Genomic DNA, 72,089 nt, shown 5'->3' with positions numbered 1-72,089 from the left:
ACAATATTCGCTTTCTGGGGTTCCCAGAAAAAGCGGAATGGGCTAATATGATCGATTTCTTGGAAAAATGGATTATTGAAAACTTTGTCCGGGACTCTCTTTCTACTATCTTTGTGATTGAACGGGCACACAGGGTGCCATCTAGGACAATGACCCCCGGGCAGCTCCCTCATCCAATTATAGCCAGACTACTTCATTATAAGGATAAGGAAGTTATTATTTGCCTGGCAAGATCTGCCCGGGACCTCCAGTATAATGGAGTGCTGATATCATTGTTTTCAGACTATTCCATAGAAGTACAGAAGAAGAGAGCAAAGTTTAAGGATGTAAAAAAGAGATTGCAGCAGTTATCAGTTTCATATGCTATGCTTTACCCCGCTCGGCTTAGAATTGTGGCTCTTGATACGACACATTTTTTTGATAATGCAGAGGATGCCTGTAATTGGCTAGATCTAAAGGAAGGACGTATCAGACAAGTTAGGTCTTAGGAGAAGTATTGTGAGACTGTTGAGAAAAGGCATGCTGGGGGTGGTTATTTTTGGCCTTAAAGCGTATATCGGGTCATTTATGCTTGGTCATTATATTGGGCTTTGTATAAAGTGTATACCGGGTCATTTATGCTTGGTTAATATATTGGGGGTTCCCGAAAAGGTGGGGAGAGGGTTTTGTGGGGTGATACTCCTACAGGTTTTGTGTTGGGGCTGGGTAACAGATTTGGTACCTCCCACTCTCAGGTTGGTACCTCCCACTCTCACTCTCAGGTTATGTTTAGTTGTAGGAGTAGGGTGTTTTCTAATAAAAAATTCTGCAAAAATAATAAATGTTCCGGCTCCGGGATGTGTGTGTGTGTGTGTGTGTGCGTGTGGTGTTCTTTTTTTTTTTTCTCCCTCTCTTTGTTTTATGTTACTGTTCCTACTACTCCTTCTTTTTTTATATATGATTGTATTCAGAGATAGTTATGTCTGTGTCAGTATTTAGCTGGGATGTAAGAGGACTACTAGATAATAATAAGAGGGAAGCAATCTTCCAGGCTATACTAAAATCAAAGGCGTTAATCTTTTGTTTGCAGGAGACACATCTTACCCCGGAGCGTCTGCATATTGTAAAGAAACCATGGATAAGAATGGCATATCATTCTACTTATACCAACCTCTCACGGGGAGTGAGTAAACTAATACACTGTAAATTGATGCTTAGTGTAATTAAAGAATATGTAGACACCTGGGGTAGATTTGTGGCTATTGTGTGTGAAACTATTATGCAAAAGTTTTTACTTATAAACATATATATACCGCCACCATATTCATCTAATATTTTACAGAAGATACTCTCTATTTTCTTTTTACATTTAGATATCCCTGTGTTTGTGTTGCTGGTTGGTGATTATAATAACGTTATTAACAATGTACTGGATAGGTGCCCCTCTCCAGATAATCTAGGGGAAGGCAAAATCACTCCCTTTGGCACACTGCTCAGAGAGGCAGGGTTGTCGGATTTATGGCGGCTCAGATACCCTGTGAGTAGACAATATTCGTGCTGTTCATCTACTTACTCGTCCTTGTCGAGAATAGACCTGGCACTGGGGAATGCTCTGATTATACCATACGTAAAGGATGTGATATATGCAACACGCACTTTGTCGGATCATTCCCCAGTGCGGATCACTATTGAATGGACGAAGAATTGTGGAGGAAAATATTTGTGGAAGTTAAATCCATATTGGCTGGGTATTATAGATGCTACCCAGAGTATAAAGGGATTAATAGAGTATTTTACTATCAATGTTAATACTTCATCTACACAAATAATGTGGGATGCCATGAAGGCATTTCTTAGAGGGATTTTTATAAAAGCTATCATAAATGAGAAACGTAGAACCGCTAGAAAGACAGATGCTCTATACGATGCTGTACGAGCTGCGGAGCAGGGATTTAGTGCAGACCCGGGAACTTTAAGAGGGGAGATTCTGATGAAAGCTTATATGGAGTGGAGATTAAACCTCCTGGAAGCTGCAAACAATAGCAGAATGTTGAAATAGCAAACTGATTATGCTGAAGGGGAGGGGGCGGGTCATATATTGGCCAATATTGTGAAGGCTCAGGATCCCCCTTCACATATATCTGTTATTCAGGATAGAAATAGTTCCCAGGTTACAGATAGTGCCGAAATACTAAAGATCTTTGTGGATTTCTATTCCACACTGTATCAGTCGACTAATAAAAGTCCATGTAAAAGTCAGTTGTTGGGTTCGGAGTATGATCTATTGGAGGGAGAATTAACCCTGGGAGAATTAGAGCAAGCAGTTAATGCTTCTGCAAATAATAAATCACCTGGTAGTGACGGACTACCAGTCGAGATATATAAATAGTATGGGGATGTTCTCCTACCAAAACTCTTGGATGTCTTCAGTCACTGAGAGATGGTTTTTTACCATCCTCAATGAATGAAGCTATAATTGTGGTCATATTAAAAAAAGATAAAAACCCGCTTAATCCTGCTTCTTATAGGCCCATATCGTTGCTGACTAGTGATGTAAAGCTTTTGGCAAAAGTCCTGGCCCTACGTCTAAATAAAGTTATAGCAAAACTGATCCATCCAGATCAAACCGGATTAATTCCAACCAGATCAGCATCTATGAATATTAGGAGGGTGTTTTTGAGTCTTCAGGTTCCTCCGGACTCCCCCAAAGACAGGGCCATTTTTTCATTAGATGCGCAGAAAGCCTTTGATTCGGTGGAGTGGCCCTGTCTTTGGGCGACTCTAGAGGCCATGAGGTTTGGGCCAAAAAATTTTTCATGGATCAGGATGCTGTACAAGAACCCGATAGCACGTATTAGAAAAATGGCTGTATGTCTGAAAGCTTTCCATTATATTGGGGGACAAGACAAGGATGCCCACTGTCTCCCTTGTTGTTTGCTATTATAATGGAGCCATTGGCGGAATACATTTGTACTGCATCGGAGATAGCGGGTTTCCAGTATGGGGATTATTTTAACAATATCTCATTATATGCTGATGATACTTTACTTTTCCTGAATGACATGGGTTCTTCACTCCGGGCTACTGTCAAGGCGTTTAGACGCTTTGACAGTTTTTCAGGAATTACTATAAACTGGGAGAAATCATACCTACTTCCATTAGACAAATTACAAATATACAGATTAATAAGGATCTCACAATTGAATGCGCCAAACAGATAAAATATTTAGGTATAGAACTCTCCCCTTCGATACAAGAATATGAAAAACTAAATCTCCTTCCTTTACTTAATCGTATCAAAAAGAAAAAGACAGCCTGGAGTAAAATACATCTCTCTCCAATTGGTAGAGTAAATCTAATTAAAATGATTGTTATGCCGCAACTCCTGTATTTCCTGCATAATTCCCCAATCTGGCTGCCTTTCTCCCTGTTTCATAGGATAAACGATCAATTACGTGATATGATTTGGAACGGGAGAAAGCCAAAAATGAAATTAGAGTATCTTCAAAGGGAGAAGACAGACGGAGGATTGGCATTGTCGAATCAATGGATATATTTCCTAGGATCACAATGCCAATATATCAGGGGTTGGGATCTTGAGGAATCTCCCACCAATAATATGCGTATAATGATGAGTGCCCTTGCAAAAAATAATTTAATAACGGCATTAGAGATAGGGGAATTTAAAACCAAAAAACATTCATATCTCCCAACATTTAACTTAATTCATAAATCCTGGAGTAAATTCAAACAAATTAGAGGGCTGGGTAAGTGTAACGAATATACCCCAATATGGGGGAACCATACCTTACCTGAGTTAATAAAACTACAAGGGTTTGGTAACTGGAGAAAACTCGGCATAGTCCGGTTAAAGGATATTTTATTAAATGACTCTTTCCGTACATTTGCAGAGCTCCAGAATGATTTTCACCTACCCCGAGAGGCATTTTTTCAGTACCTCCAGTTATCACATGCTATTATGTCCCAGCAGAGATGTTTATTCACTTACTATATCCAAGGATACAGCTTTGGACTTAATATTAAAACAAAAAAAGCAAAAAGGGTTTATCTCTCAGTTATATCGTCTTTTAGCTATTAAGGGATGGACGAGCCAAGTAATACCAGCCTTTGATAAATGGCAACGGGAGGGAGGGACCTCTGGGGAACAGTGGAAGACTATTCATGGAAACGTACCGTCGCAAGCTTTAGGAGAGGGAGCAAGATTAACCCAATTATATATACTGTATAGGTCAATTATATATACTGTAGAACGTCCTCCTTCTTGCATAAAATTGGATATCGTACTGATGATAAGTGCCCGCGATGTTTAAAGGAGGGGGCGGACTTAATTCATATGTTCTGGACGTGTTTGCAGGTTCAGGAATACTGGGAAGGTATTCTAGAATATATAGGGAAGATCTGGAAGGTGGTGCTCCCCATGGAAATTAAAACTTCAATTTCTCCTAACGTTGATCTGTTTGTACAATTGGTCTCGAACGATCTCGAAACACTGGTCTTTCGGGGTTGCTTCAATAACTGTTCCAAGTCAGAACATCAAGCTATTGAACAGTTGAAAAGTTTAGAAGGTGTGGTTATAAAGCCCTCGGACAAGGGGGGCAACATTGTTATTTGGCCGACCACATTATATGAAAAAGAAGCATTCAGACAACTTAGAGACCTGAACTGTTATCAACGTCTAACCTTTAATCCACTTCTGAAATTTAAGGGGGAACTCCTGTCTTTACTCCTACAGGCAGTATCTGATGACATCATTTCCTCGAAACAGAAAAATTGTCTCATGATAGAGAACCCCACGATTGCGACCTTCTATTTACTTCCGAAAGTTCACAAATTGGCATCAACACCTCCAGGTAGGCCAATTGTGTCAGGGCGGAACAGTCTGTGTGAACCTATTTGCAAATTTTTGGATTTTAATTTGAAACCAATTGTTGAGACACTGCCATCTTTTTTAAAGGACACAACAGACGCCCTTCGCAGAATGGAATGTTTGCACCTTGAACCTGACATGTGGATTGTCACCTGCGACGTTGAATCTTTATACACATCCATCCGGCATGATGACGGCCTTAGAGCAGTACAGGCATTTCTGATGATGACAGGGGTCGAAGATAAGAGAGGTGAGTTTCTTTTGAGATTTGCCCTCACCCATAACTTCTTTCTATTCAAAGAGAAATACTACCTGCAAAAGCAAGGTACCGCAATGAGCGCGGCATGTGCGCCCGCCTATGCTAATCTATTCTTAGGAGCCTGGGAAAGAGAGATTTTTCTCACAGACCCTCCCCCTCTCATCAACAGGGATGAAATGTGGGCCCACTACATCGACGACGTGGTCTTCATCTGGAAAGGGTCATTGGAGGAACTGAAAATATTTATGGGTCAACTGAATTCCAACACTTTGAACATCAAGCTTACTCATAAGGTGGGTCGCCAGAATATGGACTTTTTAGATGTGTCGTTTTCGGTTGACGATGCTGGCTTTATACAGTCAGATCTATTTAGAAAACCCACTGCCACCAATTCCTTACTTCATGCCCAATCATCTCACCCACGTAGTCCTCTTAAAGGAATTCCTATGGGTCAATTTCTTAGAATAAGGCGAATTTGCTCCACAGACATGAATTTTGAGCTGAGAGCCATGGAACTTTGGGAGCGCTTTCGGGAACGGGGCTACAGGGAAACCTGGATTAGGAGGGCCTATTTACGGGCGAAGCATGCTAAACGCAAAGTGCTGTTACAGTCCAAATTCAGAAAAGACACAGACGACTAGGTGAGATTAATTTCCACATATCATGGCCAAGTAGCTCAAGTACAGGACATTCTCTCCAGATACTGGAAGGTCCTAACAATGGATCCGGTATTAAAATTGTACATATCTGAAAATCCTCTGACTTTTCGGAGATCCCCAAATTTGAAGGATCTCCTGGTCAGGAGTCATTATAAACAAAAAAAACAAACCATTATTTGATGCCAAGAAATCAAAATGGGGGTGTTCCCCGTGTGGGAATTGCGTAGCATGCCCTAACATCTGCAGGGACACCGAATTCAAAAATTCAGATGGTACAAGAAATTTCAAAATCACCCACAACATCTCATGTGGCACGACAGGGATCATTTACCATGCTACCTGTCCCTGTGGATTTATTTATGTAGGGATGACCACAAGGGAATTGAAGAGAAGAACAAGAGAACACGTCCTCGGTATTGTAGCAGCTAAAGATGAACCAGATGCATCTAAACTCACCACGGTACCACAACATTTCAAGCTTCATCATGATTGCGACCCCAAAGGCCTCATGGTAAGAGGCATCGATCGTATATTTGTGGGATCAAGAGGGGGTGATCTAAAAACTAGATTAGCCCAACTTGAGACCAGGTGGATACACCGCCTCCAAACATTACATCCCCACGGTCTCAATGACCATATCAGTTATGCTCCATTTCTATAAAGTTCCGTGTGTGTCTAAAAACTTGGTCTTAGTGTCTCTTTATCCCCTGTGTTAGGGGATACTTAGGTTGTACTACTATACCTTTTTATCAGTTTTAATTAGGTTTTAATTTTCCACTCTCTTCTCTTCTTTTCCTTCTCCTTCTCTTGTTTATTCCAGATACCTATCCGATCCTGATGACGCCTGTCCAAGATGAAATGTAGTTCATATCCCCTCCTTTTTCCAGTCATGCACTTTATTGTTGAACATTCTCCTGTGTATGGTTGTAAGCAATACATAGTCTGGAGATTTTGCCATTACATTGCACTCATCACTTTATATTATTGTTGCTATAGTCGTTTTAAATACTATTCACTCGTATTTATATATTTAGTCTGTATTATGAAGTATTTTTTTAATACACTTTTTAGTCAATTTTTGTACACCTGATATGATCATAGGATCATTCTTTACAGACATCACTATTTTTCATATAATTGTGTTTTGCTAGTTCACTACCGCACTTGCACTTCACCATTGTCACCTCATCAGTATTATCAAGATTATATTATATTTTATCCTATTTTTAGTTCAATACTAATTACACATACAATTATTCACAATTTTTTTATTTATTTTTTTATTTTATTTTTTTCACTCAATTCCTCAGTTTCCGGATATACATATACATGCACTATATTTCTCTCACATTCACATTTTTATATACCCCTATATATTTATAAGTATTATGCTATTAATAATAAACATTCGTATATTAGGTCATTCTCTTTTCCAGTTTAAAGTTGTCAATGCATTGAATAATTTTGCTTTTGCTTTAACTAGGTTCTAATTCACTCTTTTGGTGATGGTGGCACATTCACACTTCTTGGCTGGTAAGTTGCTTCTCCAATCACTCTGCACTCTTTCTCACCATGGTGTTTTCTTTCTTTTCGCATGTCTCTATGTATTGTGTACACAGCGCTTAGCAACTGTTGCCTTGACGTCGCATCACGTGATCAGTATCACGTGAGACGCCGTAGCCGCACGCCCATTCTCCCATTCAGTTCCTGACTTGCGCGCAAGTCGCGCGATACTAAGAGCGCTTTGTGCCATGTGACGCCGCCGAGTCACGTGACGATCTACGTCACTCAGATGCCGACGATGTTCCGGCATCCGCCTCCCTGGTGTGTGCTACACCAGATAGTCTCTTCCGGAGCGCAGGGTTATGACTACACTAACTTAGCAGGTGTGTTACTTTAGTTATTAGACACGGCGTCTTATGATAGGTAGGTTCTGGCTATCTATACTCCATCCTTTCTAACCTGAGACACGCCCCCAGACGAAGCAAATAGCAAAAACGCGTTCGGGGTAGGTGAGATGTTCCTCCATAGGGTGCATGACTGGTACTGTTGATTATATTTGCTTTGCTTTCATTTTCAGTCTCCCCTTTTCTATTATTCATCCTGATTACATCATCTGATATACTATTACCTCCATCCATTTACATTTTTACTAACTGTCTTTAGTTAGCTATTTCATTGCATGTTGGAGGATACTATTGTATATACAGATAGTATTATTATTGCCTATCTATTTGTATTTATTCCTAAGTTGAATATTTGGAACAGTCTCACTCTGCTTTTCAGTGTGTGTTTTTCTGACCACCATATCATGCCTCTCGTGATTTTAATGTGTATGTACTTTTAACCTACTGTGAAATAAAGATTATAATTTTTTGTTAAAATTCACCTAGATTGCCTCCTTTTCTGTGAGGGAAATTAAAACTTGTATACTTGGCTATGTGGATAATCTATATCTGTCTGCTACAGGTAAATTGGCCTTGGGTAGATTATTGTATAATGCTAGAAAATTGATAGCCCAGCTATGGAAAGACTCAAGGGCTCCTACAATGGAGCAATTTATCAGGAAAATGGAGAGGATAGTGTCCTGGGAAAAATCGATCTACTGCAAAAGGGGACAGGAAGATAAGTTTAACCTCATATGGCAGGTGTGGCTGGATAGATTATAATTTAAGATTTGATACAGGAGAAGTTTTTTTTTTTTTTGTCTTGTTCGGTGTTGTTTTGTTTTTGTCAGTAGGTTTGTTTTTACTCTGTGTGGCTAGCCCGGGATGTGTACAGCTAGACACCCTATCACTAATAGTTACTTATTATATCCTGGTACTTAAGGACGAAGGGCGTATCCATACGCCCGTGGGAATTTTGGTCCCGGGGTGACTGCTGATATCAATCAGCAGGCACCCCCCGCGCAAATGCCTAGGGTGGTCATCAGACCCCCCCATGTCGGCAATCGGCGCAAATCGCAAGTGAATTCACACTTACGATTTGCGCCGATTCTGGGTCATTACGGGTCTATGGTGACCCGGTGCCCCGGTATATAAGGGGGATCGCCGTTGTCTAAGACACCCACGATCCCCCTGAAGGGATAGGAGTGAGGTGGCAGGAGTGCCACCCCTCCTATCCCTGCTATTGGTGGTCTAGACGCGACCACCAATAGCAGATCGGGGGCGGGGGGTTAACTTTCGTTTTCCCCATCCTGCCTACTCACAAAAGGCGGGGCAGAACGGGGAAAACTAAGAGGACCGGGCACTGACGTCCACTTACCCGTCCGGAGGCAGTGGAGCGATGGTGATCGGCGGGTGGCGACGGTGATCGGTGGGCGGCGACGTTGTGCGGCAGAAGAGGACGGCTCACTGGATCCGACGGAAGCCGGTAAGTTGCCTAGCAACATCTGGAGGGCTACAGTGGTCTCTAACCTGTAGCCCTCCAGATGTTACAAAACTACAACTCCCAGCATGCCCAGACAGTTCTTTGCTGTCTGGGCATGCTAGGATTTGTAGTTTTGCAATATCTGGAGGGTCACAGTTTGGAGATCACTGGGAAGTGGTCTATAAACTGTAGCCCTCCAGATGTTGCAAAACTGCAAATCCCAGCATGCCCAAACAGCTGTCTCGGCATGCTGGGAGTTGCAGTCGCGTACCTCCAGCTATTGCATAACTACATCTCCCAGCATGCCCTTCGGCGATCAGTACATGCTGGGAGTTGTAGTTTTGCAACAGCTGGAGGCACACTGGTTGGAAAATACTGAGTTAGGTAACAGAACCTAACTGAAGGTTTTCCAACCAGTGTGCCTCCAGCTGTAGCAAAAGTACAACTCAGTCAGTACATGATGGGAGTTGTAGTTTTGAAACAGCTGGAGGTTTGCCCCCCCCCCCCATGTCAACGTACAGGGTACATTCACATGGGCAGGTTTACAGTAAGTTTCCTGCTTCAAGTTTGGGCTGCGGTAAATTTTTCGCCGCAGCACAAACTCCTAGCAGGAAACTCACCGTAACCAGTGCGAATGTACCCTAAAAACACTACACTAACACATAATAAAAGGTAAAACACTACATATACACCCCCTTACACTGCCCCCCCCCCCCCCCAATAAAAATTAAAAACGTATCGTGCGGCAGTGTTTCCAAAACTGAGCCTCCAGCTGTTGCAAAACAACAACTCCCAGCATTTCTGGACAGCCACTGACTGTCCAGGCATGCTGGGAATTTAGCAACAGCTGGAGGCACCCTGTTTGGAAATCACTGGCGTAGAATACCCCTATGTCCACCCCAATGCAATCCCTAATTTAGTCCTCAAATGCACATGGCGCTCTCTCACTTCAGAGCCCTGTCGTATTTCAAGGAAACAGTTTAGGGCCACATATGGGGTATTTCCGTACTCGGGAGAAATTGCACTACAAATTTTGGGGGCTTTTTCTCCTTTTACCCCTTATGAAAGGAAAAGTTGGGGGCTACACCAGCCTGTCTCTGGCTGGCTCCAGAAAGTTAAACAGACATAGCGCACATCTACAATCTTGTATAATGATCTGATTGCTTCTCAGCATAATATCAAAAACTAACAGGTTGCTAGTATACATTTTTGATCAAAAAGTACAAGCCCACTCGCCACGTCAAGGCCACCTATTCAGAGTGGGTCCCTAACGTCCCTAGCATAAAATGGCGTAGCACCGGGCGGCGACCACCACCGCCGCGACACAGATGCCCACAGGGGGGGGGGGGGGGAGGGACCCACTGGCAGAGCGGCCCCAATGCCACTCCAACCAGTCATGGGCCGAACCCGCCCGCAGACACAGCGCCACGGCAGCAACGGACGCTGCCCCGCACCACACCAGTGTGAACAAGGTGTAATGGCTCACTTACCTTGCTCTCCCAGTCAGACTGGGAGGCTGCTAGGAGTGAAATGGCCCTAGTGTGGCTAATTACCACCTATATAGGTTTGGGCTGAGGGGGTGGGGAAGAGTGCAGCACATGTTCAAAAAATTTCACACTGTGATTTCTATCCTTCCTTTTTTTTTTTTTTAACATGTGCTGCACTCTTCCCCACCCCCTCAGCCCAACCCTATATAGGTGGTAATTAGCCACACTAGGGCCATTTCACTCCCAGCAGCCTCCCAGTCTGACTGGGAGAGCATGGTAAGTGAGCCATTACACCTTGTTCACACTGGTGTGGTGCAGGGCGGCGTCCGTTGCTGCCGTGGCGCTGTGTCTGCGGGCGGGTGCGGCCCATGACTGGTTGGAGTGGCATTGGAGCCGCTCTGCCAGTGGGTCGCTCCCCCCCGTGGGCACTGGTGTCGCGGCGGTGGGGGTCGCCGCCCGGTGCTACGCCATTTTATGCTAGGGATGTTAGGGACCCACTCTCAATAGGTGGCCTTGACGTGGCGAGTGGGCTTGTACTTTTTGATCAAAAATGTATACTAACAACCCGTTAGTTTTTGATATTATGCTGAGAAGCAGTCAGATCATTATACAAGATTGTAGATGTGCGCCATGTCTGTATTCTACCCGAATTCAGATTTGTAAATTACTTCTATTAAAAAATCTTAATCCTTTCAATAATTATCAGCTGCTGAAGTTGAGATGTTGTTTTCTGTCTGGCAACAGTGCTTTCTGCTGACATCTCTGCTTGTCTCGGGGACTACACAGAGTAGAAGAGGTTTGCTATAGGGATTTGCTTCTAAACTGGGCGGTTCCCGAGACTCGTGTCATCAGAGAGCACTTAGACAGAAAAGAACAACTCAACTTCAGAAGCTCATAAGTACTGAAAGGATGAAGATTTTTTAATAGAAGTAATTTACAAATCTGTTTAACTTTCTGGAGCCAGTTGATATATAAAAGAAAGTTTTTTCCTGGATAACCCCTTTAAAGCATCATCCCAGGCACCACAGAATTTAGACTTATTATTAAATAATGGCAACGGGCGTAACCTGAGTGTTACGCCGAGCGCTCCGGGTCCCTGCTCCTCCCCGAAGCGCTTGCGGCGTTTCTCTCCCTGCAGCGCCCCGGTCAGACCCGCTGACCGGGAGCGCTGCACTGACATTGCCGGCGGGGATGCGAGTCGCATAGCGGGACGCGCCCGCTCGCGAATCGCATCCCAAGTCACTTACCTGTCCCGGTCCCCGGCTGTCATGCTCTGGCGCGCGCGGCTCCATTCTCTAGGGCGCGCGCACGCCAGCTCTCTGAGATTTAAAGGGCCAGTGCACCAATGATGGTGCCTGGCCCAATCTCCCTGATTAGTTTCCACCTGTGCACTCCCTACTTATACCTCACTTCCCCTGCACTTCCTTGCCGGATCTTGTTGCCTTGTGCCTAGAGAAAGCTACTCTGTGTTTACCACTACTGTGTTCCTGACCTTCTGCTATTACCATTGACTACGAACCTTGCCGCCTGCCCCGACCTTCTGACCTTGCTCTTGTCTACTCCCTTGTACCGCGCTTATCTCAGCAGTCAGAGAGGTTGAGCCGTTGCCAGTGGATATGACCTGGTTGCTACCGCCGCTGCAAGACCATCCCGCTTTGCGGCGGGCTCTGGTGAATACCAGTAGCAACTTAGAACCGGTCCACCGACACGGTCCACGCCAATCCCTCTCTGGCACAGAGGATCAACCTCCAGCCTGCCGAATCGTGACACTGAGGCCACATGGGATGATTTGTTCAGTGAGGTATACCTATGATGTTGTGTCTCTTCTGAGGGACAAGCGTAATACTATTGTTGACAATGTATCCTGCCAGATTGATGCTTGTATTACATCTCTATCTGCATACGAACACTTACCTGAATACAACATGTGTTACTCTAACTTTAAGCGAAAAATACACAAATTGGAACAGGACATCTTACATAAGAAATTAGGTAAACTTAATAGGGAAATGGAGGACTAAAGGTCAGATAATTTCAGATATTGGCTAAAAAAAAATCATTCTCAGAATATCCAGGATGCTGAGAAAACATTAACAGCATTAATTAGCATTTGGAGACTGTGTTTTTTTTTTTTTCTATGAAATCTTGGTGCTTCTCATGAATAGTAGTTTATTGGAGACAAAAAAAAACACCATTAAAAACCTAATGTAGGTTTTGAATTGGTGTTTTTACATTTTTTATATACTTAACCCCTTAAGGACCCAGCCATTTTACACCTTAGGACTCGGCCATTTTTTGCACATCTGACCACTGTCACTTTAAACATTAATAACTCTGGGATGCTTTTACTTATCATTCTGATTCCGAGATTGTTTTTTCGTGACATATTCTACTTTAACATAGTGGTAACATTTTGTGGTATCTTGCATCCTTTCTTGGTGAAAAATCCCCAAATTTGATGAAAAATTCGAAAATTTTGCATTTTTCTAACTTTGAAGCTCTCTGCTTGTAAGGAAAATGGATATTCCAAATAATTTTTATTTTTATTCACATTTCCAATATGTCTACTTTATGTTTGCATCATAAAATTGATGAGTTTTTACTTTTGGAAGACACCAGAGGGCTTCAAAGTTCAGCAGCAATTTTCCAATTTTTCACAAAATTTCCAAACTCACTATTTTTCAGGGACCAGTTCAGGTTTGAAGTGGATTTGAAGGGTCTTCATATTAGAAATACCCCACAAATGACCCCATTATAAAAACTACACCCCCCAAAGTATTCAAAATGACATTCAGTCAGCGTTTTAACCCTTTAGGTGTTTCACAGGAATAACAGCAAAGTGAAGGAGAAAATTCACAATCTCCATTTTTTACACTCGCATGTTCTTGTAGACCCAATTTTTGAATTTTTACAAGGGGTAAAAGGAGAAAATGTATACTTATATTTGTAGCCCAATTTCTCTCGAGTAAGCACATACCTCATATGTCTATGTAAAGGGTTCGGCGGGCGCAGTAGAGGGCTCAGAAGCGAAGGAGCGACAAGGGGATTTTGGAGAGTACGTTTTTTTGAAATGGTTTTTGGGGGGCATGTTGCATTTAGGAAGCCCCTATGGTGCCAGAACAGCAAAAATCCCACACATGGCATACCATTTTGGAAACTAGACCCCTTGAGGTACGTAACAAGGAATAAAGTGAGCCTTAATACCCCACAGGGGTTTCACGACTTTTGCATATGTAAAAAAATAAAAAGAAAATTTCACTAAAATGTGTTTCCCCCCAAATTTCACATTTTTGCAAGGGTTAATAGCAGAAAATACCCCCCAATCATTGTAACCCCATCTCTTCTGAGCATGGGGGTACCCCATAAGTTGACCTGAAGTGTACTATGGGTGAACTACAATGCTCAGAAGAGAAGGAGTCATATTTGGCTTTTTGAGAGCAAATTTTGCTCGGGGGTATGTCGCATTTAGGAAGCCCCTATGGTGCCAGGACAGCAAAAAAAAAAAAAACACATGGCATACCATTTTGGAAACTAGTCCCCTTGAGGAACGTAACAAGAAATAAAGTGAGCCTTAATACCCCGCAGGGGTTTCATGACTTTTGCATACATAAAAAAATTTTAAAAAAATTTACTAAAAGGTGTGTTTCCCCCCCAAATTTCACATTTTTGCAAGGGTGAATAGCAGAAAATACCCCCCAAAATTTGTAACCACATCTCTTCTGAGTATGGAGGTACCCCATAAGTTGACCTGAAGTGCACTACGGGCGAACTTCAATGCTCAGAAGAGAAGGAGTCATATTTGGCTTTTTGAGAGCAAATTTTGCTCGGGGGGCATGTCGCATTTAGGAAGCACATATGGTGCCAGGACAGCAAAATAACCCCCACATGGCATACCATTTTGAAAACTAGACCCCTTGAGGAACGTAACAAGGGGTACAGTGAGCTTTTACCCCCCCACTGGTGTCTGTCAGATCTTTGGAACAGTGGGCTGTACAAAATTTTTAATTTGCACAGCCCACTGTTCCAAAGATCTGTCAGACACCGTTGGGGTGTAAATTCTCACTGCACCCCTCATTACATTCCGTGAGGGGTGTAGTTTCCGAAATGGGGTCACATGTGGGGTTTTGTTTTTTTTGCGTTTGTCAAAACCGCTGTAACAATCAGCCACCCCTGTGCAAATCACCTCAAATGTACATGGCGCACTCTCCCTTCTGGGCCTTGTTGTGCGCCCCCAGAGCACTTTGCGCCCACATATGGGGTATCTCCGTAGTCGGGAGAAATTGCGTTACAAATTTTGGGGGGATTTTTTCCCCTTTACCTCTTTTCAAAATGAAAAGTATAGGGCAACACCAGCATGTTAGTGTAAAAAGTTTATTTTTTTACACTAACATGCTGGTGTAGACCCCAACTTCACCTTTGCATAAGGGGTGAAAGGAGAAAAAGACCCCCAAGATGTGTTAGGCAATTTCTCCCGAGTACAGAGATACCCCATATGTGACCCTAAACTGTTGCCTTGAAATACGACAGGGCTCCAAATTGAGAGCGCCATGTGCATTTGAGGCCTGAATTAGGGATTTGCATAGGGGTGGACATAGGGGTATTCTACGCCAGTGATTCCCAAACAGGGTGCCTCCAGCTGTTGCAAAACTCCCAGCATGCCTGGACAGTCAACGGCTGTCCGGCAATACTGGGAGTTGTTGTTTTGCAACAGCTGGAGGCTCCATTTTGGAAAGAGTGGCGTACCAGACGTTTTTCATTTTTATTGGGGAGGGGGGCTGTGTAGGGGTATGTGTATATGTAGTTTTTTTTACTTTTTATTTTATTTTGTGTTAGTGTAGTGTATTGTTTTTAGGGTACAGTCACATGGGCCGGGGATTACAGCAAGTTTCCCGCTGCGAGTTTGAGCTGCCGCGCAAAATTTGCTGCATTGCAAACTTGCAGCCTGATACTCACTGTAAGCCCCTGCCAATGTGAATGTACCCTGTACATTCACAGGGGGGGGGCCTCCAGCTGTGGCAAAACTACAACTCCCAGCATGCACAGTCTCAGTGCATGCTGGTAGTTATAGTTTTGCAACAGCTGGAGGCACACGGGTTGGGAAACACTGAGTTAGGAAACAGACAATGTTTCCCAACTAGTGTGCCTCCAGCTGTTGCAAAACCACAACTCCCAAACATTCTCAGGCATGCTGGGAGTAGTAGTTCGGCAACATTTTTAGAGCCAGAGGTTTTTAGAGCATGCTTGGAGTTGTAGTTTTGCAACATCTGGAGGACTACAGTTTGCAGACCACTAATACAGTGGTTCCCAATCTGTGCCCTTCCAGATGTTGCAAAACTACAACTCCCAGTATGCCAAAACTGTCCAGCCATGCTGGGAGTTGTAGTTATGCAACATCTGAAGGGCCAGATGTTACAGAACTACAACTCCCAGCATGCCTGGACAGTAAGGGCATGCTGAGGATGTGTAGTTTGGCAACATCTGGAAGGGCACAGTGGTCTCCAAACTGTGGACCTCCAGATGTTGCAAAACTACAACTTCCAGCATGCCTAGACGCCAAGGGCTGTCTGGGCATGCTGGTAGTTGTAGTTTACAGGGTCCCATTACAGCAATGCATGTCGCTTTACGGCGACGTGCATTGCTGTAAAAGGGCCCTCACCTGTCGCCACCGCCGCCATCTTCCTCGCCGGGATCCGGGTCTTTAGGGACGAGGTAAGTACCGGGGCCGGTCCCCAGCACTCCCCCGTCCCCCGCCGCGTCCTCCGGTCTTCCTCCCGTCCTCTCCGGACTTCAAGGGGCCGGGCAGGACGGGAGGAAGTAACCGCCCCCCTCCTGCGATTGGTCGGTTAACTAACCGACAGATCGCAGGGTATAGGAGGAGGTGGCAGGCTTGCCACCTCGCTCCTATACGTTAGCATGGTCCTGGCTGTCTGTGACAGCCGGGATCATGCGAAATTACCGGGCGGTCGGGTCCCAGAGACCCGATCAGCCCGGTATCGCCGCAGATCGCAAGGGCGATTTCCCTTGCGATTTGCGGCGATCGCCGACATGGGGGGCCTACATAGCCCCCCTCGGCATTTGCCCTGGATGCCTGCTGAAGGATTTCAGCAGGCATCCAGTTCCGATCTCTGCCCGGCGCGCGGCAGGGACCGGAAAACGCCAGGACGTACGGGGACGTCCTGGGTCCTTAATGCCCAGGGTGCGGGGACGTCCCCGTACGTCCTGGGTCCTTAAGAGGTTGTGGACATAAAAACAGAAAAGACTGCCAAAGTAAAAAAAAAAAAAAAAAAGTGTCCACACAAAGGCAAAAACGCCAGAAAAACCACACAGTGCAAGAAAACAGTGGGAGTTTGTCTGGACAAGAAAAACACTGGCAAAGAGCAAACGGAAACCTTGCCTTAAAGGGGTATTCCAGGATTTTTTTTATTTATATTTGATTATGCTACAGGGGCTGTAAAGTTAGTGTAGTTCATAATATAGGGTCTGTACCTGTCTGTGACAGTTTTCTCACAATTCTTCTGTGATTTTGACCCCAATATTTATTTTTAACAGCATAAAAATGACTGCTGTCTGAGATTTTCCCAGCTTGCAATGCGGCCGAGACCTGACTCGCCAGTCAGCTGATGACAGGAAACCTGTCTGCTTTAATGGGTGGAGGGATCGCTTGGTGGGAGAGAGATCAATCTGCAACTAATGCAACAGCTGTAGGCACCCTGATTGAAAACCACAGGTCTTTTGAATGGATGCAGCTCATTTATGTTTGAATGGGTGGGGTGGCTGATGTGTGGGAGGAAGATGGAATTGCGGGATTTGTAGTAAAAAAAAAAGAAAAGTCAAACAGGAAATACCAGTTCACAAACAGCTAACCACAGTGTTATGGTAATCTCACAACATAGCCATTTAGACAAGACAAGCGCAGATCCTTCCTAAGCATGTCCATTACTGTCTGCCAGGTACGTACTAAAATCACCTTATGGTGGATAACCCCTTTAACCCCTTTAATAAAGATACTTTTGATCAAATAATAAGCTAACCTTTGGGTCTGTGCGCTTTTGTATGTATGACTGATTCTGCGTTTGCACTGCCCTCAAGATTGTCTTTGTCCCAGGTGTGGTACTCTCTCCCACCTGTTGGACTGTCCTGCGGTACATTAAGTTGACCTGGGGGGTCCGACAGGTGACACATTTTTCGCCATGGAAGTAGATGACGAGGTGTGCTGGGAGTGTTAGTCCCACAGGATATTTTGGGCTTATGTGCAGGGATGACTGTTGCCTTACTGTGTCTGCATCTAAAGCGCTGACCCTTCTGCTTTATATATATCCTGTATTTCTTTACTTTAAACTCCCCACTTGTTTATTTTTCAGTATTTTTATTTTGCCCTTTCTTTTGCCCATTTACAAGATGGCGCCTACTTACCTATGACGCTTAGGTTCCATTTTCCCTGCTGTGCGCAGGCGCATCCGTGTATATCACGTGAGCATCTCTCTAGTCACATGACCTTATGGGGCGTCATCTCTTTTGATCATGTGGTCTTACGTGGCGCTACTCCATTGGCTGCCATCCTATTCCCGGAAATACAGTGGCAAACGCGCGCTGTCTTCGTGCCGCGATGCCGCTGTATGTACATTATACCACGCCACTCTTGATGTGCGTGCGGTGATGCCTATATGAAATCTATACGTACTTCGTTTTGATTGGGTGAGTGCATTGAGATTCCGCCTACTCTCCTTCCTGCAATTGTTTGATTAATTATTTTTAAACGGCACACTATTTAACTTATTATGCACTTTATATGTATATTTTAATAAATATTGCCATGCACTTTATGGGTACATATATTGTGTACCCATTGAATTATAATATTATATGTATTGCATTCTTTGTACACTTGTCATGTATGTTTTTGTACACTTGTCACATTTAATTATGTAATTGATATTTTATTGAACACTGCATATAACTTGCCCTATGGTCACTGTTCACTTGTGCTTGAAAAAGGCCGCATGTGCGGCTGAAACGTAGCAATTGGAATGAAATAAACCACTTGTCACTATCTTGTGTGCTGCAGCAAATCTGTTCTTCTATATATATATATATATATATATATATATATATATATATATATATAACCGAAAGTCCAAAGAACAGTACATCCGCCCAGTAAATTAAAGTAGTATGGTTCACGCCATCATAGGGTTCCTGGTCGGGGAATCCAACATCAATCCATTGGAAACGATCGCATAACACAACAAAGTATTCCAAAAAAGGTGTAGAGTTTATTCAATCCTCAAAAAACAAACAAGTGCGACGTTTCTGCAGCCTCTCGCTGCCTTTTTCAAGCATAACAAGTGAGTGCAACATGGGTACTTAAATAGTACCTATTTACAATACATAATTAATTAATCAATAAAGTGCATATCATAATATTTCATATCATACCATACAAAGTTTATTACAAAAAACATTCAGTGCATGTTAATAGAGATAAAGTGCATGTACATGAAGAGGATCTCCTCAGATCCATAAAAAGTGCAGTGCAAATTAAAAACATATGTTAATTAATGCTAGAATAATTAATATAGTAGGGCGGACACTCACCCCTGAATTCGGCACGCACTTTTATAATCTATATACTACGCTAGCCTGGCTGAAACAACACTACGCAGGCGCTAGGCATAAAGCCCGTGTCCGCGTCAGGAGGAAGTCGGATTGCGTCAACCAATCAAACAAAAGCATCATAGTTGTCATGGCAATGACTGACACACTGTAGGTGCCCCTGCGTACTTGTAACAAGCACTCAAAATGCTTCATTTCTGAAGTGGGCAAAGGCAAGCAAATAGGAAATCTACAGTACTATGATGTTTTTGTTTGATTTGTTGATGCAATCCGACTTCCTCCTGACGCGGACACGGGCTTTATGCCTAGCGCCTGCATAGTGTTGTTTCAGCCATGCTAATGTGGTATATAGATTATACAGGTGCAATGCGAATACAGTGGTGAGTGTCCGCCCTACTATATTAATTATTCTAGCATTAACTAACATATGTTTTTAATTTGCACTGCACTTTTTAAAGCACTCAGGAGATCCTCTTCATGTACATGCACTTTATCTCCATTAACATGCACTGAACGGTTTTTTGCAATACACTTTGTATGGTATGATATGAAATATTATGATATGCACTTTATTGATTAATTAATTATGTATTGTAAATAGGTACTATTAAGTACCCATGTTGCACTCACTTGTTATGCTTGAAAAAGGCAGCGAGAGGCTGCAGAAACGTCGCACTTGTTTGTTTTTGAGGATGGAATAAACTCTACACCTTTTTTGGAATACGTGCGGTGATGCCTATATGAAATCTATACGTACTTCGTTTTGATTGGGTGAGTGCATTGAGATTCCGCCTACTCTCCTTCCTGCAATTGTTCGATTAATTATTTTTCACCTGGCACACTATTTAACTTATTATGCACTTTATATGTATATTTGAATAAATATTGCCATGCACTTTATGGGTACATATATTGTGTACCCATTGAATTATAATATTATATGTATTGCATTCTTTGTACACTTGTCATGTATGTTTTTGTACACTTGTCACATTTAATTATGTAATTGATATTTTATTGAACACTGCATATAACTTGCCCTATGGTCACTGTTAACTTGTGCTTGAAAAAGGCCGCATGTGCGGCTGAAACGTAGCAAATGGAATGAAATTAACCACTTGTCACTATCTTGTGTGCTGCAGCAAATCTGTTCTTCTAGCATTACGGACCCGGGACCTGGGACCAGCCACTGTGTGCACCCACCTCTTCATATTTCTGAGGTGCAGCCCACCCTGTATTTCATATATATATATATATATATATATATATATATATATATATATATATATATTGCGATGACTCGCTCTTGAAAATAGGTGCAGTTTGCAGTATAGAGGCAAGGAAGCAGTATTTTCAAATCAAAATTCAGTGTTTTATTCCCAATTGTCACGCAGCAATCAGTCTTTTAAATGCAGAACCAAGGAAAACAAAACAAAATTCCACCTGTATTCCCAACTGAGTTCACGCCATGCGGCATCAAGCAAGTCTTTTCCAATCCTCCAGCTAGGCTGTAGCGACAGAAACCACCTGGTGACGATGGCATTTTTGTCCTTAGCTTGGCACATCCGCTAAAGGGCGGAATGATCCATCACGAGACGAAACTTCCTCCCCAACAAATAATAGCGAAGAGACTCGAGTGCCCACTTAACCTCTTAAGGACCAATGATGTACCGGTACGTCATGAGTCCGCTCCCATTCTATAACGTGGGTTGGGCCTGGCCTCTAACAATGGCCGGGACCCGTGGCTAATAGCACGCGGCACTGATCGCAGTGCTGCGCACTATTAACCCTTTAGATCCTTCGCCACCTCTAAAGTGAAACTAAACTAATGCCGGCTAGCTCAGGGAGCTGTTCTGGATCGGCGTGGTGAAATCGCGGCATCCCGAACAGCTGAAGGACAGCAGGAGGATCCCTTACCTTTCCTCCTGTTGTCCGATCACCGAATGACTGCTCAGTGCCTGAGATCCAGGCATGAGCAGTCAAGCGGCAGAATCATTGATCAATGGTGTCCTATGAAAAACCATTGATCAATGTAAAAGATCAGTGTGTGCAGTGTTATAGCCCCCTACGGGAGCTATAACATTGCAAAAAAAAAGTGGAAAAAAAAGTTAAAGATCATTTAAGTTTGATTCAAACCCCTTTTCCCATTTAAAAAAAACTGTGTAAATAAAAATTTAATTAAACATATGGGGTATCGTCGCGTGCGGAAATGTCCGAATTATAAACATATATAATTAATTGAACCACATGGTGAATGGCGTATGCGCAAAAAAATTCCAAAGTCCAAAATAGTGTATTTTTGGTCACTCTTTATATCATGAAAAAATGAATAAAAAGTCCAATCAATACAAAAATGGTACCGCTAAAAACATCAGATCACGGAACAAAAAATAAGCCCTCATACCGACCCATATGTGGAAAAATTAAAAAGTTATAGGGGTCAGAATATTACAATCTTAAACGTATAAATTTTCCTGCATGTAGTTATGATTTTTTTCAGAAGTAGGAAAAAAATCAAACCTACATAAGTAGGGTATCATTTTAATCATATGGACCTACAGAATAAAGATAAGGTGTCATTTTTACCGAAAAATGTACTGTGTAGAAACGGAAGCCCCCAAAGTTACAAAATGGCGTTTTTTCTTAAATTTTTTCGCACAATGATTTTTTTTACCGTTTCGCTCTAGATTTTTAGGTAAAATGACTGATGTCATTACAAAGTAGATTAGTAGATTAGGTGGCGCAAAAAATAAGCCATCATATGAACTTTTAGGTGCAAAATTGAAAGGGTTATGAATTTTTAAAGTTAAGGAGGAAAAAATGAAAGTGCAAAAACTGAAAAACCCTGGGTCCTTAACTCCTTAAGGACCAGGCCATTTTACACCTTAAGGATCAGAGCGTTTTTTGCAAATCTGACCACTGTCACTTTAAACATTAATAACTCTGGAATGCTTTTAGTTATCATTCTGATTCCGAGATTGTTTTTTCGTGACATATTCTACTTTAACTTAGTGGTAAAATTTTATGGTAACTTGCATCCTTTCTTGGTGAAAAATCCCCAAATTTGATGAAAAAAATTAAAATTTTGCATTTTTCTAACTTTGAAGCTCTCTGCTTGTAAGGAAAATGGATATTCAAAATAAAAAATTTTTGGGTTCACATATACAATATGTCTACTTTATGTTTGCATCATAAAATTTATGAGTTTTTACTTTTGGAAGACACCAGAGGGCTTCAAAGTTCAGCAGCAATTTTGAAATTTTTCACAAAATTTTCAAACTCACTATTTTTCAGGGACCAGTTCAGTTTTGAAGTGGATTTGAAGGGTCTTCATATTAGAAATACCCCATAAAAGACCCCATTATAAAAACTACACCCCCCAAAGTATTCAAAATGACATTCAGTAAGTGTATTAACCCTTTAGGTGTTTCACAGGAATAGCAGCAAAGTGAAGGAGAAAATTCAAAATCTTCATTTCTTACACTCGCATGTTCTTGTAGACACAATTTTTGAATTTTTGCAAGGGGTAAAAAGGAGAAAATTTTTACTTGTATTTGAAACCCAATTTCTCTCGAGTAAGCACATACCTCATATGTCTATGTTAATTGTTCAGTGGGCGCAGTAGAGGGCTCAGAAGGGAAGGAGCGACAAATGGTTTTTGGGAGGCATGTCACCTTTAGGAAGCCCCAATGGTGCCAGGACAGCAAAAAAAACCACATGGCATACCATTTTGGAAACTAAACCCCTCAGGGAACGTAACAAGGGGGAAAGTGAACCTTAATACCCCACAGGTGATTCACGACTTTTGCATATGTAAAAAAAAAAAAAAAATTTACCTAAAATGCTTGGTTTCCCAAAATGTTTACATTTTTAAAAAGGGTAATAGCAGAAAATACCCCCCAAAATTTGAAGCCCAATTTCTCCCGATTCAGAAAACACCCCATATGGGGGTGAAAAGTGCTCTGCTGGTGCACTAAAGGTCTCAGAAGAGAAGGAGTCACATTTGGCTTTTTGAAAGCAAATTTTGCTCTGGGGGCATGCCGCATTTAGGAAGCCCCTATGGTGCCAGAACAGCAAAAAAAAAAACAAAAAACGCATGGCATACCATTTTGGAAACTAGACCCCTCGGGGAAAGTAACAAGGGGTAATGTGAACCTTAATACCCTACAGGTGTTTCTCGACTTTTGCATATGTGAAATTTTTTTTTTTTTTACCTAAAATGCTTGGTTTCCCAAAATTTTTACATTTTTAAAAAGGGTAATAGCAGAAAATACCCCCCAAAATTTGAAGCCCAATTTCTCCCGATTCAGAAAACACCCCATATGGGGGTGAAAAGTGCTCTGCTGGCGCAATACAGGTCTCAGAAGAGAAGGAGTCACATTTGGCTTTTTGAAAGCAAATTTTTCTCTGGGGGCATGCCGCATTTAGGAAGCCCTTATGGTGCCAGGACAGCAAAAAAAAAAAAACACATGGCATACCATTTTGGAAACTAGACCCCTCGGGGAACGTAACAAGGGGTTAAGTGAACCTTTATACCCCACAGGTGTTTCATGACTTTTGTATACGTAAAAAAAATTATTTTTTTTTTACCTAAAATGCTTGTTTTCCCAAAAATTTTACATTTTTAAAAAGGGTAATAGCAGGAAATACCCCCCAAAATTTGTAACACAATTTCTCCCGAGTACGGCGATACCCCATATGTGGCCCTAATTTGTTGCCTTGAAATACGACAGGGCTCCAAACTGAGAGCGCCATGCGCATTTGAGGCCTAAATTAGGGACTTGCATAGGGGTGGACATAGGGGTATTCTACACCAGTGATTCCCAAACAGGGTGCCTCCAGCTGTTGTAAAACTCCCAGCATGCCTAGACAGTCAGTGGCTATCTGGCAATACTGGGAGTAGTTGTTTTGCAACAGCTGGAGGCTCCGTTCTGGAAACAGTGGCGTACCAGACGTTTTTCATTTTTTGGGGGGAGGGGGGCTGTGTAGGGGTATGTGTATATGTAGTGTTTTTTACTTTTTATTTTATTTTGTGTTAGTGTAGTGTAGTGTTTTTAGGGTACAGTCGCACGGGCGGGGGTTCACAATAGTATCTCGCTGGCAGCTTGAGCTGCGGCAGAAAATTTGCCGCAGCTCAAACTTGCAGCCGGATACTTACTGTAAACCTTCGCCCATGTGAGTGTACCCTGTACGTTCACATTGGGTTGGGGAAAAACATCCAGCTGTTGCAAAACTACAACTCCCAGCATGTACGGTCTATCAGTGCATGCTGGGTGTTGTAGTTTTGCAACCGCTGGAGGCTCCGTTTTGAAAACAGTGATGTACCAGACGTTTTTCATTTTTATTGGGGAGGGGGGCTGTGTAGGGGTATGTGCATATGTAGTGTTTTTTTACTTTTTATTTTATTTTGTGTTAGTGTAGTGTTTTTAGGGTACAGTCGCACGGGCGGGGGTTCACAGTAGTTTCTCGCTTGCAGTTTGAGCTGCGGCAGAAAATTTGCCGCAGCTCAAACTTGCAGCCGGATACTTACTGTAATCCTCCGCCCATGTGAGTGTACCCTGTACGTTCACATTGGGTTGGGGAAAAACATCCAGCTGTTGCAAAACTACAACTTCCAGCATGTACGGTCTATCAGTGCTTGCAGGGAGTTGTAGTTTTGCAACAGCTGGGGGCACACAGGTTGTGAAACACCGAGTTTGGTAACAAACTCAGTGTTTTGCAACCAGTGTGCCTTCAGCTGTTGCAAAAGCTACAACCCCCAGCATGTACGGACAGCGGAAGGGCATGCTGGGTCTTGTAGTTATGCAACAGCCGGAGGCATACTACTTTGGCTGGGGATGCTGGGGATTGTAGTTATGCAACAGCTGGAGACACACTGGTTTGCTACTTAACTCAGTGTGCCTTCAGCTGTTGCAAAACTACAACTCTCAGCAGTCACCGACAGCCAATGGGCATGCTGGGAGTTGTAGTTATGCAACCACCAGATGCACCACTACAACTACTAGCATGCACTTTAGCTGATTGTGCAAGCTGGGAGTTGTAGTTATACAACAGCTGAAGGTACACTTTTCCATAGAAAAATGTGCCTCCAGCTGTTGCAAAACTACAAGTCCCAGCATGCCCATAAGGGCATGCTGGGAGTTGTGGTGGTCTGCCTCCTGCTGTTGCATAACTACAGCTCCCAGCATGCCCTTTTTGCATGCTGGGAGCTGTTGCTAAGCAACAGCAAGAGGCTGTCACTCACCTCCTACTGCTGCTGATCCACGATGCCGCCGCACGTCAGTCCCTCGTCGTCGCTGCCGCCGTCGCTCCTGGGGCCCCGATCCCAACAGGAACGCCGGGGATCGGGGTCCCCAGCACCCGGGGTCTTCTGCCCGCACCCGCTCACGTCCTCCGGAAGAAGGGCGGAGCGGGTTGCGGGAGTGTCACCCGCAGCAGGCGCCATGATTGGTCGGCAGGGAAACCGGCCGACGAATCAGGGCGATCGTGAGGTGACACCAGTGCCACCTCACCCCTGCTGGCAATGGCTGTTCGGGGCCGTCTCTGACGGCCCCGATCAGCCAGTAATTCCGGGTCATCGGGTCACTGGAGACCCGATTGACCCGGAATCCGCCACAGATCGCTGGACTGAATTGTCCAGCGATCTGCGGCAATCGCCGACATGGGGCGACCTAATGACCCCCCTGGGCGATATGCCGGGATGCCTGCTGAACGATTTCAGCAGGCATCCGGCACCGGCTCCGCTCCAGCTAGCGGCTGGGGCCGGAAATGCGCAGGGCGTATCCATACGCCTTCGGTCCTTAAGGACTTGGAAACGGGGGCATATGGATACGCCCTGTGTCCTTAAGGGGTTAAAGGAGTACTCCGGTGGTTAATTTTTTGGACTATATGGCATCTTCTTTGTAAGTTTTGTTTTTTTGCAATATACATGTGTTATATGTTTTGGCAGCATGTGTGTGTTTTTCTTACCTGTTTGTTGGGCAGGAAGTTCTGTAGTTCAGAGGGTTTTCTTTTACTGTTGTCCACAGTTCTGAGTCTGTTGTGGACAAGATGTCATAGCTTTTTTTCTATTTTCCCCTCTGTCTGCATAAGAAAAATAAGCCACGCCCCCTCATCTCATCCAGCTGAGTACACACCTCCTCACCTCCCCTCCCCCCTGCTCTGTATTCTAAGGACACAGGTCTGCACAGGAGAAGGACCTCACAGAGAAGATAAGTGTTATCTGAAGGGGAGGATGAGAAGGTGCACGGGCTGGGGATGTATAGACTGCAGGGGAATAAATCTCATACTGGGAATGATCTCTATGGGGAAGATTTATCAAAACCTGTGCAGAGGAAAACTTGCCAAGTTGCCCATAGCAACCAATCAGATTACTTCTTTCATTTTTCACAGGCCTTCATAAAAATGAAAGAAGCAAGCTGATTGGTTGCTATGGGCAACTGGGCAAGTTTTCCTCTGCACAGATTTTGATAAATCTCCCCCTGTATGTGAAGGGGGAGGGGGGACTCCTGAATGACACATGCTGGGAGTTGTAGTCCCTGTTGTGTGTGTGTGCTAGTGTTTACAAACCAATGTGCCTCTGTGTGACAGCCTTTGGGCATGCTGGGAGTTGTAGATTTGCAACAGCTGGAGGCACACTGGTTGGGAAACACTGTTCTAGCCTATTCAGCATACACATCATGTTACACCAGTGTTTCCCAACCAGTGTGCCTCCAGCTGTTGCATAACTACAACTCCTAGCATTCCCAAAGGCTGTCAGGGCATGCTGGGAGTTGTAGTTTTGCAACAGCTGGAGGCACCCTGGTTGGGAAACACTGGTGTATGCCCTACAGAGGTGTGGTGAACTACAACCCCCAGGAGACTGCAGAGGCAGCATGCTGGTGTTATACCACAGACTGAAGACTCCTGAATGACACATGCTGGGAGTTGTAGTCCCTTTTGTGTGTGTATGCCAGTGTATCCCAACCAAGGCTGATTATATTAGTGTGCTGTGTATAAGGGGGCTGACCCTGGAAAATAGTAGGGTGGGTAAAGGGCGGAACAAAAAAAAAAAAAAGGAGCCACCCCAAACCAGCAAAGCATGTGGCATGCTGGGATTTGTAGTTTTCAGCACAGCAAGAAACAGGAAATAGAAGCAAATATAGGAAAACAAAGTGGGGGATAAAAAGACAAGAAAGAACGGAAATAGAGTAGGCTAAACAACAAGAATAGAAATGAAACAAAACAAATAGGGTAAGTCAAAAATGGAAAAACACGTTGACCACCGGAATACCCCTTTAAGGGATTAATGGCCAAGCACTCTCTCTCCACTATACTATACCTGGTCTCTGCCGGGGTCAGTTTACGGCTAAAAAAGACAACGGGATGCTCTTCCCCATTGACTTCCTGAGAGAGGACAGCTCCGAGACCTACCTCAGAGGCATCAGACTGTACCACAAATTCCCTTTTGAAATAGGGGCAACTTCAAAGCGGAAAATGCCTGTTCTACCTGTTCATTCCAACGTACCATGACGGACTTGCGTCCCTTCAGGAGGTCTGTTAAGGGTGCAGCCACCGTAGCAAAATGGGGGATGAATCTCATACCGGGTAGTGACAGGTCGGGGCCAATATCGGATGGCCTCTATTTTGTTTACCTGGGTTTTGACAACTCCCCGCCCAATGTCGTACCCTAGGTATTTGGTCTCTTCCAATCCTATGGCACATTTTTTGGGGTTAGCAGTTAACCTAGCCTTTCTTAGGGAGTCTACCACTGCCTGTACTTTTGGAAGGTGACTTTCCCAGTCTGTACTGTGGATGATGATATCGTCCAGATAAGCTTAGGCATACCGACGATGTGGCCGAAGTACAATGTCCATTAGCCTTTGAAACGTAGCGGAAGCACCATGTAAACCAAAGGGTAACAGCTTGTACTGAAACAAACCTTTTGGTGTGACAAAGGCTGTTTTCTCTTTGGCAGCCTCTGTCAAGGACACCTGCCAGTAACCTTTGGTGAGGTCCAAAACAGAAAAATACAGAGCCTTTCAATAAGCTCATCAACTCGGGGCATGGGATATGCATCAAACTTGGACACCTCATTAAGTTTGCGGAAATCGTTACCCAACCGCAACGTCCCGTCTGGCTTGGGTATAAAAACTATCGGATTAGCCCACTCACTTTTCGATTCTTCGATGACATCTAACTTTAACATTTGTTGCACTTCTTCCGAAATGGCTTGTTGCCGCGACTCAGGTACTCGGTACGGTTTCAACCGTATTTTTACCTGGGGTTCAGTGACAATGTCATGGCAGATGACAGAAGTACATCCAGGAAGGTCTGAGAACACATCGCTGTTCCTACTGACGAACTCCCTGGCCTCCTTAGTCTGTGCAGAGGACAGGCTGTCAGCAATTTTCACTGTGGCAACCTCTTCTCGCACCAGACTGAGAGACGGGAAACTCCACCCCTAACAAACCTGGCTGGGTGCTGTCAACCACACTAGTCTCCCTATCTTTCCAAGGTTTCAACAAGTTCACATGGTACACTTGCTCTGGCTTTCTCCACCTGGGCTGGTGTACCCTGTACGTCACCTCCCCTACCTTTTCGATCACTTTGTAGAGACCCTGCCACTTGGCCAGAAATTTACTGTCGACCGTTGGTACCAGAACCATAACCCAATCTCCCGGGTTAAAATTCCAAACTGGAGCCTGGCAATTATAAACTCTGCTCATAGCTCGCAGAGCTGCCTCCATACGTTCCTTCACCAAGGGCAACACTGTTTCCATCCATTCCTGCAACTGAGGGACATATTCAATTACACTTTTATGCGATGTGGGCTGCTGTTCCCATGCCTCTTTAGCTATGTCTAACAGACCACGTGGATGTCTGCCGTATAGCATTTCAAAGGGCGAGAATCCAGTAGAAGCCTGGGGCACTTCTCGCACTGCAAACATGAGATAGGGCAGTAAAAGGTCCCAATTTTTCCCATCTCTAGCCACCACCCACTTTAACATATTTTTTAATGTTTGGTTAAATCTTTCTTCCAGGCCATCCGCTTGCGAGTGATACACAGAGGTCCGTAGCTGTTTTACCTGCAGTAACTTCTTTCATTATTTTTTACATAAACGGGGTGCCCTGGTCAGCCAACACCTCTTTAGGTAAGCCCACTCGGGAAAACATCTCCATTAGCTCCCTAGCTATGAGTTTGGCCGAGGAAGCACCTCAGGATACTGAGTTGCGTAGTCCAGGACTACCAGGATGTGTTGGTGCCCCCTAGCGGATTTCGGCAACGGACCTACCAGATCCATAGCAATCCGTTCAAACGGAACCTCCATAATTGGGATCGGGACCAGCAGACTATGGTAAGCAGACCAGGTTGGGCAAGATTCACAGTACCTCTCGACCTCTTTATACACACCGGGCCAGTAGAAGCGCTGCAAAATTCGGTCCTGAGTCTTCTGCTGGCCCAGGTGCCCCCCTAGAACATGTTGATGGGCTAACTCTAACACCAATCTCCAATATGCTTTAGGCACCACCAACTGTTCCACGTTCTCACCCCGCACCTGATTTACCTGATACAGCATCCCCTTGTGGACCACAAAGCGGGGGTACACAGTCTTGGCCCCCAGTTGTTGTGGTGCACCTTCCACAACTAAGACATTTTCCCTGGCCCGAGATAACATCAGGTCTTGGTGCTGTGCTGTACCGAAATTTTCTCCGGAGACATTGAGGTCTGCCAACTCGGGACCTGACGGCAGCTCCTCCACATCTCCCACCAATACTCGCAGTAGTGACGATTCCGTCTCTTCCAATGTAGGAGTGGTCACCCCAACTGTGGTTGCTTCTGTCTCAGGATCTCAGGGTTCCGGGGTCACCCCTGAGTAGGGCCAGTCTATTGGGGACACCATCTCATGAGTCCATCCGCTGTTTGGGGTTGTCACCAGGGCGGTGGGGTAGTCTTTTAAGTCCCTGTGGATACACAAAACCCCCGCCTGTCGTCCCATGCAGTCCACGTGCGGCACTAGATTGGACCTCACCAGGGTCACCATACTCCCGAGTCCAACAAGGCCTCAATGACAAAATAATTGAAATCAGTCACTTCCTATAACCATCAATAAGGCTCTTACACCTCTCAGCCGGAATGTTGGACCACTCTTCCTTTGCAAACTGCTCCAGGTCTCTCTTATTGGAAGGGTGCCTTTTCCCAACAGCAATTTTAAGATCTCTCTACAGGTGTTCAATGGGAATTAGATCTGGACTCATTGCTGGCCACTTCAGAACTCTCCAGTGCTATGTTGCCATCCATTTCTGGGTGCTTTTTGACGTATGTTTGTGGTCATTGTCCTGCTGGAAGACCCAAGATCTCGGATGCAAACCCAGCATTCTGATACTGGGCTTTACGGTGCGACACAAAATCCGGTAATCCTCAGATTTCATAATGCCTAGCACACATTCAAGGCACCCAGTGCCAGAGGCAGAAAAACAACCCCAAAACATAATTGAACCTCAACCATATTTCACCTTAGGTACTGTGTTCTTTTCTTTTTAGGCCTCATTCCATTTTCGGTAAACAGTAGAATGATGTGCTTTACCAAAAAGCTCTATCTGTCCACAAGATGTTTTCCCAGAAGGATTTTGGCTTACTGAAGTTCATTTTGGCAAAATGTAATCTTGCTTTTTATGTCTCTGTGTCAGCAGTGGGGTCCGACTGGGTCTCCTTCCATAGCGTTTCATTTCATTAAAATGTCGACGAATAGTTTGCGCTGACACTGATGCTCCCTGAGCCTGCAGAACAGCTTGAATATATTTGGAACTTGTTTGGGGCTGCTTATCCACCATCCGGACTATCCTACATTGACACCTTTCTTCATTTCTTCCCTTCCCTCCATGCCCAGGGAGATTTGCTACAGTGCCATAGGTTGCAACTTCTTTGTTAGGATTCGGCAGGCTGGAGGTGGATCCTCTGTGTCAGAGAGGGATTGGCGTGGACCTTACCGGTTGACCGGTTCTAAGTTGCTACTGGTATTCACCAGAGCCCGCCGCAAAGCGGGATGGTCTTGCTGCGGCGGTAGCAACCAGGTCGTATCCACCGGTAACGGCTCAACCTCTCTGACTGCTGAGACAGGCGCGGTACAGAAGGACAAGGCAAGAGCAAGGTCGGACATAGCAGAAGGTCAGGGCAGGCAGCAAGGGTCGTAGTCAGGGGCAACAGCAGAAGGTCTGGAATACGGGCTTGGGACATACACAAAACGCTTTCACTGGCACAAGGCAACAAGATCCGGCAATGCAGGGAAGGGGAAGTGAGGTAATAAAGGCGTGGAGCAGGTGGGAGTTAATTACACTGATTGGGCCAGGCACCAATTAGTGGTGCACTGGCCCTTTAAATGTTAGAGAGCTGGCGCGCATGCGCCCTAGAGAGCAGAGCCGTGCGCTAGGACGTGACAGCCAGGGACCGGGACAGGTGAGCAGATTGGGATGCGATCCGCGAGCGGGCGCGTCCCGCTATGCGAATCGCACCCCCGTCGGCAGTGTCAGTGCAGCGCTCCCGGTCAGCGGGTCTGAGCGGGGCGCTGCAGAGAGGAGAACGCCGCGAGCGCTCCGGGGAGGAGCAGGGACCCGGAGCACTCGGCGTAACAGTACCCCCCCCTTAGGTCTCCCCCTCTTTTTGTCTGCTTGTCCCTTCATAGGAGACGAGACCATTGGGAGCGACTCTTGAGTTTCCTTCCGGAAGAAAGAGAAGTCCTGGGTAACTTCATCAACGGCAGGCAATCCAGAAGAAGTGGGAATAGGGAGGGGAGGCAGAGGGTGAAGCTTGCCACGGAGCAGAGTGTTACCAGGAAGGGGGCTATGAGGAGGCAAAATCTCAGCTTGCTTTTTGCCGAAAATATCCTGGTAAGCCTTGGGAGGGGCCAGTATGGGTGGAACCTCAGGAGTTAGACAAGTGGGAGCAGATGTGAGGCATCGTTTGTGACAAGAGGGGCCCCAATTTTTGATCTCCCCGGTGGTCCAGTCAAGGGTGGTAGAATGACGTTGGAGCCATGGCAGACCAAGGAGGACTTCAGAGGTGCAGTTGGGCAGAACAAAAAATTTAATTTTTTCGTGATTCAGTCCAATGCTCATAAGCAGGGGTTCTGTGCGGTAACGCACAGTGCAGTCCAATTTTTCTCCGTTGACAGAAGAAATGTAGAGCGGCTTGACGAGACGGGTTACTAGGATGCTGAACCTATTAACAAAAGAGGCCAAAATAAAATTTCCTGCAGAACCAGAGTCCAAGAAGGCCACAGCTGAGAAGGAGGAGTTGGCAGAAGAAGAAATCCGCACAGGCACAGTGAGACGTGGAGAAGCAGAATTCACACCAAGGGACGCCACTCCCATATGAACAGGGTGAGTGCGTGCGTTTCCCAGACGCGGAGGACGAATAGGGCAGTCCACTAGGAAATGTTCGGTACTAGCGCAGTACAGGCATAAGTTTTTATCTCTGCGACGAGACCTCTCTTCATGGGTCAGGCGAGACCGATCCACTTGCATAGCCTCCTCGGCGGGAGGCACAGGGGTAGATTGCAAAGGATACTGGGAGAGAGGTGCCCAGAGATCAAGGTCCTTTTCCTGGCGGAGCTCCTGGTGTCTTTCAGAAAAACGCTTGTCGATGCGGGTGGCCAAAAGGATAAGTTCAGACAGGTTAGCTGGAATTTCTCGTGCGGCCAGGACATCTTTGATGTTGCTGGATAAGCCTTTCTTGAAGGTCGCGCAGAGGGCCTCATTGTTCCAGGCTAGCTCTGATGCGAGGGTATGAAACTGGAATGCGTATTCGCCTACGGAAGAAGTTCCTTGGACTAGGTTCAGCAAAGCAGTCTCGGCAGAGGAGGCCCGGGCTGGCTCCTCGAAGACACTACGGACTTCAGCGAAGAAGGACTGGACAGTGGCTGTGGCAGGATCATTGCGGTCCCAGAGCGGTGTGGCCTAAGACAAGGCCTTTCCAGACAGAAGACTGACTACGAAAGCCACCTTAGACCGTTCTGTAGGAAATTGGTCCGACAACATCTCCAAATGTAGGGAACATTGAGACAGGAAACCACGGCAGAGTTGAGAGTCCCCATCAAATTTGTCCGGCAGGGACAAGCGGAGGCTAGGAGCGGGCACTCGCTGCGGAGGAGGTGCAGGAGCTGGCGGAGGAGATGGTTGCTGTAGCTGTGGCAGAAGTTGCTGTAGCATGGCGGTCAACTGCGACAGCTGCTGTCCTTGTTGGGCGATCTGTTGGGATTGCTGGGTGACCACTGTGGATAGGTCAGCAAGACTTGGCAGCGGCACCTCAGCGGGATCCATGGCCGGATCTACTGTTAGGATTCGGCAGGCTGGAGGTGGATCCTCTGTGTCAGAGAGGGATTGGCGTGGACCTTACCGGTTGACCGGTTCTAAGTTGCTACTGGTATTCACCAGAGCCCGCCACAAAGCGGGATGGTCTTGCTGCGGCGGTAGCAACCAGGTCGTATCCACCGGTAACGGCTCAACCTCTCTGACTGCTGAGACAGGCGCGGTACAGAAGGACAAGGCAAGAGCAAGGTCGGATGTAGCAGAAGGTCAGGGCAGGCAGCAAGGGTCGTAGTCAGGGGCAACAGCAGAAGGTCTGGAACACAGGCTTGGGACATACACAAAACGCTTTCACTGGCACAAGGCAACAAGATCCGGCAATGCAGGGAAGGGGAAGTGAGGTTATAAAGGCGTGGAGCAGGTGGGAGTTAATTACACTGATTGGGCCAGGCACCAATTAGTGGTGCACTGGCCCTTTAAATCTTAGAGAGCTGGCGCGCACGCCCCCTAGAGAGCGGAGCCGCGCACGCCAGGACGTGACAGCCGGGGACTGGGACAGGTGAGCAGATTGGGATGCAACCCGCGAGTGGGCGCGTCCCGCTATGCGAATCGCATCCCCGCCGGCAGTGTCAGTGCAGCGCTCCCGGTCAGCGGGTCTGACCGGGGCGCTGCAGAGAGGAGAACGCCGCGAGCGCTCCGGGGAGGAGCAGGGACCCGGAGCGCTCGGCGTAACATTCTTGATAATGTTGCGCACTGTGGACAAAGGCCACCAATACACACAAAGGAAATAAACATGTGTATAGCAAAACATGTGTTACTGCAATCCTTTTCTGTGAGAAATACTTCATTTTCTTGATAAATTTCAGGGGTGGCAACATTTACGGCCATGGCTGTATTTATTATATATCACAGGGGCTCATCTTTGCGGGGACCCTTCATTGGCTGCCATTCATACAAGCACTCAAGCATTGCCGCAACTACTGCACCACTGTGAAGCAGGCCGAATTCATCTGATCAGCTGACTGCCAGACACGTGACCATCCACCCGCTACGTCAGACGCCGGGAGCTCGCTGCGGCAGTTGCACTTGCCGTTGCTCCAGTCGTTCTTAGCTAGAGCAGGACGACCATTGGTACCGGGTCCATAGAGGAGTGGGTGAGTGGCACACGAGTGCCGATGTCTTTTCCTTAATAGGAATTTCATTGGCACAGCAGGTTTCTTCAGCCGGGCTTCCAGATTTGCTATCCCACAACAGGTGCTCATTATTCCCCGCACAGAACTTTCAGATACATTTCTGGACAGTATATGCATCGTCTATTCATTTTTTTCTTTCAGGACGGACGCTGATACCCTCAAAGGGCATTACTTCCCACCTTTTTTCTTTACAGGTTCACAATTGTTACAGTTGTCAAAACCTCTTTAAACATATTGCCAAATTTTTTGCCATATTTACACAATGTTACATATAATTTTTACATACTGTTTTTACGACTGATCGTGGTGAAATCATTATAATTATTATATGCACTAATACTCTCCGAAGTTCATATTGGTGGTAGAATTCATACAATAATTCTTGCCTATTTTATTGCATTATTGTGCAGCCGTAGGGCTCTGCGGCTGTAACTTTTTTAAATTTATGACTTTATTTTAATTCATCATTAATATTGTTTATTATTTATTTTTTGGTATACATTTTTTTTAAATTATTATATTGGTCTGGAAGTCTATTATTCTTTTCAATATTTTACCATACATCCACCATACAGTCTTTTTGAGTGGTTGTGCTGAGGACTGAGTAATCTATAGTTTTTTTTTTTTGTACACTTTGCCAATTTATCCAGAATTTTCTTAATTTCCTGAAAATTCTCCGAGGTGGGATTTTGCGAGAATTTCTCTTCTTGTCCCAGGGAAGGGAAAGGTAGCTATAGTTACAAATAGTACTATCTACAACTCTGATTTTATCTAAGGAGGAGTTCAATGTAGTGTTAAAATCACCCATAATTATTAAAGGTATATGTTTTTTCCCTTTTGTAAAATTAACCAACCTAATAAGTGGCTGTGAGGAGAACAGGGGAGGGATATAGAGTGCCGCCACAATCATCTCATTACCATTTATTTGTGCATGTAAAAAGTTTTATCTACCTCTATCACTAATTTATTTTGCATGAATTTTGACAGAAATTCTTTTATGTATCAGAATTGAGACACCAGAGGAATACGAAAAATAACAAGAATGAAATTCGCAACCTGTCCAACGTCTTGCTAGCCTTTTAGTAGTTTTGTTTATGGTATGTGTCTCTAATAGGCAGACTATTGCCGGAAGGTAATTCTGAACTCTGTCGAATATAGCGGCCCTCTTCCCCCTATCACCCGTTTCCCTCACAGACAGTCAGGACCCATTTAAGAAAGAAGAAAAAAAAAAAAGAAAGCAGAAAAACCCAGTGCCAAGCAGGAAACAACCCACCCCACCCCACTCCCTTCCCCCCCACCTGATCCACTGTAGAATACAACAGGTCTCTTCACTGTACTTTCTTGTCCCTCTCCCCCCTCAAGATATACAATTTCTAGAAAAGTAAAGACCTTACAGTCCCACAGAATCAAGCCACTCAGTGACTTGCAGAGCCCTCAAAAAAAATAAAAAAATAAAGAACTGAGTCCTTATATATTTATTTATTTTATTTATTTATATACCGCCTACAGATTCCGCAGCACTTACAATTATGGGGTACAAACAAAGACAAGTATCAGACATAATATTACACAATAACTATTCAAACAAGAGGTGTGGGGATATGTTGATGATATGTTGAGGCCAATTAACCCCTTAAGGACCCAGCCCAAATATACCTTAAGGACCCGGCCATTTTTTGAACATCTGACCACTGTCACGTTAACTCTGGGATACTTTTACCTTTCATTCTGATTCCGAGATAGTTTTTTCGTGACATATTCTAGTTTATGTTAGTGGTAAAATTTTGTCGATACTTGCATCATTTGTTGGTGAAAAATTACAAAATTTGAGGAAAAATTGAAAATTTAGCATTTTTTAAACTTTGAAGCTCTCTGCTTATAAGGAAAATGGATACTCCAAATAAATGTTATGTTGATTCACATATACAATGGGGGAGATTTATCAAAGGATTTAGACTGGTTTTTCCTGTCTACATTTGTCACACAGAAAGTCGCAGTCTAAATATGTGCGACTTTTCTGCGACTTTTGCTCTAGAGGATTTTTAGAACGTGATGCATTCTAAGTCTATTATAGACGGAAATGCATTGGAAAATGCATTGGTGCTGAATTTATCAAAAGCGACTTTTCAGCGACAAGTCGCATCGGCTGAAAGTACGCCGAAATGTCAGACCATGTTGGAGCAGGTTTAAATATAGTCTAAAGCATAGATCACAAAGTCTGTACACAGAATTTATCAAGAGCTGTGCGCCTTTTGATAAATTAGGTGCACAATAGACTAGACTAACCCTCTGTAGTTTGGTCTATATTGATGCAGGACATAGACAGCTTTGATAAATCTCCCCCAATATGTCTACTTTATATTTGCATCATAAAGTTGACATGTTTTTACTTTTGGAAGACACCAGAGGGCTTCAAAGTATAGCAGCAATTTTCCAATTTTTCACAAAATTTTCAACATCTGAATTTTTCAGGGACCACTTCAGTTTTGAAGTGGATTTGAAGGGCTTTCTTATCAAAAATACCCCATTAATGACCCCATTATAAAAACTGCACCCTTCAAAATGACATTCGGAAACTTTAACCCTTTAGGTGTTTCACAGGAATAGCAGCAAAGTGATGGAGAAAATTCAAAATCTTCATTTTTTACACTTGCATGTTCTTGTAGACCCAGTTTTTGAATTTTTACAAGGGGTAATAGAGGAAAAATCCCCCCAAAATTTGTAACCCAATTTCTCTCAAGTAAGGAAATACCTCATATGTGTATGTCAAGTGTTCGGCAGGTGCACTAGAGGGCTCAGAAGGGAAGGAGCGACAATGGGATTTTGGAGAGTGAATTTTGCTGAAATGGTTTTTGGGGGCATGTCACATTTAGGAAGCCCCTATGGTGCCATAACAGCAGAAAACCCCCACATGGCATAACATTTTGGAAACTACACCCCTCAAGGCAAGTAACAAGGGGTCCAGTGAGCCTTAACACCCCACAGGTGTTTGACGACTTTTTCGTTAAAGTCGGATGTGTAAATGAAAAAAAAAGGTTTTTCCCCAAATTTATCATTTTTACAAAGGGTAATGGGAGAAAATGCCCCCCAAAATTTGTAACCCCATCTCTTCTGAGTATATAAATACCCCATGTTAGGACGTAAAATGCTCTGCGAGCGAACTACAATGCTCAGAAGAGAAGGAGTCACATTTAGCTTTTGGAAAGCAAATTTTGCTGAAATGGTGTTTGGGGGGCATGTCTCATTTAGGAAGCACCTAGGGTGCCAGAACAGCAAAAATAAAACACATGGCATACTATTTTGGAAACTACACCCCTCAAGGAACGTAACAAGGGGTACAGTGAGCCTTAACACCTCACAGGTATTTCACGACTTTTTGTGAAAGTTGGATGTGTAAATAAAAAAAATATTTTTTTCACAAAAATGCTGTGTTTTCCCCAAATTTAAATTTTTTACAAGAGGTAATAGGAGAAAATGACCACCAAAATTTGTAACCCCATTTCTTCTGAGTATGGAAATACCCCATGTGTGAACGTCAAGGGCTCTGCTGGCGCACTACAATGCTCAGAAGAGAAGGAGCGTCATTGAGCTTTTTGAAAGAGAATTTGTTTGGAATGGAAGTTGGGGGCCATGTGCGTTTACAAAGCCCCTCGTGGTGCCAGAACAGTTGACCCCCCCCCCCCACATGTGACCCCATTTTGGAAACTACACCCCTCACAGAATTTAATAAGTCGTGCAGTGAGTATTTACACCCCATTGGCGTTTGACAGATCTTTGGAACAGTGGGCTGTGCAAATGAAAAATGTAATTTTTAATTTTCACGTATCACTGTTCCAAAAATCTGTCAGACACCTGTGGGGCTTAAATGCTCACTGTACCCCTTATTACATTACGTGAGGGGTGTAGTTTCCAAAATGGGGTCACATGTGGGGGGTCCATTGTTCTGGCACTATGGGGGCTTTGTAAACACACGTGGCCTTCAATTCCGGACAAATTTTCTCTTCAAAATCCCAATGGCGCTCCTTCTCTTCTGAGCATTGTAGTGCACCCGCAGAGCACTTTACATCCACATATGTGGTATGTTCTTACTCAGAAGAAATGGGGTTACAAATTTTGGGGGGCTTTTTTCCTATTTTCCCTTGTGAAAATGAAAAATTTAGGGTAACACCAGCATTTTAGCAAAAATTTTTTTCTCATTTTCCCATCCAACTATTTTGTCAAACACCTGTGGGGTGTTAAGGCGCACTATACCCCTTGTTACGTTTCATGAGGGGTGTTGTTTCCAAAATGGGGTCACATGTGGGTATTTATTTTTTTGTGTTTATGGCAGGACCACTGTAAAATCAGCCACCCCTGTGCAAATCACCAATTTAGGCCTCAAATGTACATAGTGCGCTCTCACTCCTGAGCTTTGTTGTGCTTCCGCAGAGCATTTTCCGTACACATATGGGGTATTTTCATACTCAGGAGAAAATTGCGTTACAAATTTTGGGGGTCTTTTTTTGCTTTTACCGCTTGTGAAAATAAAAAGTATGGGGCAACACCAGCATGTTAGTTTAAAAAAAAAAAAAAAAAAAATTACACTAACAGGCTGGTGTAGACCCCAACTTTTCCTTTTCATAAGGGGTAAAAGGAAAAAAAGCCCCCCAAATTTGTAGTGCAATTTCTCCCGAGTACGGAAATACCCCATATGTTACCCTAAACTGTTTCCTTGAAATACGACAGGGCTCTGAAGTGTGAGAGCTCCATGCGCATTTGAGGACTTCATAGGGATTGCATAGGGGTGGACATAGGGGTATTCTATGCCAGTGATTCCCAAACAGGGTGCCTCCAGCTGTTGCTAAACTCCCAGCATGCCTGGACAGTCAGTGGCTGTCCAGAAATGTAGGGAGTTGGTGATTTGCAACAGCTGGAGGCTCCGTTTTGGAAACACTGCCGTACGATACGTTTTTCATTTTTATTTGGGGGGGGGGGGAGACACTGTGAGGGGGTGTATATGTAGTGTTTTACTCTTTATTTTGTGTTAGTGTAGTGTTAGGGTACGTTCACACTGGCGGGCGTTTACAGTGAGTTTACCGCTAGGAGTTTGTGCTGCCGCGACAAATTTGCCACAGCCCAAACTTGAAGCAGAAAACTAACTGTAAACCTGCCTGTGTGAATGTACCCTGTACATTCACATGGGGGGGGACAAACCTGCAGCTGTTTCAAAACTACAACTCCCAGCATGTACTGACAGACAGTGCATGCTGGGAGTTGTACTTTTGCAACTGCTGGAGGCACACTGGTTGGAAAACCTTCAGTTACCTAACTCAGTATTTTCCAACCAGTGTGCCTCCAGCTTTTGCAAAACTACAACTCCCAGCATGTACTGATCGCCGAAGGGCATGCTGGGAGATGTAGTTATGCAACAGCTGGAGGTACACAACTACATCTCCCAGCATGCGGAGACAGCTGTTTGCTGTTTTGGCATGCTGGGATTTGCAGTTTTGCAACATCTGGAGAGCTATAGTTTAGAGACCACTGCACAGTGGTCTCCAAACTGTGGACCTCCACATTTTGCAAAACTACAAATCCCAGCATGCTCCGACAGCAAACTGCTATGTGGGCATGCTGGGAGTTGTAGTTTTGCAAGATCTGCAGAGCGACAGTATAGAGATCATTGTGCAGTGGTCTCAAACTGTAGCTTTCCAGCTGTTGCAAAACTACAAATCCCAGCATGCCCAAATAGCTCTCTGGGAATGCTGGGAGTTGTAGTTTTGCAACATTTGGAGGGCTACAGTTTAGAGACCACTCTATAGTGGTCTCAGACTGTAGCCCTCCAGATGTTGCTAAGCAACTCACCTGCTTCCGTAGGATCCACGGAGCTGGGTCGCCGTCCTCTTCTTCCGTCGATCGTCGCCCGCTGCCGCCGTCGATCCTTGCCCGCTGCCATCGCCGATGGGTGAGTGGACTTCGGCGCCGGTCCTGTGTCGTTTCCCCGTTCTGCCCCGCCTATTGTGGGTGGGCAGGACAGGGAAACCGAAAGTAAAGCCCCCCGCCCCTGATCTGCTATTGGTCATCGCGTCTTGATGACCAATAGCAGGGATAGGAGGGGTGGCACCCCTGCCACCTCCCTCCTATCGCTTCAGGGGGATCGTGGGTGTCTTGGACACCCGCGATCCACCTTCTATTCCGGGTCATCGGGTCACCATACACCCGAATCGGAGCAAATCGCAAGTGTGAATTCACTTGCGATTTGCGCCGATCTCCAACATGGGGGGGTCTGATGACCCCCCTGGGCATTTGCGCGAGGTGCCTGCTGATCGATATCAGCAGGCACCCCGGTCCGCTCCCCGCCCGGCGCGCGTCGGGGACAGAAATTCCCACGGGCGTATGGATACGTCCTAGGTCCTTAAGTACCAGAAAGCCTGTTAAAGGGTTAAAGAATGTTATAGGCCTGTCTGAAGAGATGTGTTTTTATGGATGTTGTTGAAACTATGGATGTTGTTGTTGAGTGTGAGGGATTGAGGGATAGCATTCCAGAGAACCGGTGCAGCACGAGTGAAGTCTTGGAGACGGGTGTGAGAAGTTCGGATTATAGAAGATGTTAGTGTGAGATCATTAGCAGATCGGAGAGAACATGTAAGATGGTAGACAGAGATGAGAGAGGAGATGTAGGGACGTGCAGCATTGTGAAGAGCTTTGTGTGTGAGACTGAGGATTTTGTATTGTATTCTGGACTGAATTGGTAATCAGTGTAGTGACTGGCACAGGGAGGAGGCGTCAATGTAGCGGCTGGAGAGGAAGTTGAGTCTGGCTGCGGCATTAAGGATGGGCTGGAGAGGAGAGAGTTTGGAGAGCATCTTAGCAGGGAACAATATAGAAAAAGATAGATTTGCAGTTGTCAGCCTCTTCTTGACCTCTCTATACAAAACTAATTTTAACTGTGTAGATCTAGAGAAAAAGCATTATATTTTACCACCATTATAAATCAATGACCCCTTCTCCCTAGCCCTCTGAAGTAGATGGTCTCGATCACTGGAGGATGGTTTGGGGGCCACGAGTTTTAACTCCTGTTTGGGTGGTTTTTAAAAATGTATCCATTTTTCCCACAGATGTAACATTTTTTGGAGAGACCACTCATCCTGATTTTCTCTGATTGCTTTTTGGAGGCATACTTCCTTGCTGATTTCATAGATTTATGTATGTATTTGCCTACAGCAGGGTTTGCCTATGGACCAAATATGTGAAATGAAATGATATTACAGTCCTGTGCAGCTTATTTGTAGAGCTTGATGGATAGGAAAGGGTGCTCATTTTCACTCACTATTGCAGATAGCGACAGAGAGGAGATAGTACTGGCACAGTTCTTACAGTGCAGCTAATTACTGGACTTTAACCTGCATAGTAAATATATACACCCATTAGCAGCTCACAAATGCAGTGTGCACATTCTTCCATTGATAACCATTTTATGCCAAGAATCCTTTTTAAGTGCATACCTGTCAGCAACAAATCAGAGTGGTTAAACTCTCAGCCCAGACAGGGCTTCAGACAAGAGATATATAGTCCAGGAATTTCAGCTTACAGCTTGGCGTTTGTCCTGTGTAACCTGGACAATGAATTTTAATGCCGTTAAAAACCATAATAAAGCAGGTATAATTCTCTAGGTGTCCCTCACTAGCATTATACCCCCATTAACTAAACCACCCACTCTCACAGAGCTTGCCATGTGCTATGGGGCATTGCAAGATATGAGGCAGTGAGGCATTGTGAGATGATATTCACAGACATTCCTAGCTGCACGTGCATGGCTGCTCCTTCCTCTCCTCACATTCCGCCGATATTTCCACAATTAATGTCCTCTTCCAAAAAACTGTGCTTACAATATCCCAGAACATACTGCAGCTATCCAAGAGGAGAGAGCCTGCTGGCATAGTCTCTTACCAGCCCCTTAGAGTCCCCAGTCCAGTCACTCCTTCCACCTGACCGCTGACGCAGCCATGGAGACGCCAAGTCCCCATGTGCATGGCCGGGCAGATACTTCCACTGGGCGAAAACATGTAGTCCATAGGTGCGGGAAGGGGGAGTTGAGTAGGTGAGCATGCTGCATCTCTGCTCTTCCCTCAGCAACCTTGCCTCCCAGATATCAGTTCCTTCTCCTACACTAAATCTCCAACCTCTCAGAACATTTCTCCTGCCATCAACTCCCTCAGGCTCCGTCAATTCATCAGTCTTTCCCTTATGTTCTGGCGTCCACAAGTCAGCTTACTCCCCCATACAATAGTGCAAGGTCCCAGCTGCCAGCACTCACGGCTTCCATCCTCCCCAGCAAGGAGGGGGGAGAGTGGGACAGGAGGGGAGAAAGAGAACTCATGTGAGTGTCCTCACGCCATGATGATTTCCCCATGGAGGCACTGTTGTTCATTTTAACCCCTTCCCGACTCATGACATACATGTACGTCATGACAGGGAAGGTTTTCCCAACCTATGACGGACCTAGGGGGGGGGTTTGTCCCCGTCCCCTCACAGTGATCACTCCTATCAGCTAGTCAAATCTGACTAGCTGATGGCAGAGTTTCGCACATAAAAATCCTGAGCAGCGTGGTGTGGTGTTTCCCAATCACGGAGATCAGGACACACACAATGCGCTGCTTGCAGTCTCCAGTGTCCCTTACCTGTCCCCCTTCCCCCAGTGTTCCTTACCCTTACTGAGTTGCCGACACTATGCCCAACTGCATGCTTCATTTCCAGGTGAAGAAAGTAATATTTTTTTGTTGTTGTAAAGGAGCTGTTTAGTTGTACAACAGCTCCCCCTAGTGTCCTAAACCTGTTACTGCATCTTTTGTGCACTAGACACTAGGGGGAGCTGTTGCACAGAAGTAAAAAGAAAAATAAATAAAAAATGATATATATTATACACACACACGTATATATTAAAAATGTTAATTGTTCCCAAAGAAAAATGTGATTTTGAACTTTTGTAGAAAATTAAAAAAAAAATGCTCATAATATAAGCCTTCTAATGACGTAAAAAAGTAAAGAACGTTTAACAAATGATGCCAGCATAAAGTAGACATATTGTGGATGTGAATAACTACATTTGGCATGACTATTTCTCTTACAAGTAGAGAATTTCAAACAGAGAAATTAAATTTTTTCTAATTTTTCACAATATTTCAGAGTTCTTCACAAAAGTCTATTCATGTATCAACAAAAAATTTACCACTAATAAAGTACAATGTTTTTCGAAAAAACACTCTGAATCACTTTGCTAGGTAAAAGCAGTCCAAAGTTATTACCACTTAAAGAGAAATGTCTGATTTGAAAAAAAATGGACTGGGCCATGAAGGCCAAAACTAGCTGGGTCATGAAGGGGTTAAACTTCACTCCCGTGGTTGGGGCCGGAGAGCGAGGCATCAGGGGCTGTAAATTTTACATTTCAGTTGTGGTCAGGGCCCTGAGCAAGGCCCCCCACTAGCGCAAGGCCTTAGGTGGCGACCTTAATGGTTTAATCCTAGAGCCACCTCTGTCCACCTTTATAATGATCAGCCTGATGTTTGCTGGAGGAGGCAGATAGTCTAGCAATGTGGCTTGCGGCACCCTTTAGCCTTTCCCAGAGCAGCTTATTATCCATTATCAGTCATTTGTTCTCTAACTGGGTACATGCAGACATAGCAGCAGCCTTTTTAGCAAAGTTTAAATCACCTTATTTATAAAATGTATATGCCATTTCAAATGTTCCTTCTGCCCCTTTATACATCCATATAACATAACTAAATATTCAACATTGTTGTACAAAATTTCAGCTCCATTGCTAATAGCCAGCTTTGCACGATGGAGGCGGGGCGCGGCCTGCCCAGTCCCACCTCCACTGTGCAAAGCCGACTATTGGCAAAAGGAGGCCAACACAATGGATATCTCCGTAACCAGCCCATGGATCTAGGTACGTAAAACCATGTTGTAATGCGGTTAACCCCCACTATAGACCTGTATAATGTGTTTAGTGTCTGTGAACTGGCTGTCAGTTTCCCTTTAATACACTGTACCCCATATATTAATGAATTAATACATGATACCTCCACAAGAACATACTGAGCTTTGATTTAAGAATAAATGATTTCACTATATGAATTAATATAACATGCACTTACTATGAATTCTTACACTCAGCTCCATATATAAATTAATAAAGCAAAAAAAAATAAAAAAATAAAAAATAAAAAAAACACTGGAGTCACTTGTGCAAAATAAAATATATAACTTTATGAAATAATTTTAAAAGAAGATAGGAATCCCCCTTTGGGGAAATGACAACACTCCATCCATCCACATGTTACACAATATCACCAATAAGCAGTATTTTATCATCTCAGCCCCATGACAGAGAGATGTGGAGTATGAGAGTGGCCCAACCATACTCCACATCTCAGTAATAAAAGTAAATGACTGCCTTTAGCCTATACACATTCTCTTGTATCTGAGCTAGTGCTGAGGGAAAAGTTTCTGAACAACCTCATCAACTTTCGGAAATAGAGTCACATTGTATCGCAAAATGATGTTATCCTTGATCAAGTTCTTCTCTGGAATATTCTTGTTCCGTTTTGCTTTACAGTGAAATAGAATACTATCTTTTCGTGAAACCGCTGTAATATGTCCTTCAGCCTTTAAAACTGTATGGATTGATGTTTGAATGACTTTTCGTGGATTAATAATCATTTTTCGTGGCTTGATGGACTCGTTATCACTAGGTTCTCTATAAGGATGTTGAAGAATATTAATCCCTGGTACATGATACCAATAGTTGAATCCAGATGCATTAACCACTGATGGAAAGACATGATTTTCAAAACGAAAGACACTTGTTTCCGGATATCGTTTTAGAAGATTACTCATTAAAGATGACCAGTTCCAATACTTTACTGGAAGAATAATCTCATCAATGTCATTTAGGAGAACAAATTCACTTTTGAACATATTTCTATACATGCAGTCATTTAAAGCCGCAACTTGTCCATAGTAGCCAATATCACTGTCATCTCCTTTAACATATTTCCATTTTGTCGTAGTTTTTAGATACTTGTCTACTGGCCAGGGTATAACTTCTACAACACCTTCTTGAATGTAATATCTCAGTACTTTATCCACATTTTCATGGCAGCTGTTGTTGTAGATGGTGACTCTAGAAGCTCCTAGTAATTTATACATTTCAATGGCCTGAATCACCTGCATTACATTATGATATCGTCCATATAATGCAGAGATGCAAACAGTAAAACTAGCAGAAAATGATTTTAGAGGCTCTTTTGGAATCTTTAACACTGGAATTTGTTTTCTGTCTTCTGAGCTGTTTATATGGATGGACATATAGACATAATCCCATTCAGATGGGATTTTACATAGTAGGTTGGCTGTCTCATAAGGGAATCCAAACCAGTCTTTAACAATGTCAATTTCTGCCTTAACAGGTAAAACACCATTGTGTTTACAATAGAACAAGCAGTAAAGGTCTTTCACTGTTTTATGGACTACAGCAATTGTTCTTATCAAATTAGTTTCTCTGGGATCATAATAAGGAGAAATTATGAAAGTCTTATTATCCTCAAGAGCGATGAAGGGGCCGGTGACAATGTTGGGACTGAAGTTAATATTGCGATCCTCAGGTTGATGTAGAAAGAATAGGAAGATGAAAATGAACCCACAAGCATTCATTGCAATGAACAGGTATTTTAATGGACAAGACATCTCTTCTTCACAAGGACAGACTGTAAAAAGAAAAAAACATTGTAAGTATTAAAAATAAAAGACATTTAAACATATTTAACCATAAGTGTGACATATATGCGATCATATTTAAAAAACAACAAAAATTGTGCAATAGATAATCTGATTCCCAAATGATGCAATTTGAGCAAATTTAAAAGACAATGGCGTGGTTTCTGGCGCCATTTGGAAAACAAAGGGGGGCATACAGCCTAGCACCACATTTATTATTTGTTTTTGTTTTATTTCAAGATTTGTAATGAGAAATATTTACGTGAGACAAAATGTGACAGTTTTAGATATCTTTTAGACTTTTTTTTACACATTGCTCAACAAAGGGACATTGTATAATTACAACATTGTTTGCCAAAAATTGTGCCAAAGTTTTGGTGTAAAGGCAGTCTAAACATACATAATAAAAAGGATTATCGACAATATTAACCTGTTAAGGACCAAAGTGCGTACCTGTACGCCCTGAGTCCGCTCCCGTTCTCTAACAACGGCCGGAACAACGTCGGGAACCCGTGGCCAATAGCACATGGCACTGATTGCGGTGCTGCTCGTTATTAACCCTTTAGACGCAGCGTTCAAAGTTGAACGCTGCATCTAAAGTGAAAGTAAGCCATTTCCGGTTAGCTCAGGGGGCTGTTCGGGATATCTGTGGCGAAATTGCGGCATCCCGAACAGCTGTGACACAGCAGGAGGGTCCCTTAGCTTGCCTCCTGGTGTCCGATCGCCAAATGACTGCTCAGTGCCTGAGATTCAGGCATGAGCAGTCAAGCGGCAGAATCATTGATCAATGGATTCCTATGAGAAACCATTGATCAATGTAAAAGATCAGTGTGTGTAGCATTATAGCCCCCTATGCAAGCTATAACACTGCAAAAAAATTGAATAAAGATCATTTAACCCCTTTCCTAATAAAAGTTTGAATCACCCCCTTTTCCCATAAAAAAAAAAAAAAAAAAAAGTGTAAATAAAAATAAAAACATACATATGTGTTATCCCCGCGTGCGGAAATGTCCAAATAAAAATATATCATTAATTAAGCCGCGCGATCAATGGCGTATGAGCAAAAACCAATTCCAAAGTCCAAAATAGCGTATTTTCGGTCACTTTTTATATCATGAAAAAATGAATAAAAAGCGATCAAAAAGTCTGATCAATACAAAAATGGTATTGCTACAAACTTCAGATCATGGCACAAAAAATGAGCCCTCATAACCCCCCCCTCCCCCCCATACACGGAAAAATAAAAAAGTTATAGGGGTCAGAAGATGACAATTTTAAACGTATAAATTGAACGTAGTTATGATTTTTTTCAGAAGAAGTACGACAAAGTCAAACCTATAAAAGTAGGGTATCATTTTAATTGTATGGACCTACAGAATAAAGATAAAGTGTCATTTTTACTGAAAAATGTACGGTGTAGAAACAGAAGCCCCCAAAATTAACAAAATGGCGTTTTTTTTTTTCCAATTTTGTCTCAATTATTTTTTTTCTGTCTTGCCGTAGATCTTTGGGTAAAATGACTTATGTCATTACAAAGTAGAATTGGTGGCTCAAAAAATAAGCCATCATATGGATTTTTTTTGGTGTAAAATTGAAAGAGTTATGATTTTTTAAAGGTAAGGAGGAAAAAAATTAAAGTGCAAAAACTGAAAAACCCCTGGTCCTTAAGGAGTTAACCCCCATTGTGTTCAGTGGCTGGCATCAGAGATCAGTTTGTTACGGGTCATTTAACTTGTCTAGATGCCGCAACCAATAGTGATCACAGCATTAAGTTATTTGATCTTTTTGGGTTTCAACCTGCAAACTCCTGATGCAGTCATGTAGTGCCTATAGGTTGTCATGGCTTCTCAAAGGCTTCTAAAGACGTCTGTGGCTGCTATATAAGATTAACTAGTCTGTACCAAGAGATCATTAATTTAAAGGGTACCTCTCACTTGAGCAAGGCTTCAGGATCAACTAACTCAAGTCCCAAAGGCCTGTTTGACAAGTGTACTGCCCAACAAGTCTATTGGACATCCAGCAAATCTATATACCACAAACTTTAGCAGCAAAGAACAGAGCTGCAAGGATTTTGCACTGAAATACTGCCACCTTGCTCAAGTGACAGGTATCTCAGTGGAAGAAAGTACTATTGCCTTGACATGTGTAAGAAACCTATCAGCAGCCGGGACCTGATCAGGGTGATGTCCGGCATTAACCATTTAGAGGTTGGGATAGAAGTTTACTGTCTAAAGCCATGTCTACATGGCCAAAATTGTACGTAATGTCCGCTGGAAAATATAGGCGGACATTCTACACATTTACTTATGGCACTAGGACTGCTCGGAATGGAATCAGAGCGGACGCCAGAAACATCTGCCATGGAAATTGCACAGTACAACAGAATTTCATTGAAAATCCACCATGTGAACCTGGTCTTAACCCCTTAAAGGACGCAGGGTTTTTCCATTTTTGCCTTTTTATTTTTTCCCTCATCACCTTCTAAAAATCATGATGCTTTCAATTTTGCACATAAAATTCCATATGATCGCTTATTTTTTGCGCCACCAATTCTAATTTGCAGTGACAGTCATTTTACCCAAAAAATCCAGGGCAAAACGGAAAAAAAATTAATCGTTTGACAAATTTGAAGAAAAAATGTCATTTTATCATTTTTGGGGTCTTCCGTTTCTACGCAGTACATTTTTCGGTAAAAATAACACCTTATCTTAATTCTGTAGTTCCATACTGTTAAAATGATACCCTACTTATAAAGGTTGGATATTGTACTTCGGAAAAAAATCATAACTACATGCAGGAAAATTTATATGCTAAAAATTCAACATCTCCTAACCCCTATAACTTTTATTTTGCCACGTACGGGCCGGTATAAGGGCTCAATTTTAGTGCTGTTTTATGAAGTTTTTATCGGTATCATTTTTGTATTGATCGGACATTTTGATCACTTTTTATTCATTTTTTCATGATCTAAAAAGTGATCAAAAATACGCTATTTTGGACTTTGGAATTGTTTTTTGCGCGTACGCCATTGACCGTGCAGTTTAATTAACAATATTTTTTTAGTTTTTAGTTTACGCATGGGGCGATACCACATATATGTTTGTTTATTTTTATTTACACAGTTTCTTTTATGGGAAAAGGGGGGTGATTCAAATTTTTATTAGGGAAGGGGTTAAATGACTTTTTTTCACTTTTTCTTTTGCAGTGCTATAGCTCCCATAGGGGGCTATAGCACTTCACACATTGAACTTTTACCCTGATCCCATTACAATTTCTAACTAACTTTCTAACTGCTTGTAAGGAAAATGGATATTCCAAATATTTTTATTTGTGAATAAAAATAAAATGTATGTCCACTTTATGTTGGCATCATAAAATGGACATATTTTTACAGCCATTTTCAAAAATGTAATGAAAATTGCAAAATCTGAAGGGACAGATGCTACAGAACTACAACTCCCAGCATGCCTGGGCAGTCTAGGCATGCTGAGAGTTGTAGTGTGGCAACATCTGGAGGGTTACCGTTTGGGCACCACTGTAACAGTGGTCTTCAAACTGTGACCCTCCAGATGTTGCAAAACTACAACTCCCAGCATGCCCAGACAGCCTTTGGCTGTCTGGGCATGCTGGGAGTTGCAGTTTGGCACCCACTAGGAAGGGCAGCAGTAAATATACACCCTCGCTTCCCTACCTGCGCCATGATCTCCGCTGATGTCTCTGATGATCGCCGGGCCCCATCGCATCTTGTCCTCAGGTAAAGGCCTCCATCTTCTCCCCCCGTTCTGCCTGACATCCAGGGGTGGGCAGAACAGGGGTTGCCATGGCAACCCACTGTCCTGCGCTGCCATTGGTCAGAATTCAGTTCTGCCCAATGGCAGGGGATAGGAGGAGATTGCAGCACTGAGACCTCGCTCCTATCTCTCAGGATGATCGGGGCTGTCACTGACAGCTCCGATCATCCCTATTTTCCGGGTGATCGGGTCACCAGAGACCCGATCAGCCCGGAATAGCAGAATATCGCATTTCTGAATTGACATGCGATTTTCTGTGATCGCCGACATGGAGCACCATCGGCGATGTGCCAGGATGCCTGCTGAATGATTCCAGCAGGCATCCTGGTCCGGTCCCCAACCGGCTAGCGGCGGGGACCGGAATTCCCACGGGCGTATGCATACGCCCTACGTCTTTAAGGACTCGGGATGCAGAGCGTATGCATACGCTCCAAGTCCTGAAGAGGTTAAAGGGATACTCCAGTGGAAGACAATTTTTTTTAAATCAACTGGTGCCACAAAGTTAACCCCTTGCCGCAAAACACATTTTATAAAACGGCACTGCGGCATGCGGCATGGCAGGGTTATGAAGAGAGCTCAGGGGCTGAGCTTGCATCATACCGCACAGGCAGGCCGATATCCAGCATTAACTCTTTAGACGCCACAATCAAAGTTGATCACGGCATCTAAAAGAGCCGAAATCTATTCCCAGCAGTGGTAAAATGAGCGATATCATTAAAAAGTACAGTTGGTGGTGCAAAAAACAAGCCATTATATGGGTCTGTAAGTGGAAAATTGAAAGCGTTATGGCTTTTAGAAGACTAAGAAAAAAAAGAAAGAAAAAAAATCCTTAAAGGGGTTTAACGGATTTGTACATTATTTCTATTTAAAAATATTAATCCTTCCAGTAGTTATCAGCTGCTGTATACTACAGAGGAAGTATTTCTTTCTCCAGTTCTTTTCAGTCTCACCACAGTGCTCTCTGCTGACACCTCTGTTCGTATCAAGAACTGTCCAGAGCAGGATAGGTTTGCTATGGGGATTTCCTCCTACTCTGGACAGTTCCTGACACAGACATAGGTGTCAGCAGAGAGCATTGTGGCCAGACAGACAAGAACTCCAGAAAGAAATACAACTTCCTTTGAAGTATACAGCAGGTGATAAGTACTGGAAGGATTAACATTTTTAAAAAGAAGTCATTTTACAAATCTGTTTAACTTTTTAGAACCAGATTTAAAAAATGTTGTTTTCCACCGAGGTATCCCTTTAAAGCGCTAGAAATTCAGTTGCCGGTAGCTCAGTAGAGTCTGGATCAGTTGAGAAGATGAGCAGAGGTCCCTTACTTAGCTCTGTCCAATCCAATCAGTGCTTCAAATGTTTAGGCAGCCTCAGCAGCCTGTAAAAGTGGAGTGCTAATAATAATTAACTAACAATTAATGCTATGCTATTTTCCCAATAAAATAATGTAAACAAAATATATATATATGCTGGTATTACACATAAATGTCTGAACTAAAAATAAAATGTAAATGAAACAGCACAGTGAATTGCTTACACAGTGCTGATTAATCACTGATATTAAAGATAAAGTTAGGTCTCCCAATAATACAAAAAACTGAAAAAACTAGAAGGGAACCTCTAAAACATAGCTTTTAATGTGCACATCTAAAAATGTACAGAAATAACCAGTATCAAAAAGTACTTTTTGATACTTGTTATTTCTGTACATTTTTAGATGTGCACATTAAAAGCTATGTTTTAGAGGTTCCCTTCTAGTTTTTTCAGTTTTTTTTACACAGTGCTGAACTTAAACTTAAAAAAAAAAAAAATGCCAAAGTCCAGAATTCCTAATTTTTGGTCACCTCATACCAAAATAAATAAATAAAGATACATTTATAAAAAGCTATCAAAAAGTCCCATCAAAACAAAATAGTACTGATAAAACTACGGATCACCAAAAAATGAGCCCTCATGCAGCCCCGTATACGGGAAAATTAAAGTGTTATAGGTTTGTTATATACATTAGGTATCATTCTAATCGTGTGCACGGACAGAATAAAGATGAGGTGTAATTTTTACTGAAAATTGCACTGTGTAGAAATGGGTTGCAACATGACGGGGTTTTTTAAATTTAATTTTGCCCCACAAATAATTTTCAGTTTCGCCGTAAATTTTGTGGTAAAACGAGTGATGTCATTACAAAGTACAGTTCGTAGAGGAAAAGCAATCCCTCCTATTGGTCTATAGGTGGAAAATCTAAAGAGTTATGGCTATTAGAAGACAAGAAGGGAAAAAAAAATTTAAAGCGCATATGAAAAGGGTTAAAGAAAAAGGTTACATAAACCATAATAAAAACTAAGTAAATTGGGTATTGTGGTACTGACTCTCCAGATAAAGATAACAAGTCAGTTGTAAGACTATGTTACTCAGCCCAATGCAAGCACTTATCTCCTAGATCAGTGTTCTTATAATATGCCTATTACATAACTCTGTATCAGACAGGCAAGGACACAAAATATCGTGGGATCACTCATGGGCCCTTTACAATCAGCCATAAGTTTATTTCACAAATAAAATAAAAAATTGTTGTGCAGTTTATGGTCAAATGAATGGTATCATTAGGATAGGTTTGCACACAGGTATTTTTTTGGTGTTTATGAAAACTGAATGCAGTTTTTGTGCCAAAACCAGAAGTGCATTGAAAAGAAATGGGAAATATAAGGAAAGGACTTAGACTTCTCCTTAACCCCTTGGGGACGGAGCCCATTATGACCCTAAGGACGGGAGCATTTTTTGCAAATCTGACCACTGTCACTTTAAGCATTAAATCTCGGAATCAAATTTATAAGTAAAAGCATTCCAGAGTTATTTTTTTTCGTGACATATCCTACTTTATGTTAGTGGTAAATTTTTGGCGATACTTGCATCCTTACTTGGTGAAAAATTCAAAAATTTCATGAAAAATTTGAAAATTTTGCATTTTTCTAACTTTGAAGCTCTCTGCTTATAAGGAATATGGATATTCCAAATAAATGATATATTGATTCACATATGCAATATGTCTACTTTATGTTTGCATCATAAAATTTATGAGTTTTTACTTTTGGAAGACACCAGAGGGCTTCAAAGTTCAGCAACAATTTTCCAAATTTGGAATTTTTCAGGGACCAGTTCAGGTTTGAAGTGGATTTGAAGGGTCTTCTGGTTAGAAATACCCGATAAATGACCCCATTATAAAAACTTCACCCCTCAAAGTATTCAAAATGACATTCAGTCAGCGTTTTAACCTTTTAGGTGTTTCACAGGAATAGCAGCAAAGTGAAGGAGAAAATTCAAAATCTTCATTTTTTACACTGGCATGTTCTTGTAGGCCCAGTTTTTGAATTTTTTACAAGGGGTAAAAGGAAAAAAAAATACTCTTAAAATTTGTAACCCAATTTCTCTCGAGTAAGAAAATACCTCATATGTGTATGTCAAGTGTTCGGCGGGTGCACTAGAGGGCTCAGAAGCGAAGGAGCAACAATGGGATTTAGGAGAGTGAGTTTTTCTGAAATGGTTTTTGGGGGGCATTTCCCATTTAGGAAGCCCCTATGGTGCCAGGACAGCAAAAAAACCCACATTGCACACTATTATGGAAACGACACCCCTCATGGAACGTAACAAGGGGTACGGTGAGCCTTAATACCCCACAGGTGTCTGACAACTTTTTGTTAAAGTCGGATGTGTAAATGAAAAAAATATATTTTTCCACTAAAATGCTGGTTTTTCCCCAAATTTTACTTTTTTTACAAAGGGTAATAGGAGAAAATGCCCCCCAAAATTTGTAACCCCATTTCTTCTGAGTATGGAAATACCCCATGTTTGGATGTCAAGTGCACTGCGAGCGAACTACAACGCTCAGATGAGAAGGAGCGCCATTGAGCTTTTAGAGAGATAATTTGTTTGGAATGGAAGTCGGGGGCCATGTGCATTTACAAAGCCCCCCGTGGTGCCATAACAGTGGACCCCCCACATGTGACCCCATTTTGGAAACTACACCCCTCACGGAATGTAATAAGGGGTACAGTGAGCATTTACACCCCACTGGCGTTTGACAGATCTTTGGAACAGTGGGCTGTGCAAACAAAAAAATTAAATTTTTCATTTTCACGTACCACTATTCCAAAAATCTGTCAGACCCCTGTGGGGCGTAAATGCTCACTGTACCCCTTATTACATTCCGTGAGGGGTGTAGTTTCCAAAATGGGGTCACATGTGGGTATTTATTTTTTTGCATTTATGTCAGAACCACTGTAAAATCAGCCACCCTTGTGCAAATCACCAATTTAGGCCTCAAATGTACATAGTGCGCTCTCTCTCCTGAGCCTTGTTGTGCGCCCGCAGAGCATTTTACTCCCATATATGGGGTATTTCCGTATTCAGGAGAAATTGTGTTACAAATTTTGGGGGTCTTTTTTTCCTTTAACCTCTTGTGAAAATAAAAAGTAAAGGGCAACACCAGCATGTTAGTGTAAAAAAAAAAAAAATTTTACACTAACAGGCTGGTGTAGACCCCAACTTTTCCTTTTCATAAGGGGTAAAAGGAGAAAAAGCCCCCCAAAATTTGTAGTGCAATTTCTCCCGAGTACGGAAATACCCCATATGTGGCACTAAACTGTTTCCTTGAAATACGACAGGGCTCCAAAGTGAGAGAGCACCATGCGCATTTGAGGACTAAATTAGGCATTGCATAGGGGTGGACATGGGGGTATTCTACGCCAGTGATTCCCAAACAGGGTGCCTCCAGCTGTTGCTAAACTCCCAGCATGCCTGGACAGTCAGTGGCTGTCCGGAAATGCTGGGAGTTGTTGTTTTGCAACAGCTGGAGGCTCCGTTTTGGAAACACTGCTGTACAATATGTTTTTTATTTTTATTGGGGGGGACAGTGTAAGGGGGTGTTTATGTAGTGTTTTACTCTTTATTAGGCGTTAGTATAGTGTAGTGTTTTTAGGGTACATTCACACTGGCGGGTTACGGTGAGTTTCCCGGTAGGAATTTGCGCTGCGGCAAAAAATTTGCCGCAGCTCATACTTGAAGCAGGATACTTGCTGTAAACCCGCCCGTGTGAATGTACCCTGTACGTTCACATGGGGGGTGGGGAGGGCAAACCTCCAGCTGTTTCAAAACTACAACTCCCAGCATGCACGGTCTGTCAGTACCTGCTGGGAATTGTAGTTTTGAAACAGCTGGAGGCACACTGGTTGGAAAACCTTCAGTTAGGTTCTGTTACCCAACTCCGTATTTTCCAACCAGTGAGCCTCCAGCTGTTGCAAAACTACAATTCCCAGCATGCACGGTCTGTCAGTACATGCTGGGAGTTGTAGTTTTGAAACAGCTGGAGGCACACTGATTGGAAAATACTGAGTTGGGTTCTGTTACCTAACTCAGTATTTTCCAACCAGTGTGCCTCCAGCTGTTGCAAAACTACAATTCCCAGCATGTCTGATCACAGAAGGGCATTCTGGGAGATGTAGTTATGCAACAGCTGGAGGTACGCAACTACAACTCCCAGCATGCCGAGACAGCTGTTTTCTGTGTGGGCATGCTGGAATTTGTAGCTTTGCAACATCTGGAGTGCTACAATTTAGAGACCACTGAACAGTGATCTCCAAACTGTGGACCTCCAAATGTTGCAAAACTACAACTCCCAGCATGCCCAGAATGCAAACAGCCTGTGCGGGCATGCTAAGAGTTGTAGTTTTGCAAGATCTAGAGGGCAGTATAGAGATCACTGTGCAGTGGTCTCTAAACTGCAGACCTCCAGCTGTTGCAAAACTACAAATTCCAGCATGCCCACACAGCAAACAGCTGTCTGGGCATGCTGGGAGTTGTAGTTTTGCAACATCTGGAGGGCTACAGTCTAGAGACCACTATAGTGGTCTCAGACTGTAGCCCTCTAGATGTTGCTAGGCAACTACTCACCGGCTTCCGTCGCATCCGGGAGCCGTCCTCTTCTGCCGCACGCCGCCGCAGATCTCAGTCGCCGCCGCAGATCTCCGTCGCCGCCCGCCGATCCCCGTCGCTCCGCTGCCTCCGGAGGGGTAAGTGGACTCCGGCACCGCTCCTCTTCCTTTTCCTTTTCCCCGTTCTGCCCCGCCTATTGTGGGTGGGCAGGACGGGGAAAACGAAAGTAAACCCCTCCGCCCCAGATCTGCCATTGGTGGTCGCGTCTAGACCAACAATAGCAGAGATAGGAGGGGTGGCAACTCTGCCACCTCACTCTTATCGCTTTAGGGGGATCGTGGGTGTCTTAGACACTCGCGATCCCCCTTCTATTCTGGGTCACCATAGACCCGTAATGACCCGGAATCGGCGCAAATCGCAAGTGTGAATTCACTTGCGATTTGCGCCGATCGCCGACATGCGGGGGGGGTCTAATGACCCCCCTGGGCATTTGCACGGGGTGCCTGCTGATAGATATCAGCAGTCACCCCGGCCCGGTCCCCGCCCGGCGCGCGGCGGGGGCCAAAATTCCCACGGGCGTATGCCCTTCATCTCCAACAGGTTAATGATGGATCCACTTCTGACTTTGGCTCAAAAACATCAGTATAAAAAACCTGTGTGGAAACCAAACCTTACAGTATAAATGGTTCTGCAAAAAAGTCATCATTTACCTATTTAGACCGGAAACTAAAAAATAAGAAACATGACTTAAGTGGAGGAGGAGGGAAAAAATGTAATATGAAAAATTACAATGTCATAAAGGGGCCAATATTCTATAATAATCATATAAAGCAGAACATAACCTAGAAACACAACCCAACAGAAAAATATGGCAATAATGACAGTAAATACTAACAAGAAGCCCAAGAAAGAAAGAAAAAAAAAAAAAAAGTGATAAGAAATCTCCTGAAAGACATCGATACTGAACACAGACAGTATGAACCCAAGCAGCAAAAAAAATAAAAATATATATATAAATAAATTCACTAATAAAGGAACCTTTAGTATAGCTACCTTGTCTGATATGGTTCCTCCTGGCCTGACTCAGTTTTCCTTTATGGACACCTTTAGCTCTCTGTTCCTCAGAAAAGTCCTCACCAGAAATCCACCTTATTGGCCCAAGCCTGTTTATGTTAATCTGATTTTTGGGATCCCTGCTGTGTACTTTGTCTCCACCCAAGACACTGTCTCCTTTTCAATTAAACAAAGTCTTAATCAGTCTGTGCCCTTCCCCTGATAATGCGCAAGGACAATGAGGATGCTTTAACTTCACCTAACAGTGTAAACAATGAGGGGCAATGTAAATCAAATGTGAACTCTCTTTTTGTTCACTTTAGACCAAAAAAGTTATGGAAAATGTGGCTGTCGTGCACCAAATTTATGAAATGGCGCATAGACATTGATGAATGCCCACTGAACTGCTCTGGTTAAATGTCGCAGAGCAGTGGCGGGTTGTGCAACAATAGCATTAAGAATTTTTGGTAGTTTTTCTGGGGCAAAAATTTATTGGGAAAAATCATCACTAATGATAATACAGGAGGACTCTAGACCAAGGATTAGTGGGGTTACCATTGTTTGAAAGGGAAACACAGTAAAATATCTTTGTATAGAAATAGGGAGGGAGACAAATTATATTCTGAAAAACAATCTTAATCCCCTTTTAAGGAAAATAGTAGATTAAATAAAGGTTTGGAGTTCCCTTCCTCAAGAAGATAGAGTTGCGCTGTTGAAAATTGTCGTTACCACAAATTTTATATGTAATAAGAATTTCTCCATATTTGGATCACAGATAAGTGGTTTAAGGGATTGCTGTCCTCTTTGAACAAGTTGGTATGGGGTCGTGGAAGGGTGATGTTCGGGCTTACCTAACTTCAAATATTTTTTAGAGGCAAAAGTTCAAGCTATTAAAAAGGGGAAAAATAAAAGACATTTGGGATTTTATTTAGCACACGTATAAAGAGACACACTTAGAGGTAATAGAGATACTTTGAAAAATTGCTGCTGAACTTTGAAGCCCTCTGATGTCTTCCAAAAGTAAAAACATGTCAACTTTATGATGCAATCATAAAAGTAGACATGTTGTATATATGAATCAATATATAATAATTTTTATGTCCATTTTCCTTATAAGCAGAGAGCTTCAAAAGTAAAAAATAAAATAGCCAAATTTTTTCATAACATTTTTGAACTTTTCACCAAGAAATCATGCAAGTATCAATGAAGTTTTACCTCTAACGAAGTAGAATATAGGTGTATGGAAGTAAGTCCAGCTCTCTACCTCAAGCACCGTGCGCACGGACTGGCGTGGGCAGCGCCAAATGGATATGCAAAAGAAAGTGGAATGTCCAGCGCAGTGTAGGTCCAACGAATTCACTTTATTGATTAAAACCCAGGATACATGGATACAGTAAATTCGTTGGACCTACACTGTGCTGGACATTCCACTTTCTTTTGAATGAAGTAGAATATGTCCTGCCGCTGGGGACCCCCGGGATCTCGGCTGGGGCACCCTGTTATCAATACTGCACCGAGCAAACTCGCTCTGTGTGCAATGACAGACGATACAGGGGCCTGAGCATCACGACCCGCACCCTTAATGCAAATCTATGGGAGTGGGTATCACGTGGAGTGGCCACCACGCCCCCTTCCATAGACCTGTATTGAGGGGGTGGGTCATGACATAATGAGGGGGTGGATCTATGATGTCACGATGCTCCGGCCCCTGTATCGTCGGTCATTACGCACAGAGCGAGTTTGCTCTGTGCAGTAATGATAACTGGGTGCTGCAGCTGAGATCCCAGGGTTCCCCAGTGTCGGGACCCCCGCGATCTGACATCTTATCCCCTATCCTTTGGTTAGGGGATAAGATGCTAGGGGCGGAGAACCCGGCTAAGGGGTTAAAGCAGTACTCCGGTGGAAACTTTTTTTTAAATCAACTTATGCCAGGAAGTTAAAACAGATTTGTAAATTACTTCTATTAAAAAATCTTAATCCTTCCAGTGCTTATTTGCAGCAGTAAACTACAGAGGAAGTTCTTTTCTTTTTGGATTTCTTTTGTGTCTGACTACAGTGCTCTCTGCTAACACCTCTGTCCATTTTAGGAAATGTCCAGAGCATCATATGTTTGCTATGGGGATTTTCTCCTGCTCTGGACAGAGGTGTCAGCAGAGATCACTGTGGTCGTGACAGAAAAGAACTTCCTCTGTTGTATACAGCCGATAATAAGTTCTGGTAGGATTAAGATTTTTTAACAGAAGTAATTTACAAATCTGTTTAACTTCCTGGCATCAGTTGATTTAAGAAAAAAAAAAAAATTCCACCGGAGTATCGCTTTAACCTGTTCCGGACCCAGGACGTAAGTTTACGCCCGTGGGAATTTCGGTCCCCGCCGCGATTCCCATATTGAACCCCCAGATTGTTCCCCCACTCTGGGTGTTAGCGGGAAAATAGTTTGGGACCTTGTGCACCCATTGCTGGATAAGGGTTACCATGTGTACGTGGACAACTTTTATACCAGCATCCCTCTATTCCCATTCCTTGCAGCCAGATCCACGTCCGCTTGTGGGACTGTGCGGAAGAACCAGAGAGGCCCCCCTCTAAATTTGATCCAGACACCTAATCCCAAGGGCGAGTCCTGTCCCCTTGCTCATGAAAACTTGTTGCTGGTCAGGTATAAGGATAAGAGGGATGTCCTTATGCTGACCACTATTCATGGTAACTGCAGCTCACCTGTCCCTGTGCGAGGTACTACAACACTGGTCCTCAAGCCCGATTGTTTTCTGGACTAAAATCGGTATATGGGGGGAGTTGATCTTTCTGATCAAATCCTCAAGCCATACATGGCCAAAACACTGGCATGGTACAAAAAAGTTGCAGTCTACATGGTACAGGTTGCCATGTACAACTCTTTTGTACTGTCCCAGTACACTGGCAACACAGGGACATACCTTCAGTTCCAAGAAGAAGTCCTAAAAGGTCCTGATTAGAGATGTCGCAAATTGTTCGCCGGCGAACAGTTCCCGGCGAATTTAGCATGTTCGCATCGCCAGGCGAACATATGTGAAGTTCGATCCGCCCCCTATACTTTAACATTGCAGTAAACTGTGACCCTGTGAGTTAGAGTCAGCAGACACATTACAGCCAATCAGCCGCAGTCCCTCCCTTCCAGGCCCTCCTACCTCTTGCCCGGATGCCATTTTAGCCTCATTCAGCATGCTGCAGGCTTAGTAAGTGGAGGGTCAGAGAAGCTGCTCCTGCTGTATAGGGAAAGCGATAGCTAGGTTGCTGCTAGGTGGTGTATTCAGGGTCCAGTTTACTTCTAAAGCACTAGTGTAACATCTGCTTTAAGGACAGCACCCAAAAAAGCCCTTTTTAGGGCCGAAAGATATCCATCCTGGTTGGGAGGGAACCGCTGGTTAAAAGGGGTACTCCAGAATCAAACTTAAGTTCCTGCAAGCAACTAACTACTTCAGTATTCAAAGGGCTGAAAGATATCAGTCCATGTGTCTTGCAACAGCTGGAGGCACCCTGGTTGGGGACCACCGTTTAAAAGGGGAACTCCACTGGCAAGCTTTTTTGCTCATTGTCACACTAGTGCAAATCACATTAGGTGTGACAGTTGTGCAAATAAAAATAAAAAAAAATACCTTTTTTGGCTGTTAAATAAAATCAGTCGTCACTGTCAGTTCACGTCACAGTTGCCATTTTTTTTGCCTGCAGGGCAAATTGTGTCACCCTAGTGCAAATCACATTAGGTGTGATAGTTGTGCAAAAAAAAAAAAAAAAAAAAAAAAAAAAAAAAAAAAATGACAGGCAGAGGAAGGCCACCCTGCAGGGGCCGTCGTGGTGCTGGGATTCCCTTTGGCCCTAGAATGGCCAGTGTTCAGAGGCCACGTACCCTAAACCCCCAAAGTTCTGAGGACTTAGTTGACTGGCTATCACAAGACACCCAATCTACTACAGCTTCCGCTCGGAACCTTGATGCACCGTCCTTCTCCTCCTCTAGCTTAGCTTCAGGCACCTCTCATGCTACCACTTGCCCGCCTGCCGCCATCACCATCACTAGCACCGTAGCAGCTTTACTTGATCCGTCAGAGGAGTTATTTACACATCAGTTTGAAGACATGAGTGAAGCGCAACCATTATTGCCAGAAGATGTAGTTAACAGGGATATGTTTCAGTCAGGCAGCATTACACACATGGACGTACGGTGTGATGATGATGATGTACCCGCTGCTGCTTCCTTTCTTGAGGTGTCAGATAGCGGTGAAGGTGTTGATGATGACGATGTGTCCGTGGATGCCACGTGGGTGTCCTCTAGAAGAGAAGAAGAGGGGGAAAGTTCAGATGGGGAGACAGAGACGAGTTGGAAGCAGGGAGAGGTAGTCGCAAGGAGCTAGTGGCACAGTCAGACAGCATGCATCGGCACCCGGGGTCAGCCAAACGGGACGCCAATCAATGCATGCTGTTGCCACCACCAGAATGCCGTCATCGCAGAGCTCAACGGTCTGGCATTTTTTTTTGTGTGTCTGCCTCTGACAACAGCGAAGCCATTTGCTACCTGTGCCAGAAGAAACTGAGTCGTGGGAAGTCCAACACCCACCTAGGCACAACTGCTTTGCGAAGGCACATGATGTCACATCACAAACGCCTATGGGATCAACATGTCAGTACAAGCAGCACACAAAGTCAAAGCAGCCATCCTCCTCCTGGTCTAGCATCTTCAGCCAGGTCAACCACTGCTGCCCTCCTTGCCCCCTCTCAACCATCTGCCTCTCCGTCTCTCGCCTTGAGCAGTTCCTGCTCATCTGCCCACAGTCAGGTGTCTGTCAGGGAGATGTTTGAGTGCAAGAAGACAATGTCTCAAAGTCACCCCCTAGCCCAGCGTCTGACAGCTGACTTGTCGGAACTGCTAGCCCTCCAGCTTTTACCATACAAGCTGGTGGAGTCTGAGGCCTTTAAAAAATTTGTAGCCATTGGGACACCGCAGCGGAAGGTACCCGGCCGAAATTTTTTGGCACAAAAGGCAATCCCCAACCTTTACTCCATTGTGCAAAAGGAAATTATGGCATGTCTGGCACACAGTGTAGGGGCAAGGGTCCATCTGACCACTGATACCTGGTCTGCAAAGCATGGTCAGGGCAGGTATATCACCTACACTGCGCATTGGGTAAACCTGGTAAAGGTTGGAAAGCATGGAAGAGGAGTTTGTGCAGAGGAGTTGGTGACACCGCCACTACTTGCAGGCAGGCCTGCTGCCACCCCCTCTACTCCATCCTCTTCCATAACATCCTCAGCCGAGTCCTCTTCCACTGCTGCGTCTTGCTCCACATCACCGGCACCCCCCCAGCTCCCCAGGTGCTATTCCACATCCCGGATACGGCAGTGTCACGCCATCTTGTGGTTGACTTGCCTCAAAGCGGAGAGTCACACTGCACCAGCTCTCCTGTCGGCCCTGAAGGCACAGGTGGACCAGTGGCTGACTCCGCACCAACTGGAGATCGGCAAGGTGGTTTGTGACAATGGAACAAATTTGTTGGCGGCATTGAGGTTGGGCAAGTTGACACATGTGCCGTGCATGGCACACGTGTGTAATCTGATTCTACAATGCTTTGTGCTCAAGTACCCAGGCTTAGAGGATGTCCTGAAGCTGTCCAGGAAGGTGTGTGGCCATTTCAGGTGTTCCTACACAGCCATGGCGCACTTGTCAGATATCCAGCAGCGAAACAACATGCCAGTGAGGCGCTTGATTTGCGACAGCCCAACATGTTGGAATTCAACACTCCTAATGGTCAACCGCCTGCTCCAACAAGAAAAAGCCGTCAACGAATATTTGTATGCGGAGCTGGGATTTTTTTTGCCACTTTACTGGAGGCTCATGCGCAATGCCTGTAGGCTCATGCGTCCTTTTGAGGAGGTGACAAACCTGGTCAGTCGCACCTAAGGAACCATCAGCGACATCATACCGTTTGTTTTCTTCCTGGAGCGTACCCTGCGAAGAGTGCTGGATCAGGCAGTAGATGAGCATGAAGAGGAAGAGTTGTGGACATCATCACAACCAGAAACAGCCTTATCAGCATCGCTTGCTGGACCTGCGGCAACGCTGGAAGAGGATTGTGAGGAAGAGGAGTCAGAAGGAATGTGGCTTTGAAGAGGAAGACCAACCACAGCAGGTATCCCAGAGTGCTCCTTGTCACCTATCTGGTTCCCGTGGTGTTGTATGTGGGTGGGGGGGGGGGGGGGGGAAAGAAGATTATACCTTCCCTGACATCACTGAGGACGAGGAACGGGACATGAGTAGCTCGGCATCCGTCCTTGTGCAAATGGGGTCTTTCATGCTATCGTGCCTGTTGAGTGACCCTCGTATAAAAAGGATGAAGGAGAACGACCTGTACTGGGTGTCCACGCTACTAGACCCCCGGTATAAACATAAAGTGCCTGACTTGTTACCGCATTACAGCAAGGCAGAAAGGATTCAGCAGGTCCAAAATAAATTAAGACGTATGCTGTACACAGCGTATAAGGGTCATGTCACAGCACAAGAGGGATCTAACAGGGGAAGAGGTGAAAGTAATCCTCCACCTACCACGAACACGCCGGCAAGGACAGGATGCTGTACAGACATGCTGTTGATGGAGGACATGCAGAGCTTTTTAAGTCCTATGCATCGCCACAGCCCTTCGGGGTCCACCATTAGAGAATGACTTGTGCTGCCTAATGGGGGCTAAAGCACATTATTCCAAACCATTTAGGAATGTTAGGCGATTTATGCCCTTTATGGATTAAAACCAGACTCTGCATCAACTATGTAATTTTCCATGGGAGTTTCCCATGGATCCTCTGGCACGCCACAGTCCAGTCCCCTTGAAACAACTTTTAAATCACTATTGTGGCCAGAAAGAGTCCCTGTGGGTTTTAAAATTCGCCTGCTCATTGAAGTCAATGGCTGTTCGCCCGGTTCGCGAACCGAAAAGGTTATGTTCGCGACATCACTTGTAGTTACCTGTACTAATTGAAAGATCGCCGGGGTTCGTTGCAATCCTGTATAATGTATAGGTGAAGCGGCCTCTCCTCTATGGTCCCCTGCACTGCCGTATATATATACACACACATTCATATTTCCCACAGAGAGCTGCGATTGGTCAGATGGTTCCAGCCAATCACAACTCTGTGGGAAATAGGAATGTGTGTATATATATATATATATATATAAGTCAGTGCAGGGGACCATAGGAGAGCGGCCGCCGCATCTATTCATTATACAAGAGGATCACAACGGGTGTCAGGAGGAGTGACACCCGCTGCAATCTGTCTATTAATACAGGTACTACAGCTCCCAGCAGAGTATGCTCTATGTTGGGAGCAGTAGTACCTGCCATAAGTGACAGATCACAGAGGATGTCACTCCTCCTGGCACCTGCTGCGATCTTCGTGAAGTGACTGTCGGGATCAGCTGTTTTCAAGGCTACAGAGCCGGGAGAACAGCTGATCCTGAGCAGGATATATACATCGTATACATACTGCCCAGCAAGAACTTACAGTGAGCCTGCAATGTGTATACAATATACACATTGCTGGCACATTTAACCCCTTGCTGAGCTGTGCGCTAAGCCAGCCCGGCAAGGAAAGAGTTAACTTACACTGCTGGACAGTGTAGGTTAACCCTTTGGGCGGTATACACTATACAGCTATCTATAGATAGCTGTATATAGTGTATACAGAAGATGGACAAGTCCTGCAGGTCTGTGTAGCTCCGCTCCCTAGTGATGATGTAATTAGGGGCGGAGCTACAGACGCGATCCAAGCTGGCAAGGGTATAAGGCTCTGCTAACATTGTCCTAATTGGATAATGTGAACAGACCCTTCTGCCAGTGTCTACCCAGACAGGGAGACTCCAGCTGTCGCTAAACTACAACTCCCAGCATGCCCAGACAGGCTGTCTGGGCATGCTGGGAGTTGTAGTTTTGCACCAATTGGAGGCTCACTGTTTAGGTAGACATTGCATTATGCGTGCTCTCCCCTGCAGAGAGCGCAAAAAATGTCCTAACCCATTTTTTTGTGTTTTTTTCTTTTTTCTTTCTTCTCGTTTCAGATCAGGGGTGCCGGGAAGAGCCGGTACCAACAGGCCCGGAGCATCAAAAATGGCGCTCCTGGGCCTAGGCTGTAACAGGCTGGCATTATTTAGGCTAAGGAGGGCCAGTAACAATGGTCCTCACCCACCCTGGTATCTGGCTGATACTGAAAATAGGGGGAACCCTATGCGGTTTTTTTTTTTTTGTTTTTGTTTTTTTTTATGGAAAAAAAAAAAAACGCATAGGGTTCCCTGTATATTCAGTATCAGCCAGATACCAACGAAGCAACAGCCTGACGTTACCAGGGTGGCCGAGGACCATTAATACTGGCCCTCCCCAGCCTAAATAACGCCAGCCTGTTACCGCCGAGGAGCGCCATTTTTGACGCTCCTGGCCTGTTGGTACCGGCTCTTCCAGGCACCCCTGTGCGGTGGGTACCGGAGTAATAATTGGGGGTTAGCGCCAGCTGTTTTTGGGGCTAACGCTAAGCCCCGGCTTAGTAATGGATTCCATCTATTAGACAGCATCCATTACTAAGCCTGAGTGGTCGGATCCCCCACGATCAGACATTTATCAAAATTTCTTAGCACTTGACATCTTCTTTAAGGACTCGGTTTTTCCGTCCTCACCTTCTAAAAATAACAACTCTTTCAGTTTTCCACATCCATCATTTCATCACAAAATCTACGGCAAAACCCAAAAATTATTATGTGGGGCAAAATTTTAAAAAGTTCCAAACTATAGTGAGACCAGTGTAGGGAGTAGTGTTGCTCACGAATATTCGCAATTCGAATATTATTCGCGAATATCGCATATTCGCGAATTTCGCGAATATAGCGCTATATATTCATAATTACGAATATTCGTTTATTTATTTATTTATTTATTTTTTTCACAGTAAACATCACAGTGATCATCCCTCTCTGCTTCCAGCTTGTGTGGTGTAAAGAATACTACTGTGTGAGACTGGCGTGCGCAAATTCGCATATGCTATTTTTCGCATATGCGCATTTTCGCGTATGCTAATTTTGTATATGCTAATATTCACATATGTTAATTTTCGCATACGCGAATTTACGCATATGCGAAAATAAAACGAGAATATAACGAATATGCGAATATATGACGAATATTCGTCTATATATTCGCGAATTCGAATATGGCCTATGCCGCTCAACACTAGTAGGGAGGGTTAACTTCAGATTAATATTCCTATAGATCACTAACAGGTGATCCAAAAAAAATACCCTTTCCTCCCATGCACCTAGAAATTGTGATGATTAAAAGTGTAATCTTTATTCATTCCACACACTATAAATGTTAACATATTCATGTGCCATATATCCCTACATTCTGTTTGCAATTCTGACCAGCCGGTCTATAAAGTGCACAGCATTATGGAGATTTATCAAAACCTGTGTAGGGGAAGAGTGGTGTAGTTGCCCATGACAACCAAATTGCTTTCATTTTTAAAGAGACCTGTGAAAAATGAAAGTAATCTGATTGGTTGCCATGGGTAACAGCACCACTATTCCCCTACACAGGTTTTGATAAATCTCCTCCATAATGTTGTTCACTTTATAGACCGGTTGGTCAGAATTGCAAACAGAATGTAGGGATATATGGCACATGAATATGTTAACATTTATAGTATGTGGAATGAATAAAGATTACACTTTTAATCATCACAATTTCTAGGTGTATGGTAAGAAAGGGTATTTTTTGGATCACCTTTTGGTGATCTATTGGAATATTAAAAATGGAACACCATTTTGTAACTTTTGCGGGCTTCAGCTTCTACGCACTGCACTTCTTAGTAAAAATGGCATATCCTTTTTATTCTGTAGGTCCATAAGGTTACACCGATACCCAAATTATATAGGTTTTATTTTATTTTACTTGTTTAAAAAAAATAAAAAGATTATCTGTAACCCAATCAGCACCATTGAGCAGCCAGGATTTATTTTATTTTAGTTGCTGCAATCAACTTTGGTCGTGGTGTTTAAGGGGTTCATTCCGGTGTCTGGCATTAGCGCTGATAGCTGCCCAGACCATCCCGCTATGATGCTCGCATCATAAAAGGGGATCAGACACAGGACATATATGTACGCCTTGCGTTCTTCATGACCACGGACGTAAATGTACGTCCTGGTTTGGCGGGACTTCGCGCACCAGGATGTACATTTACGTCCTGTGTATGACCACGAGCATCAGAACGGTGCTCGCGTCATACACGGCAGGTTCTGGCTGCTGTGAGCAGCCGGGGACCCGCTGGTAATGGCCGACATCCGCGACCGCGCAGATGTCCACCATTAACCCCTCAGTTGCCGTGATCAATTCAGATCACGGCATCTGGGGCAGTGCGGTACTTTGAATGGATGATCGGATCGCCCGCAGTGCTGGCTCACCTGGCTCTGGCCGTCTCCCGGGGTCTTCTGCTCTGGTCTGCGATCGAGCATACCAGAGCATCAGATCACCGATAATACCGATCAGTGCTATGTCCTATACATAGCACTGAACAGTATTAGCATTCAAAGGATTGCTATAGATAGTCCCTTATGGGGACATCAAAAGTGTAAAAAATAATAATAATTTGAAAAATGTAAAAAAGGAAAAGGAAAAGAAAAATCCCCTCCCAATAAAAATTAAAATTGTCAGTTTTTTTTTTTTTTATAAACATATTTGGTATCGCTGCATGCGTAAATGTCCGAACTATCAAAATATATTGTTAATTATCCCGTATGGTGAATGGCGTAAACGTTAAAAAAAAAAAAACAAAGTCCAAAAATGCTGCTATTCACATTTTATTTAAAAAAAAATTATAAAAAATTATCTAAAAGTTCTATATATGCGCATGTGGTATCGATAAAAAGTACAGATGACGGCGCAAAAGTGGACCCTCATACCGCCCTATATATGGAAATATGAAAAAAAGTTATAGGTGGTCAAAATAGGGCAATTTTAGATTACTGATTTTGTACAAAAAGTTTGATTTTTTTTAAGCAGTACAAAAAAATAAAAGTATCTAGCCATGGATATCATTTTAATCGTATTGACCCACAGAAGAACACATGTCATTTTTACCGTAAAGTGTACACAGTGAAAACAAAACCCTCCAAAATGTGCAAAATTGTGGTTTTTCCTCCCTAAAAAACCACAAGCACTTATAGGAGTCTGGAGATGGAAATATAAAAAGGAGTTATGGATTTTAGGAGGCGAGGTGGAAAAAACGAAAATGCAAAAATAAAATTGGCCTGGTCCTAAAGGGGGTGCTCCAGTGGATTTTTTTTTTTTTTTAAATCGACTGGGGCCAGAAAGTTAAACAGATTTGTAAATTACTTCTATTAAAACATCTTGACCCTTCCAGTACTTATTAGCAGCTGAATGCTATAGAGGAAATTCTTTTCTTTTTGAATTTCTCTTTTGGCTTGTCCACAGTGCGCTCTGCTGACACCTGATGCCTTATCAGGGACGGTCCAGAGCAGGAGAAAATCCCCATAGCAAACCTATGCTGCTCTGGCAGTTCCGAACACTGACAGAGGTGTCAACAGAGAGCACTGTGGACAAACCAAAAAAGAAATTCTAAAGATAAGAATTTCCTCTGTAGCTAATAAGTCCTGGAAGGGTAAAGATTTTTTAATAGAATTAAGTTCCAAATCTGTAACTATCTGGTGCCAGTTGATTTAACAAACACCACACACAACAAAAAGTTGCAGTAAACAAAGTGGTGTTCTAAAAAAAATAATTTTGCAAAAAAAATGTGTGCTCGCACCATACTTATCACATGCCCAGCACCATTTAATACATTTGGTGCATGTACACTTTAACCACACCATCAAAATCTGTGTATAACATCAGCGCACCTACACTGACTTTTATAAATGTCCCCCATAGGATTTGGCTCTTTTGACACACACACACACACACACACACACACACACACACACACACACACACACACTACTACTGACTTAAAAAGTACATGTCACCAAAACTAGAATTTAAATTTATTGTTCCTTATGTAATTATAAGACACTTTATCTACTTTCTTTTAAAATTCTCAATACATAAATTTAGGTGCACTACTGTGATAGATGTAGACAGTAACATATGACTAACCCTCAAACTGATGTTAAAATTGAGACATTAGCCAGTATATCCTTATATGAAGGACATCCAAGGGTTCTCAAGTAGCACGGGACCTAACACTAAACCTACCTGTGCCGTATGGGCAATACCAGGGATCAGTGGGCAATTACAGCAGCATTAGGTCCAACTCCCAGCCTGTTCCCAGTTCACTCCAGTGTGGCTAAACACACATACTACGGAAGAAAGGAAGAAGGCTATGAGCCCCACCCAAGTAGGCTGATATGTTGCCGGCCTCACAGGTGCACGTTAATACTTCGTATAATAGTGATTAAGGTGCATTACATTTGGGAGTTTATACACCTCCAAGTATAAGATTTGAACAACAAGAAAAAAAATGGCAGGAAATGCTTAACCACAAATGCATTTATGCTGGGAGAGCAGATCCTGTGCTTGTGGTCCGTTGCTAAGGGCAATCCCAGCATAACATGCATACAATGGGGGATGCCTGCAGCAGACTACAAGTGCCACAATGGCATCCTACACCCGAGGAAAAGTGTGGATGTGTAACATATAGAATAATACATAAATTTAGGTGCACTACAGTGGTAGATGTAGACAGGAACATATGACTAACCCTCAAATTATGTTAAAATTTAGACATTAGCCAGTATATGCTTATATGAAGGACATACCTGAGGCCACACACCAATGCCAAGTGTTAAAATTCTCAACCTTTATGTGTTTTTTAATGGGATTCTGTTCTGTTCCCTGCCACAAGTCAAACAGCCTGGCAGGAGACCAAATTCAGGAAATACGTGCGGGGCATGGCTAAGCACAGCTCTCCCAGGCTTCGGTGATGTTACGCCTGCTGGGGAACACCCACTTTTTCCTGGCTGGAACTCACACAATGTGAGCAAGGGGAAAAGTATGATACAGAGCTTTTTAACAACATGTACGTTCTGATGCCCTGGTACTTAACGCACCAGGACATACATTTATGTCCTATACATGACGCGAGCACTGTACCAGTGCTCTCATCATGCACGCCAGGTATCAGCAGCCGGGACCTGCTGGTAATGGCGTACATCAGCAATCACGCTGATGTCCACAATTAACCCCCTGCCGCAAATGGACGTTTATTAACGTCCATTTGCGGCTCTTGAAGTATGACGCACGCTCAGCAGGTGAGCGCGCATCATACACGGTGGGTCCCGGTTGCTATAAGCAACCGGGACCCGTGGCTAATGCTGGACATCGTCGATCGGGCTGATGCCCAGCATTAACCCTTTAGACGTAGCGATCGCCGCGTCTAGAACGAAAGTAAATAATGCCGGTTAGCTCAACGGTGCTGTTCGGGACAGTTGCGGTGAAATCGCGGCATCCCAAACAGCTTGCAGGACGCGAGGTGGATCCCTACCTGCCTCCTCGCTGTCCGATTGCCAAATGACTGCTCCATGCCTGGAGATCCAGGCAGGAGCAGTCAAGCGGTGATAACACTGATCAGTGTTATGCTATTGCATAACAGTGATCAGTGTATTCAATCAGTGTGTGCAATGTTATAGCCCCTTATGGGAGCTATAACATTGCAAAAAAATTATGTGTAAAAAAAAGTTAATAAAGATCATTTAATAAACCTACTAAAAGTTTGAATCACCGCCCTTTTCTCATAAAAAAAAAAAACTGTGTAAATAAAAATAAACATATGGGGTATCACCACTACAAAAATATATTGTTACCATAATTAAACCGCACGGTCAACGGCGTACACTTAAAAAAATTCCAAAGTCCAAAATATCTTACTTTTCGTCACTTTTTATACCGTAAAAAAAATTAATAAAAAGTGATCAAAAAGTCTGATCAAAACATAAATGGTACCAATAGAAACTTCAGATCACGGCACAAAAAATGAGCTCTCATACTGGCCTGTATACAGAAAAATAAAAAAGTTATAGGGGTCAGAAGAGGACATTTTTCAACATATAAATTTTGGTGCATGTAGTTATAATTTTTTTTTTTTGTGGTAAACTAAAATCAAACCTATATAAATTGGGTATCTTTGCAACCGTATGGACCTACAGAATAAATATTAGGTGCAATTTTTACCAAAAAACTGCACTGCATAGAAACGTAAGCCGCAAAAAATTACAAAATGTTTTAGTTTTTTTTTTCAATTTTGTCCCACAAATATTTTTTTACTGGTTTCGCAGTAGATTTTGTAATGAAATTATTAATGGTATTACAAAGTAAAATTGTTGGCACAAAGAACAAGCCCTCATATGGATTTTTAGGTGTAAAATTGAAAGTGTTATGATTTTTAGAAGGTGAGAAGGAAAAAACAAAAGTGCCAAAATAAAAAACGCCAAAGAGGGAAAGGGTTAACCCCTGAAATGCCGTGATCAATACAGATAACGGCATCTGTGGGAATACGGTCATTAAAATGGATGAATCCCGTGGGAGATCCGATCTCTGACATGGCGGCCGGAGGTCCCCTTACCTGCTCCAGCTTTCATTCTGGAGAGCAGACCAGAGAAGAAGATCACCAATAATACTGATCAGTGATATGCCTATACATAGCACTGCTCAGGATATACAATCTAAAGACTGCTATAAATAGTTACCTATGGGGACAGAAAAAGTGTAAAAAAAAAAAAAAGTGAAAAAAAGTGAAAAAGCCCCTCCCCAATAAAAACTTT

At 43.6% G+C, this 72,089-nt stretch overlaps 1 protein-coding gene across 1 annotated transcript; it reads right to left on the bottom strand.

The window, feature by feature from the left end:
* Window positions 1–45,037: 45,037 nt before the first annotated feature.
* On the bottom strand, window positions 45,038–70,198 carry LOC130307128 (uncharacterized). Its single transcript, XM_056552155.1, has 2 exons — window positions 70,089–70,198; window positions 45,038–46,474 (listed from the first exon to the last, which is right to left on the bottom strand). The coding sequence occupies exon 2, from the start codon at window positions 46,452–46,454 to the stop codon at window positions 45,195–45,197; it is 1,260 nt and encodes a 419-aa protein (XP_056408130.1). The 5' UTR covers window positions 46,455–46,474; window positions 70,089–70,198; the 3' UTR covers window positions 45,038–45,194.
* Window positions 70,199–72,089: the final 1,891 nt, after the last annotated feature.

This window comes from Hyla sarda, chromosome 1, assembly GCF_029499605.1.
Source record: "Hyla sarda isolate aHylSar1 chromosome 1, aHylSar1.hap1, whole genome shotgun sequence".
NCBI classification, from domain to species: Eukaryota; Metazoa; Chordata; class Amphibia; order Anura; family Hylidae; genus Hyla; species Hyla sarda.
The sequence above is the reverse complement of the archived record's forward strand: the minus strand, read 5'-3'. Positions and strand labels throughout refer to the sequence as shown.

Bases quoted from the DNA above. Each gene is read 5' to 3' on its own strand.
- LOC130307128 (XM_056552155.1), bottom strand. From the start codon at position 46,454: ATGTCTTGTCCATTAAAATACCTGTTCATTGCAATGAATGCTTGTGGG.